Raw genomic sequence first — 71,248 nt, forward strand, 5'->3', positions numbered from 1 at the left:
ATGCCATGTCTCTGGAGAGACCCCTGACTCATTTGAATGCAGAGCTTTGCAGGCACTGCATGATTTCTTGGGACGTTCTCTGTGCAGAAGGCACGTGAGCATTGTGGGCGAATGATATTATTGACTTCCCAGCATAGCTTGCACATTTTATACCCGTGGGCTTTTCTGTGGCTGCGATAAAGAATTAACCAAATTTCCACAAGACTGTGCAAAGAGCCAAGCGCCCAGATCTTGAATCTAGGCACCTTTTTCGAGAACGATCCAGTCGTGATTCAGTGCTGGGGAAACAAGAACCCTACGCATTGCATTTTTATGATTCCTCTTTTTTCAAAATACTGCATGGTTTTCCAGTAACTATGCCTGGCATTGTGTGCTATGGGAAGCACTTCTCCTTTCAATGTGCACACATGTAAATTAGTTCATGCGATAGAATTACACGTCGTAAAGAAGTTAGCTATAAGAGGGAGTGTGTTGAGGTATTCAAAGCACTTGTTTGCATGAATAAGCTGCAGCCTGCAACAGAGCACAGATCGAGAAGGTATGTTTAATTTTATTGGTTGGGTTATGGTGAATACAGTAGTTGAGCTGTGCTGGTTTGATCTTAAAAATCATCAAATAGCCAGAAAATAGGTAAGTCAGCTAGGAGGCAAGCAGCCAGCATCCATTAGCCTAGATAATGGAGATCCTGATCTAGTTGATGGGGTCAAAAACCCTGGCAGTACAGAACTGAGATGCGTTTGAGCAGGCTACAAATTGTAATGCCCACTCCTGGGATCATCTATCTTTTTTATTTAGAAAAAAAAGACGAAGCAAAGCAGTGCAAGGTTTCTATAGGGGTTGCATGGCTTTTAAAAATAAAGCTTATGCCAAAATTATTGAGAGCGCTACGGGAAGGACAGCAAGAAAGAGAAAGAAAAAAACAAGAGTTAAAACCCAGAAAGTGCCTTTTCCAGTTCATGGCTTGGAGGAAGCTGAACCAGTTTGACTGCTTGGGTAGTAGATGGGGATCAGACAAGGGCAGAAAGGTGAGAACGGCAGCGGCAGGAGAGGAGCAGAGATGTGTCCTTCAAACGGCCAACTTATGGGTGCAAAGAAGGACGGAGTGGGGGCAAGAACTGAAAGAGCAAGTGTGTGTCCCCCCGGACGGGTTCTGCCCTGACTGTTCGGCAAAGTGGGAGCAGAAGGAGAAGTGAAACAGCCACAAAGGGAGGTCCTGTTCATGATAAGAAATGCCCAGTGCACCTCGTTCAAATGAAATCCATTTACACAATCAGAATGATGTTGGCTGTACCTGCAAGTAATATGGAATAATATCAGCGATGAGATTCAGGCCACCAGTCTCCATGCTAAATACCACGGAGACCTGCCAGATAAACATTTGAATAGCAGCTCATCTGAGCAATTCACTTGGAAGCAGCATAGAAGTTAATTAGGCTCTTTATCCCATTAATAACCTGATGTGGCCTGTAGGCAGTGATATCTGGCTATGAAAACAGAATAACTCTGCACCAGCTTTGTCCAGGGGAAACTGGAGATCAAGCCCAGTGCAATAACATGTAATAACATTTATCTTCTTACTAATCTGCCTTTTTTACTGTTTATAGATAAGCAACTACAGTCTAGCCCAGCTAGCGACGGAGCTCTTGCATGCTCCGCTGAAGTCAGCAGGCTCATAATTGTTGTTGATCGGGAACAACCAAATAATGAAGAAACTTAGCTGGAGTCCAGACAGCTGTAAAATGGACTCCTCAAGGAGCAGGAGGGAGGTAGTTAGAAAGATGCAGCATGAATAGGAGAGGCAACACAACGTGAACATACAGCCTCTGCAGTTTATAAAGCGAAAATGCCTATGAGGAAAAGTAGGCCTATGAATAAATGAGAAGGCTGTTTGATATCCATGACATTTAAAAAATATTCCTGGCAAACAAAAATGATTCAATATTGCACATTCATTTGCTAGTATTGTTGTTCTGTACCCAGAATAAAATGGTATATCATCCCTGCCTGAATGAACTACTTTGGGGGTCGGACTCGATGATCTATTGAGGTCCCTTCCGACCCTAACATCTATGAATTTATGAACTAGTTGGGCTAGATGTGACCTCCAGAGGTCCCTTCCAACACTAATTTTCTATCATTGGCAATGCATAGGGGGTGCACACGGGTGCACGTGCACCCCCTGAGATCAGCAATGTACCTCCTGGAAGCATCAGCCGCAAAACCAGACCCCCCCCCCTCCCCCCCGGCCGGCAATCTGGTGCCCTCCCAGACTCCGGAGGCACCAGTTGCCCATGTTTTCTATGAATCTGTATTATAAGCAGAGAAATTGCTATAGCAATCATAAACATGGACATCCAAAAAAAGCAGTAATATTTTTTCTTTGAGCAGCCTTTGCATATTTCTATTTGCAGCTGATTTAGTAGCAAGGGCGTTTGCAAGCGTGACTGTCCTGGGGTAGTTCTCAAAGATCTGTAGAGACCGGTAAAAAACTTTTCTTGTCCTCCAAGAGCCTCTGAGCTTTCTGACTGGGAGGATGCAGTGCTCTTGGGTAACAAGTCACCCATTGCTTCAAGCCAGGAGGTGTCAATCCCTCAAGTAGGAATATGCAGAGCTAATGTTTTTAGGAGAGAACCCTATAGTCAGGACCTCCTTATGGTTTTCGTTAACCCCGCTATCCCCGGAGTTGGAAGGAACTTATTTGATTTAAAAAGCAAAGAAAGCAGTCTTAGAAATTGCCACCAAATGGCTGAAGGCTGCAAAAGAAATGCCACCCTGAGTGCTTAACTATAATGCTGCTTAGTCTACCATTGAATCATTTTAATTCCTACCAGTTAAAAAAACCCCAAACAACTGAAGGCAGAGCTGCATAGGATCCAGGCATGCGAGTGAGCGAGAGAGGAGCTTTGTTAACAAACTGAAGGCCTGAAGAATTTGGGCCGAAACAACAAATCCTCCTGGTGGTCTGGGACTGTGAACATGGTATTACCATATTCTCCTCCAGTGGTTCACCATTGGCGTAGTGGTGTGCAGAGCAAATTATAGTCAAGTGTGACTGGTCACACCTCTGACTTTCCTTGTGTTGATCGCATCTGTTTATAATTATGGGAATTGTGGGCATTTAAATAGGGAGACATGTGCATGCAAATGTACAATTGTTTTCTTGTTGTAACTGGGATAGCCGCCACGTAACCCTGGAAGTTGGAAAGAAAATCGATAAATTAAATATTTATCTTTATGTAACGAATGCTGTGGAACAGTGTAACAGCAATTTTCCAGCTGGGTAGGCACGAACAAATCTGCAAATGATCAAAAAGATCTTCTATTAGTTATTATTCCTCCTTCCTCCAAGCCACTTCTGATTCATGACTGTTTGGGTTTTGCAACAGTGCTGCTAAAACAGTGTTGGTGACAGAACTGGGCAGTAGTTCAACAACCTTATTGGAGGCCCTTCAGACCACGGTACATGCTCTCACCCTTATTTTTGATCCCATTATTTGTATTCTTTAAAGCATTTTGTTGGCTATAAAAGTGAATACAATACACGAGGAGCAAGTCATTTTTACCAGGATCCACCCACCCTTTAGGGGAAAAGTAGTGCATATGACCATTATATCCCGCAGTAGCTATAGTTTTGTGTTCTGTAGGAAACATAGACAAGATGAAAAAAAGTACAGAGAACAGAATCCCAAAGGATGGGGGTTGAGAAAGACACATAAGAGTAAAACTGATTAAAGAACCGGGGAACGTGGGAAAGATTGTTAGATGTGGCAAAGACTGGAAAAGACCTGTGGACTAGGGCTCTGCGAAAAGGCACTGTTCTGCTTCGACTTCCATGTCGACATTTCGATGGAGCAGTGTTTCATTTTGAGTTTCATTTTGTTTTGAAATCACTGTTTCGTTCTGTTTTGTCAAAACGGTTTCGCCCTTTCACCGTTTCGCCCATAGGCTATAATGGGGAAGCACAAAACAGCCTATAACTTTGTCATTTCTTGCCTGATTTGGATGAAACTTGCAGGGATGGTAACCCCTTCTGAGGGCATGAAGCCTGCCAAGTGTCAAGGAGATAGGTACAGAGGTATCTGGAAAAATGTACCGTAAGCTGTTGACAGGCAGGGGCCGGGGAGCAGGAACAGCGTCCTGTGGTCTGGCAGGCAGATCGGGGGCCTGCACCCCCCAGAAGAGCCTAGCAGAGCCCCCAAAGCCCTCCCAGGTGTGCAGGGGAGCCCCCAATCTGCCTGCTAGATGGTAGGAGTCTGGTGCTGCTGCTGGCCCCAGCAGCAGCACCAATCTTCCTGGCACGGGCTGCGCCTAGTGCCGGTCCCAGCTGGCAGCACCAGCCTCCTGTCATCTGGCAGGCAGATTGGGGGCTCACCCACACCCCTGGGAGGGCTGTGGGAGCTGTGCCAGACTCATCCTGGAGCTGTGAGCCCTCAATCTGCCTACCAGATGACAGGAGGCTGCTGCTGCCATGGGAGACCGGTGGTGGGCACAGCCGGTACCCGATGCTGGGAAGATTGCTGCTGCTGCTGGCCCCAGGAAGCAGATCCAGCCTCCTGTCACCCAGTAGGCAGACTGGGGGCCTGCCCGCATCCCTGGGAGGGCTGTGGGTGCTCTGCCGGACTCCTCCCGGGGGTGCAGGCCCCAATCTGCCTGCCGGATCAAAGGAAGCTGCTCCTGCCATCTGGGCCCAGCGGCAGCATCAATCTTCCTGGCTCCGGGTATGGGCTGCGCCCGCCACCAGTCCTACGTGGCAGCAGCAACCTCCTGTCATCTGCTGGCAGATCAGAGCCCGCACCCCCAGAAGGAGTCCGGCAGAGCCTTGCAGCCTTCCTGGGGGTGCAGGAGGGAGACCGGCACTGGGTGCAGCCTTCATCCAGTGCCTCCATGGAGCTGAGCCCGGTAGCGGGAGGCGCTTCCCCCCAACGGGCTCAGTTCCCCAGGGCTGCACCACATGGGGCTGCGGAGCCGCTCAGAGCACAGCCCTGGATCTCCCCTGCCTCCCACTACCTGGCTGGGTGCTTTGAAATTTGAAACGATTCGAAACTTTCAAAATCTTTTAACTGGCTTCGTTTTGTTTCAAAGCTGTTTCGAAGCCCTTTGTTTCATTTCGATATCGATGTTTTGAGCTTGAAGTGAGTTGAAACGGTGTCGAAACAAAACAGCCCTACTGTGAAGCCCTGCTTCACAGTGTGAACTTGTGCTGTGGCAGACAGACTGACACTCTCACATGTCTTGGGCGACCCCTATGAAGACAGGGCAAGGAGCAATGGGCTCAAGTTGCAGCAAGGGAAGTTTAGGTTAGACATAAGGAAGAATCGTCTCACTAGGAAAGTAGTAAAGCTCTAGAACAGGTTGCTCAGAGAGGTGGTGGAAACTCCATCCTTGGGGGTTTTCAAAACCTGGCTAGACAAAGCCCTGGCTGGGACGATGTACTTGGGGCTGGTCCTTCTTTGAGCAGGGGGTTGGACTAGATGTGTCCTCCTGAGGTCCCTTCCCACCCTCATTTTCTATGATTTTATGATTCTAAGTCATAGGGTTAGCTATATTCCTGATCAGCCTCAGACCCCAGGACTGGAAGACGGTTCACCTCTTCTGGAGGGCAGGAAGGGCCCTATTGTAAAATGGAGCTCTTGGAGCCACTCATCCAGGAACTGGAAAATTTGCAGGCTTTAATGATACAAATGAGCTGCAGCTAAGGGCAAGCCCTGGGACTACCCAGTTGGCCTGGAAAGTAGCACCTCAAATTGGTAGTGAGTGCCACCAAGGTTTGTTGATTAAACCACTGAATTATTAATTCCATCGCTTGGAACTGCAGCTAAATAAATCTATGTCCCATGTAGGATCAGGCATTACAATTCAGATATTGATAACCATAAAAACCAGTGGTGATGGAGGGTACACAAACAGTGATTCCCGATACATGATTCTTAGATAGGGACTTTTCCTTCTCTTGGCTCTTTGCATGTTCTCAAGCTATTGTACTCTTTGGTTTATTGTAAAACCAAGTTATTGGAGCTTTGTGAAATGCAGGTGATAAAATGCTGGTCATCCTAGTCTGCTCCTGGCAGAGAGACTTCCCACAGAATGGCAATAAGATCTTTTCTGAACGATTGCATAAATGTCATGAAGATATACAAAATAAATAGTTTATCTCTCCAGACCAGCTGCTAGCTAACCCAGGAATTTCCCAACGATGTTACACAAAAAAAAGCAAGCAAGCAATGTTTATCTTCCCTGAGCCATCTTTCAACACAACAAGGCAGCTCCTGCGAAAGCGGTTTGAAATCCGCTACTCCGATTTCACCAGTGTCACTCATTTAGTTGCTGCAGTGTTTAGCACTGTATCCACCAGCAGGTCCTGAAGAAAGCCCTTAGGGACTGTGATGGGGGTATGGGTCCTATCTCTTCCTGCTTTCTGTAGGCGTATATGGTCATACTGTTGGCCAAATGCACCATGCCAACTTTTATTCCCTTTCATGGGCATGTTTATCACCCACAGAATAGCCCCTGTTGCCTCCATCGCTGTCCTCATTGGGAGTTATCGTGTTGTCGGTGTTGAAGACCCAAGGGCTGTGGTGCTCTAGAAAGTCACAGACAGAAATCCTGACATCAATCCTGTTTTAAAAAATGACCACAGGCTCAGTCCGGTGGCAAAGGCTCGGCCAGGTTTACTGTCTACAAGGCATGGCCCTAACACAATTGTGATCTGACGTGACAAGGCAACACCATGGCTCCTCTAGGCCAATACAAAATTCCCCTTATTTCTAATTCTCCATTTATACAGTGGTCAAAACAAATTACATATTACATTCCAGTAGTATCTTGAATATCTTGAGCCATCCTGTATGATGGGCTTGTTCCACATCTTGACGTGGGTGTTCCCATTCCAGCTTTATCCCCCCGGTAGTCGACCATGCAGCGCTTTGTACAGCTATCCCCTCCTCCCATCTCATGACAGGAGTGTACATCTGGCCCGTGTCTTAACCCATGTGGCTTACATAAGGAGTTCATACATCAGTCAGGTTTGCCGGTCAAGCCTGCTCCAGCCAATGCTTTCACAAAGCCTTTGTGTGAGCAGTATATATATTCATCAATACTCCAGAGAGGCCTATACCTATCTGCTCAGAAAGCAAAAAGGCAAAGTTGGAGATAACTGAAAATAATGAGTCTAGCTGTTCTCATGCTGTAGGGAGGCTGCATAAGACCCTGGTGAGCATTAGACCAGAACATGGTCTTGATATATGGTATCCCTGGTGGCTTCACACATTATGTAACACACATCCTTTGACATCATTGCTGCGTTCTGCAAGCTATGAAACAAAATGACTAGCTACGTCTTTTGAAGTTTTCAAAAGTTGATGTTTGGAGAAAGATGCAGTATTTAGTGCAAGGAAATAATTTTATGTGTATACTCTTATCTTCCAATAAGGATCTTTATGTCTACTTGCTATGAAGCTTGCCACACTTGTCCTAGCCCCTAAAATAGTAGCATCATCCCCTTTAAGAACCTTCCTGCAAAGACCCTGATATCAGATTTCTTCTGAGAAGTTTACAATCCTGTATGGGCAGAGATGATATTAATGTTATGTTACTTCATAGATGGTCTACAGAGTTATTATTCTATCAGATAGATACAGACCAAGGACAAAATGCTACACAAAATCCAAAATATAGCTCCAGATTTGCATTTGAGTTCAAAGCTCAAACCTACTTCTACACTGAACTATCCCAAATCAAGTTACTGGGTCCAAACACACTTAACATACAGAAAAAAATCAAATCCAGATGTGGATTTGGAGTCCCCCCAGATCCAAAACCATGTAGATTCGAGGTTTTGTTTTGCTCCATTGTGCAGATCTGGCGTTTGTCCCATGACCTTGGAAAACAGGTTATGGTTCAGGGTTGCTATCGATGATAGAAAAGCTCTCGCATAATACATATTTAAATACCAGCTGCCAAGTCACCTGGATAATTCCCACAAAACCTGCAAAAGAAATTTACTATTATCTTATAAAAACATTGAGGGAGCTTACAGGGAGCAGTGCTATCACTGACCTTGTGAATGATGTATTGAATGGTAAAATTGTGAGACTGGCCCCAGCTTTGCCCCTGGAGAACTGCACTCCAAATACCACCCGAGAAATTGGATAAAATTTAATGACGCACAATCCTTCCTTCTCCAGGAACATATATAAACAGCCTCAGGGTTACGGCCGGCCTCGCTGGGATTGCAAATTTGAACACTCTGCTATAGCTTTGGGAGCCTGAAGAGACTTGTGCAAACTAGCAGATTTGGGTGCAGCTGTTTTTTTCTAGTAAGTTGGTTTCTTTATATTTCAAAAATTGTGTTATTTATAACTTTAAAAATGCTAGATCTCAAGGCCCAAATGGGAGACAAGTCAGAAGCCAAGAAACTGGCTCAGCATGAAAAACTCTGGTACTGGGAAGAGATACCTAAAAACATTATGTACTTCCAGGACTCTTAATCCATCCCAATGCAGTGCATGCCAAGACCATTCAAGTTCATGGAATAACAATGGGTTTTGGATTATGTCTTAAATTTCCAGTTAGATTGAACCTGGGCATAGTATAGCTGCTATATCAGCTACACTCAGCAGGTGCTATCTCAGTACTGTTGGATAGGGACAGTTTTTTAATGTGGTGTACAAAGCTTTCTGTTATGGCAACTTATGAAACAGGTGTTGACTATACAGGCTGTAACGACAAGTTATTTCAACTTGCTTTCCCTTGACAACTAAGAGTTAGCTGATCTTAGGGAAACTAAAAGAAATGAAGAGCCAAAGTTTCTCTTGCATCTCGGGATACATCTGGCAGCAGATAGGCCATCTAGGAGGTGTGGGTGTTGTCTTGGGGATTTTGTGGTGGGCTTTCTCCAAACAGTGATCCTGCGAGCTGCTTAGGGCAGGCAGGTGGGTCATTAGTAGTCAGGAGGTCTGCAGTGCTCCTAATGTGAATGGCTGGGTCTAATCTTCCTCTCAGATGAAAAAACCTTGGGGAAATCATGCCCCAAACTCTGTATATTTAGGACTGCTGAGTCCACCTGCAGTCTTGAGAGGAGATGCCCAGAAACAGCCACAAAACTGCCTCTTTATCCTCTAACCCCCTCCTTGATAATGGCTACGATGCCTCCAAAATCTTGACAGCAATTAAGCTGCTGCCCGTTGCACTGACTAATACTGTCTCATGGTTTCGTTGTGCCCCTCTGTCTTCCTGCATCTATCTGCTGCCTCTTATTTTCTATTGTGAGCCCTATGGGCAGAGACCAACTTTCTTTGGCCAGTGTTTCTACAGCATCTGGTACAATTGGGTCCATAGGCATGACTAGTCCCTCCAGGTGCTACAGTAATGCCAGAAATATGAATAAGAATAATCCTTCCCTTGGAAGGAAGGGATTTTATCCACAGAAACAGTCAGGAGAGTGGCTTTCTATCCAACTAGATGGGATCAGTGGACCAACACTTATATAGAAATCAGCCGCCTCACCCCCCCCTCGTGACTCCTCATACAGCGACTCGGTCAGGAACAAGGGTTGGCGCTGGCTCCCTCCCCACCTCCTTCCCTGTGTGCACAAGGGGAAGCACCAACTCCCATATCCATGTCCCCTCTTTAAGGGAACGTGCTTAACACATCAAGTGGCTGTGCCTTGGCCCTGACCCTCTGGGTGCACCCTCTACACCCTCTGCTCCCCTGGAGAACCAGGCTGTAACCAGGTTCCATGTTGAATATGAAGTCACCGTGTATTTGTCCTCCAGGTAGGGCAGCACCTACCTACACCCCAGGATGCTGCTGGTACTGGTCCTGCTCCAGGTTTGTCTGTGCTGCCTCCAGCTGGGAAGCACCGAGGTGGTGATGTCTTTCGAAAACACGTGTCCTGAGTTTTTCTTCAGCAACACGCCCCCAAGTGATGCCCTCAAACCGGACAGCGCGGCCAGGATTTGCCAGCGGTACAAGAACCAGTACCACTATGCCACCCTATATGACAGGAACCAGCGTATCCCAATCTACTCTGCTTATCTCTACGAGCCTGGTGATGGGAAGAGACCTAACACGTGGATGGTAGAGCCCCAGGTAGGTTCCTGTCTTTGCTAGTGTACAAATGGGCACACTCCTGGACACGCCAGAACTGAAGGTTACAATAAGTTCACTTACACGCCTGCCCCCCAACCCTTTGCCCCCTCCCCACACACACATGGACACGCACAAGTGAGACTAATGTAGGATCCAACAGCAGGGATCCCAATAGCACGGGGGATCTGATGGGAGGATCTGCCCCATAGCTGTGGCAGGGATCCCAATAGCAGGGATGCACACTTACAGCAGAACAGTGGGAGCTCGAAGGGCTAGTTCCCATCCTCACTTCTCCATTGACTTGCTGTGCAGCTAGAGGTGTGTCTGCACCATGTCCCTGCACCGGCAGTCTCAAAAATAGACATTCTTGCACATGCCCAACCTACCACAGCACACATGAAACTCTGGTAGTGAGGTGACACTTGGGACACCCCCTTGCAGCTGCTCTTGAGGCTGGAGGGGGTGTCCCTAGGGTGGCTTCATCACCACTGGCCTGGGGTTAGTGTATGCAAGTGGGAGCAGGTAAGTGGGGTGTGACTGCAAGCATCCCACCCCCAGAAGGACAGGGATGACATACCCTGAGTCACAGTATGTTTGCTCCTCTGGATAGACTGCTGTGAGAGCTGCTTTATCCTGGTAAAGTGCTTTGGGACCCTCAAGGGAAAGGTGCTACAGTTGCACAGACTGCAGCAGACCCTGGATCACTCGTGCCTGGATGGTTTGCAACCCGCTTCATTCTCAATGGGTCAATAAAACAAGGATGGGCCACCAAGCTGTTGGCTGTGGCTTTTCCTTCAGAGAGCAACATTGCTCTGCTCAGCTGGAGCACATTGGTGGGCCCACAGAGCCGATCAGAGAAGCAGCGCTTTTTGAAATGAAAGCTGCTGCTTTGATAGCTTGAGCACCTCAGTGGTCCCGTGCAGCTGTTTGCTGCAGCTGCTTGTACCCCTGCTTCATTCACAACGTCACAGGGAGGCACCGAACTCCCTGCAAAGTATCTCACTTGTACGATATCTGTATCTTTTACTATTATTGGGATTCGAGCAACTGATGGATTGGACAAACAGTGGAATGAGCTATGGTACCAACCCGCTCTCCATAGGCAGCTGGAATTATATATTAACTCTAATGATTCTGGCTCATAGGCACAGGGTTGGGCCTGCTGCCAAATTCATGGTTGTTAAGGACTTGCTTTCCCACAGGGGCATTTTTGCATGCCCAGTAGGGGTTCTCCTCTCTCTTTGGAGCACCGAGGTGGGAGTAGTCGTCTCTAAATCCCCTTCATGTCGGTATTTTTTTCGATGAATGAATTGCCCACAAAAGAAGGCAGATTTTTCGGGTCATCTGCTCCATTTCTCCTCCACATGTGCCTGACTTTGATTTCTTTTCTACTTCCTAGCTGATGGGGTCGAGTTACCCGAAAGAAATGAAAACAGAATGGACCCTCATGACTATGCTCAACGTCAGCCAAGACGAGATTAAAAAAAGCCAGGCCGTTCTCCAAGATTACAAGAACCTTACTAATTACAACCGGGGCCATTTGAACCCCAATGGGCACCAACCCAACCCTGACAGCAAGGCCTCGACCTTCACCCTGACCAACATCGTGCCGCAATATGAGAAACTCAACGGTGGGCAATGGAACAACTATGAGCAATCCGTCATGGCCACCAGGACTTCAGACTGTGCCAAAACCTATGTCGTCGTGGGAGTGGTTCCCGGCAACAATTATATAGCTAAAGGCCGAGTCAACAAGCCCAGCCACATCTGGTCTGCTGCCTGCTGTGTGGTCGATAACAACCACAGGAGGTCCTGGGCGGTCATTGCGGAGAACGACAAGAACGCCGTCTCGCTGGTCAGGCTAGGGGAGCTGGAGGAGCAGTTGACTGGACTATATCACAAGGGAACAGTTTCTCTGTTTCACAGCGACTGCCCTCGAAATTAAACCCTGGATTCTGCTCCCAGACCCGTCTTTTCGTCCCAGGGAAGACCAGGGTTGAGAGCCTTGCACTGCTTTTAACCTATCCTGCTTCCTTTATGAAATGCTTTTACAGCTACGTTTTTCTGAACTAGCTCAAAAATGTTTCCACTTGCGGGGGAAAACTCAGGCACCCTCCTGTTTCCGGTTACAAGCCTTGAAAGGCAACTTTGCAGGTGGAAATCGAGGAATGCTTCCCTGTGATTCCCGCTACCGCATGGCTTGCCACCAAGCTTGACAGGGTCCTGCCACAGCTGAAAGGAGAGCAGTGGGGAAAATTTAATACAGCTGGGTTATCGATCCTGCCCTGAGCAAGGTTAAAGAAGCTGCAGAAAGGTTGGGATGTATAACACCCAGCCCACCCACTTTCCCTAAGACCAGACCAGTGTCTCTTCCCAGCTCACATACACTGGCTCTAATAGACACTGGCACATATAGGGCATGGATGACACCAGAGATGCAGCTCATGCCTCCTCCTTGTACAATGTTCCCCTCATTCCCAGTCCCGTTGGGCTTCTCTCTCGACTTCCCAGGCTGCTCAGCTCAACTCAACGTCTCAATACCCAGTACCTAACTCACTTCCTCTCTTGACAGCAGCAGCTCCCAGCCTTGGGGATGTGACCCCCGTTTGAGTTTGCAACGATAAAAAATGTGGTTGCAAAGACGCTCAATGGTGTTGACCAATTATGGTGAGCAGGCTTCCTGTTTATAAATATGCAACAGTTAAAATGACTGTAAATGATTTAAATGAACAATATAAAGACCATAAACATGACAAATGCCATATTTATGACTTGTTGATCTTATCTGCATCTTTTTGTGGGGGGGGGGGGGTCACAAAAAATGTCCAGTGTTTAAATGGGGTCATGATGAGGAAAAAGTTGGGAAGCCCTGCTCTACAGCTAGGTCTTGGGCTGCTGCCTGTGGCCTGCTGCTCACATAGTTCTTCAGCTCTTGCAAAGGATCAGAGGACAGGAGGGCTGGAAGGGACCTCAGGAGGTCACATCCAGTCCAACCTCCTGCTCCAAGCAGGACCAGCCCCAACTACATCATCCCAGCCATTTCCTCTACTCATTGACAAATGTATGAACATACTGCAGAAGAAGAATGAGGAATAAGCAGCAACCCATGTGACAGTGTGAAGGATAAAAATAAGAGGAGAGGGAATGGTGTGAGGCAATTAAACATAAGGCAGAACACTTCAATTTGATAGATATAATGGGCAGGGGGGAGGAGTGAGAGCTGGCCAGGGTGGTGATAGGGAAAAAAGAAGGGGGCTGACACAGAGAAGAAATATCACTGAAGAAAAAAATTGGATGTATTGGCCAAGATGCGATCAGTGAGGTTGCCTGGGTGTATTTCCAAAACGCAACAGGAATTACTGCTTGTATAAATGGGGTTTGAGTGAGAGGCAGGGAAGAGCCACTGATAGGAGCCCATCCAAGTAGTACTCAGCGCCACCCAAATCTGAACCTCAGTGGGCGCATCTACATGAGACAATAACTGCTCAGCAGCCTAATAATACTGCACAGTAGCACATCACAGCACGACAACTGTTGATATGCTACTGCACAGTATTATTAGGCTACTGTAGCATCACTAAAAAGGCATGCACCAGTATTACTGCACATTAATTTAGTACTTGATCATAGTACTTGATTATACAAGTACTAAATTTAAGCCATAACTATAGTACATAAATGAGCAATAACCACCGCTCATTAATGAACGTGTAGACGCGCTCAGTGAATATCAAGTTGAAGTGAATATAGTGACCATAGTAAAAAGGTAACTATGCACCAGGAAGGTAGAAGCTCAGTTCTGGGGCAAATAAACTTTTTAAATAAAATGTAGTTGTTAGTCCCCAGATGGAGACAAGATTATTGTGAGGCAGTGTTTGGACCTGCCTCATGCTTGGCTTTTGAAAGGACATTTATTGCAGCTTTATGTATGATCTTTTTCTTAATTTTTTTTTTTGCTGACTTATATTTGAAATGGGTTTTCAGGGCAGTAGTTAATGCAGTGATTCTCAACCAGGGTGCTGTGGAAACATGGTTCACGTACTAAATTCAGAGATTTCCGCCTGCTGCCCTGTTGTAGTCTTTCTGAGTTCCTTGCAACAGAAAAAGTGCTCCAGGATTAGTCTGCAGTCAAAACAAAGAGCTAGCATTTTCTGAGGGGGGTTGAAGCCTAACAGGGGGTCCTGGAGTCGGCAGTGTGACAAAGCCATCAAAAAAGCCAATTGCACTTTATTGTGCATCAGCAGATGTATGACGAATAGGTCCAAGGAGGTGATACTTCCCCTCTATCGGGCGCTGGTCAGACCGCAGTTGGAGTACTGCGTGCAATTCTGGGCGCCACACTTCAAAAAGGATGCGGATAACCTGGAGAGGGTACAGAGAAGGGCCACTCGTATGGTTAAGGGCCTGCAGACCAAGCCCTACGAGGAGAGACTAGAGAAACTGGACCTTTTCAGCCTCCGCAAGAGAAGGTTGAGAGGCGACCTTGTGGCTGCCTATAAGTTCATCACGGTGGCACAGAAGGGAATTGGTGAGTATTTATTCACCAAGGCGCCCCCGGGGGTTACAAGAAACAATGGCCACAAGCTAGCAGAGAGCAGATTTAGATTGGACATTAGGAAGAACTTCTTCACAGTTCGAGTGGCCAAGGTCTGGAATGGGCTCCCAAGGGAGGTGGTGATCTCCCCTACCCTGGGGGTTTTCAAGAGGAGGTTAGATGAGTATCTAGCTGGGGTCATCTAGACCCAGCACTCTTTCCTGCTTACGCAGGGGGTTGGACTCGATGATCTATTGAGGTCCCTTCCGACCCTAACATCTATGAATCTATGAGTCTAAGAAGGTGGGGACCCACTGATTTACTCTATTTGGGATTTCAGTTTCTTTAAAGCATTTGCGGTATAAATGGTTTGCTGTAATGTCAGACCACTGGGCATTGCCCATGCACTGTCAGTTGGGGCCCATGAGCGTTTCCATTCCAACCTTACATGCCTGATTAGAGGAGGGGTAACAGCAACCTCATTACAACAAGAGGGCAGCATGCCAGGAAGTGCCCAGGGGCACCAGCATCCCTGCAGAGCTTGCCAGCTCATGTTATCCCATCCATAGCACCCGCTCCTTTTCTGTCACTCGCCTACTGGCTCTTATCCCAGGATCCAGGTTGCAACCTCTTTAGCACCAAGCCTGCAATTGCTTGAGCAGTTCCCAGCACAGTGGCACCCTAATCTTTCCCTGGCTTCCCCAGCTAGGCAGGAGGAGAGTCGCATTGACAAGGCTGAGCTTACGTGAGCTGCTTTTTGGCAGAGGAATTACTTAGAAACCCCCACTGGATGTCTATCTCCTCCAGAAGTTACATACTGGGGGACTGACCTGTTAACTTCCCCATTTTTCATCACCACTAAAGTTCCTGGCAGACCCCGGCACTAAGTCATGGAGCAGATGAGACCCAACGGTGCAGTTTCAAGACAAGCACATGCAAGGAGGGCTGTGCCCCAGCAAGAGACGGCTGATGTCACCAGCCACCTTTTGGGTTACTTAAGCAGCCTCCTCCTCACACTTTCTGCCTTTCCACTCACCTCCTCCCCCATGAGTGGGTCGAAACCACAGCACAGCTCACAGCCCCTTCTCCATCCTTTCCTGCCAGGTGAATCCCCTTTCCATCGTCTCCGGAATCCCCCACCCAACCAAGTAATAACCACTTCCACCTAAAAACCTGAAACCCTCCTCCAGCGTCTTCTCCCCTTGTGAAGCTCATAAATGCCCCCGGTAATACCCAGAAGTGATCTTTCCTCCCTGGTAAGGGCATGAAGTCTTTGCAATCAGGAGAAATAAATGAATTGCTCAGGTGGGACCACCCCATAGCTACCGGGAGATGCCATACTCTCCTCCTGGAGCAGACAGCTGCCCTAATTCCTCTACGCTCTCTGTGACCAGGCTGTGTGAACCCTAGAGAATAAAGCAATGCAGATGATGTGCCTCTGTGACCCCAGCAAGCCATGCAGTAGTCCCCCCTGCTTCACTGAGCATGGGGTCTGAAACCTCCTACAAAGAAAAGCGCTCCTGCCCACCAGTATCCAGGACCAGCATTGAACATTGAAGCTAATCTACAGGGATGTTTCTAAGCTTCCTGTGGGTGGGTGGCTGGTGCTGGTGGGTGGGGGATTGCTCATATGATCTGTGACATTACGTTTGTGTCTAATCACATGAGCATAGCTTGATAACCAAATGAGGAGGGCATTCAACAGGAGCTGGGGACACAAATCCCATGGGGAGGTATAAACCACAGGTAACGCCTAAGAAATGGGCATAATATGGGTGACCATAATAGGCTTACTGGGGGGCTGAGAAGGGGAGCAGCACTCAACCAGTTGAACATCCTGGATGTCCTTGTATTAATGCAAAAGGATGGGGGATACACAAGAGGAACTGGTTGTCTGCACTGAGCTTGGAAATGCCATCAGGAAGCAAGTCCTGCCGCCTTGCTCCCAGCTTCCCAAATCCTGGATGTATGGCAATGTGGTCACCTTAGAGCAGTACTGGGCCACTCTAAGGCTGCCCCAAGTGTGCAACTTAGTGTGCACCTAGGGCCACTTTGTATTGCCTGATGCCCGGAACATGAACAGGTGGACAGGGAGGGACTTCATGGTGGCTCTCCTGGGCTCTCTCAGGAAAACAGCATAGACACGTCCTTTGTATATAATTAACATTGTGATGTAACTGTCAGGATGGAGGCTTGATGTGATAATCATAGAAAATTCAGGTTGGAAGGGACCTCAGGGGGTCACATCAAGTCCAACCCTGCTCCAAGCAGGACCAGCCCCAACTAGATCATTCGTGTGACTGCAGTATTGGTAGCAAAGGGCACAGCTTGTACGGGAAGGATAAGAAAGGAAGAAAAAAACTAGGTGTTGTCTTGTACATTAAGGAAGTCTATCCTTCTCCTGAAGTCCCGGATGCAGTGGGAGAGAGCCCTGATGAACGTCTCAGGATAAGAATAAACGGCGAGAAGGACAAGGGTGATGTCATGGTGGGGTCCATTACAGACCACCATACTGGGAAGGGGGAGTGGGTGAGGGTTTTTTGGCTCAACAAAAAATATCAGTCAATGTGTGAGCTTTGGTGCTAAGGGGGATTTTGCCTAGGCATCTTGGGAAAGTGCTACACCGTAGAAAAAAACAGGGTTTTAGAATGTGTCAGGGACAATTTCTTGATGCAGAAGGTGAAAAAAGAAACTAGAAGGGAAACATTTCAAGATTGGCAAAGAAGGTAGAAAACAAGTCGGGTGGAAATGATTTTGAGATGCTGGAGTTCCTGATTCGTAGGAAGGGAAGGAAGGAGAATGGCAGAATAAAGACAAGGTTTTTGGGTGGCGTCGTGTTGGCCTAAGGACATAGGCAAGCGAGGTTCTTTGGGTAGATGCGATATCTTTTATTAGACCAACTGAATAGCTGGAAAAAATAAAGTAGTTGGAAGAATTAAATCAAGGGATTTCCACTTCAATAGACTCAGAAAATTGAGAAGCAAATTGGGGAAAGGAGTTTAGGAAAGCTGCCAATGTTAACAGCACAAACACGGATTATTATAATATGAATGAGAGACAGGAAGTAAAGGAAAAGACCAACTTGGCTAAATCATGAACTGTTCAATGGCCTGAAATGCAAGACGGGATTGTACAAAAAGTAAAAACTGGGTAAAATACTGAAGGATGAATATAAAAGTATAGCTGTAGCTTGAGCAAGAAAGGACAAAATCAAAGGGCCGAGGCACAAAATGAGATTCAACTAGCACGGGTCATAAAAGCAAGAAAATGTTCTGTAAGCAGATTGCTGACAAGAGGAAATCCAAGGAATGATTTGGTCAACTTCCATCAAGGAAGGAAAGTGAATAGCAAACAATGTCAAGAAGGCAGAAGATGGTCTTAGGTAACAGCCAATATGAATTTACTAAGAAGGAGCCATGTCAAACCAGCTTCATTTTATTCCTCGACAGGTGAACAGACCTTGTGAATAGGTGAGAAAGAAAACTTGCTGTAACTAGACTTTAGTCAGGCTTTTGATACTTTCTCATGTGGCCTCCTTACGCACATTGGGGAAATATTTGTCCGCATGAAACTACTGTGATGAGCGCACCAGTGGCTGGAAAGTTGTACTGAAAGAACGATTATGAATGGCTCACTCTCAAAGTGGAAAGATGTATCGAGCAGTGCTCGACGGGGGGCTGTGCTGGGTTCTGTACTAGTCAATATTTTCACGAACATCTTGGAGGATAGAAGAGAGAGTCCATCCACATGATCCCAAAGTGAGAAGGACTGCAAGCAGTTTAGCGGATGGGCTCAGAATTCAAAATGATCTTGACAAATTGGAGAAATGGTCTCAAAGCTGTTGGAAGCCATTCAGTGAGAACAAGTACAAACCCAGAGAGAGGAACAAGCAATTGCTTAATTGCAAGATGGGAAATGACTGGCTTATAAATAGCTCTGCAGATAGGTGAGCGCGGCTGAGGAATCTTTATCACCAGAGGTTTTCAACAGCAGGTTAGACAGACATCTGTCAGGGATGGTTTAGGCATAGTTCATCCTGGCCTGGGACAGGAAGATGGACATGTGGCCTCTGGAGGTCCTTTCCAGCACTAGTTTCTCTAGGTCTGTGTTTCCTGTTGTGCTCTCCTCGTGGGTGCTACACATGCACGGTGGCTTGCCTTTAATGAGATGGTTGGCTTTCTGGGACAGGGACCATTTTTGTCTGGACAGTGCCAAGCACAGTGGAGCCCTGCTTCTGCCTAGGGACACCACCATCCACATGAGAAATAAGAACAAAGACAGCCATTCTTCCTTCTTCCAATCGACCTATTCAGGCTGGAAACCACATGACATAAGTGACCCAGCTGCCTATGCAACAGGAGGTAGGAGCCATAGCCTAGCAGATAGGGAGAGTCCACAAGCAGATGCCGGACACACATGCACACCGACACGAGTAAGAGGATGTTGCTTTGGGGAGGGAGGGGGTGGTGGGTCTGGCAGTAGCGGGGACTCGGAGAGTGCTAAACTCATGTATTTCTCATCCAAAACACTTTCAAAGTATTAAAAAATGTATGTTTCTGTTCTATTCCTGGCTCCCCCACAGACTTCCTGTGTGCTCTAGGCCAAGCTGTTTACTCACTCAGTCTCCGTTCCCCATCTGTAATACAAGGTTCAAATGCTCCCACCTGCAAGAGAAAATGCACCAGGGTCTGGGAGGCCCTCAGCTGCCACCATCGGGGCCACCAGGTGAAAATCAGTAGCTGGGAAATGTCACTTGGCACAGTTTCCCCATTGCCTTCATTGGTGGCAACTCATGGGTTAGACAAAAGGCCCTGAAAGCTGGGGCATCCCAGTCCAGAAAGCCCTCATTCCTGGGGACACGGCTGGAGGCAGCCAAGGGCTCCATGTGGGTTGGACCCAAGCTTCAGCAAACTGCATCCTGGGCAAGGAGGTCTTTGGTCCCCTCTCCTGACCTGGGGGAGCAAAAGCACCAGGCTCCAGGGATGGGCCCAACCCAAGGGCGTAGCACATGCAGTGCAGGGTCAGCATCTCTCCCAGCTCTGCAGGGATACGGCGGGTGCTGCTGAGACCCTTCAGGGCCCGGGCTGCACCACCGCTTATTGCCCCAGAAGAACCAGAGCCTCTCCCATCTGCAGAAGTGACAGGGACAAGAGAGGACATCAGCCATCTGGCTTGGACATTTTAACCCTTCTAAGAAATCCTTTTGGGTTTTACCTGCTGTGAGCTTGTCCTGTCCTGTATGTGCAGTGCCTGGAACAGGCATGGCCTTATTATCCTGACTGCATTTTATTGAGGAATAATCATGCTCCAGAAATGATTAGAGGTACTAGTGTGGGAGGAGAGGGTCTCTGCACCTCGCCCAGCCACTTGGCTCCTGGACTTTCCCCAAATCCAGGTGCAGGTAGACCACAGAGTTGGATCCTGATGGGTTTTTTGTTTGTTTGCTACTGTCACACCCAAGCTGAAATGACACCAGCCTGGAACCGAGAGCACAGTCATGTATCATATCTTGTACAGATATTACCAATCCCATCCTCCAGGACCATGAGAAGATGGAGGGAAACGCACACGCTGCTTTAGAGACAGGCTTCTAAAAGCCGTTCCGTAGAAATATTTCGCTGATGGAGTATAGCAAGGGTGCTAAAAGTGCAGCTAGCAGACAAGATTGCTGTCCTGCTCCTCTCTGCTGGAACATGGAGAGGTCGGTGTGTTTTGTCAGCTGTTAAAATTTAGGGGGAGACTCACCGTCATACTCATCAACTCAGTTCCTAGTGTTAAAGTACGGGAAAGTTTTCTTCTGGCTCACCCATAGCAATGTGCCACACTGCATTCAATGACTGCCCAAGAAGTCTTGGCTGGTAGGGCTGTGCAAAGCTTCAGGTGGTGATTTGATTCAGAGCAGATTCAGCCCAATACAGTGGTCGAATCTCCAAGTCTGAATCAAATCAGGGGACCAATTTAAATGTCCAAATTGATTCAAAGCTCTCCGAATCTTCGGCAAAGATTCAGAGAGCTTCGATGATTTGGGCAGTCCCCGGTGGCTGCAGCCACTCCGACTTGGTAAGTACTAGGGGCAGGGGAGGAGGGGCTGGGGGAGGGGACCATGGGGGGACCCCTGTCAGCCCCCCGATACCCCCCCCCGGCTGCCCCCACCCACCCCAGCTCAGTATTTTAAAAAAAAGCCCCAGTGCTCACTGGGTGCTGCTGGGCGGGGGTGATCCCCACTGCCCCATACTGCATGGAGGGTTCTCCATGAGCTCCCTTGCCACCCCCACTCCCACAGCCCCCCCACGGCTGCCCCACCTGCCAGAGCTCTGGCCCTTTAAGAAAAATAAAGCCGAGAAAAGCCCTGGGACTTACCACTCCTGGTGCAGTCTTGGGGTTCTGGGGGCTCCTGAAGAGACCCCCACATGGCAGGTAGCAGTGGGGATTGCCCCCCGCTGGCAGGAGCAGTGAGTCTGGTGGTTTTTTCTGGGGTTTTTTTTTCTTAAAGGGTTGGAGCTGGCCCATGTGGGGCTTCCGTGGGGGGGCTGGGGGGGTCGGGGGCTTGTGCAAAGCCCCCCATGCAGGGGGGCTGTGGGGAGCAGCACGGATTGCCCCCCGCCTGGCAGCACCTGCTAAGCCGCGGCTTTTTTTCCCCCAAGTGCCGGGAGCCTGGGCAAGTGGGGCAGTCATTGCTGGGGTGGGGGATGGGCCTGGCCTGGGCTGCTGCCCAATATCTAAAACAGATTTGGCCGAATCGAATCAGGACAGTGATTCGAATCATCGAATCGAATCACTGTCCCCCAAATCGGCCAAATCCGAAGCGAATCCTAGCCGCTTCGCACAGGCCTACTGGCTGGACTGTTATCGTGTCATAGAGAAGCTGGGCTCTAAAGGACCTCCAGATGTCATCTAGTCCATCCCCCTGCCTGAGGCAGGATCATCCCTATCCAAACCATCCTACACAACCATAGTCTAAACTCTGTCAAGACTGCCGCCAACCCGGACACAACACAGGTCTCGCACCCAAACCTAGCACGGGTAAAACAGGGGAACCACAGCAGCCCATGTCCTGCTTCTGTAAAATGCTGTTATTAGAGCAGCCTGTAGATCAGATATGACTTGGCTCAGTTGCTCTGTTAGAGTACTCCTCCTCAGCCCGGGAGTGTAGGAGGGCTATTAGGAAGGCCAAGGCAGAGATGGAGCTCAGGCTAGCGTCCAGGATTAAGGACAACAAAAAGTCCTTTTTCAAGTACATTGGGAGCAAGAAGAGGGCACCAGGCAATGTACCGCCCCTGCAAGACACAAACGGTAATCTGGTGGCCACGCCAGACAAGAAACCTGATATTTTTAACAGTTTCTTTCCCTCTATTTTCCTGAACAGGGACCGGGATCTCCCACCTACCAGAGGTAGGGACAATCTTGGGGATAGCTCTATCAAGCCTTCAGTCAGCGCAGTTGTAGTTAGGGATCTTCTAGAAGGGCTAGACATTTTTAAATCTGCAGGTCCAGATGCCCTCCACCCAAGGGTGTTGAGGGAGCTGACAGGGGTCATCACGGAGCCTTTGGCCCAGCTGTATGAGCATTCGTGGTCATCTGGCCAGGTGCCGGGGGATTGGAAACTGGCTAATGTGGTCCCTATTTTTAAGAAGGTGAGGAAGGAGGACCCAAGTAATTATAGGCCCATAAGCCTCACCTCAGTGCTCGGGAAGCTCTTGGAGAGGATCATCAAGGAGCACTTCTGTGGGGGGCCTGCAGGGGAGATCATGCTCAGGGGAAATCAGCATGGCTTCACCAAAGGCAGGTCTTGCCAGACCAACCTGATTGCCTTTTACGACCAAGTAACTAAATCCTTGGATGATGGTATTGCTGCGGAAGTAGTCTGTCTGGACTTTAAGAAGGCCTTTGACACTGTCTCTCACCCCATCCTCATCAATAAATTAAGTGACTGCAGCATTGATGCCTGCACAGTTGGATGGGTAAAAAATTGGCTGATGCGGCGCACCCAGAGAGTAGTGGTGGATGGGTTGTACTCAACCTGGTGAGATGTGAGCAGTGGGGTACCCCAGGGTTCGGTCCTCGGGCCCGCACTGTTTAACATCTTCATCAGCAACTTGGACGAGGGGGTGGAAAGCACGCTATCCAAGTTTGCTGATGACACTAAGATGTGGGGCGAGGTGGACACACTTGAAGGGAGAAAGAGGCTGCAACTAGATTTAGACAGACTACAAAAGTGGGCAGATGAGAATAGGATGGGGTTCAACATAGACAAATGTAGGGAGCTGCACCTTGGGAGAAGGAATCCACAGCACACACACAGGCTGGGGAGTTCCTCTCTTGAAAGCACAGAGGCAGAAAGGGATCTCGGAGTCATTATTGACTCCAAGGTGAACATGAGCCACCAATGCCAGACCGCAGCCAGCAAGGCCAGCCATACCTTGTCATGCATCCAAAGGTGCATCTCAAGCCGGTCCAGAGAGGTGATATTCCCCCCCATGCGACTTTGGTCAGGCCACAGTTGGAGTACTGCGTCCAGTACTGGGCACCGTACTTCAAAAGGGACGTGGCCAGCCTGGAGAGGGTCCAGAGGAGGGCCACCCGCTGGTGAGAGGGCAGCAGGACAGGCCCTATGAGGAAAGACTGAGGGACCTGAACCTGTTCAGCCTCGGCAAGAAGAGGCTGAGGGGGGACCTGGTGGCTACCTACAAGCTCATCAGGGAGGATCAACAGCAAATAGGTAGAGCTCTTTTCTCCCCAGCACCACCTGGGGTGACGAGGAACAGTGGTAATAAGCTGATGGTGAATAGGATTTAGGTTGGAGATCAGAAGGCAACATTTTACAGTTAGGGTGGCCAAAGTCTGGAACCAACTTCCCAGGGAAGTGGTCCTCACCCCTGCCTTGGGCAAATTCAAGAGGAGGTTGGATGATCACCTGTCTCGGGTCTTGTGAACCCAGCATTCATTCCTGCCTGTGGCAGGGGGTCAAGCTAGATGATCTGTCCAGGTCCTTCCTGACCCTAGCTACTATGAAACTATGAAACTAGGTGTGCATCCAGTCTCCTTTTGCAAATCTCCAGGGTAGGTTCCTCCCTTATGTCTTTCTTCTCTTTTCTTTCTCCTCTGTCACCGAGTGCCCCATACTATGACACCACATTCGTCAGGGTGAAGGGGGAAATCTTTCTGTCGAGGTCAGGTTGACAGCAGCTGAGGTTCAAGTGTCCCTCATCAAAATAACAGTGGTTCTTGTTGCACTGTGGGGTCAGTATCATTAAGCAAGTTCCTTTGGGCAGTAAGTGACTTGCTCTGGATGTGCGCTTTATTTAGGAGTTCCCACAAAACAGAGGAGCAGTAAAAGTACCAGGTGCATGAGTGGGAGAAATGGACCATAACGCACATGAGACTACCTGCTGGGCTGAGTTTATATGACTTTCTGACCAATCCTGGGTCCTCTAATGATAAAATAGGCCCCACCTACTCACACCTGCTCAAGCAAACTAGGGGCTAGCAGGTAGGCAGAGCATATGGTTTGGGCCCCAAGAAGCTCAGCATGGACCTGAGCACCCCTTCTCCACCTCATTGTCAGGCTCTCCAAGACAATGAACTCTGGGTCTCCGAGTGGCCAATGCTTATTTGGTTGGCAGCAGGGCTGGGGTTGGAGGGAAGTGGTGTAGACATCCTTCATACAGACAGTTCCCTGTGATTTCCATAGGAAGGAAACCAGCTCTTGAGGCCTTTTGCTGCTCAGGCCATGGAGGCTGGCATGTGAGCTGCAAGGGAGGGTATTGGGAGGCCTGTTGCGGGGAGGCCTGCATCATGCAGGTATCAAATTTATAACCAATTAGTTACTGCACAGTAATGCATGTGTAGATAACTTACTGTACAGTAACAGTGTGTGTGGACTGACTTGGGACTAAAGTTAGTCCCAAGTCAGTCCACACACAGGGTTAATGCAGTTTAACACCTGCATGTGTACATGCTGGCCTACTCCTGCTTACTCTGCAGTAACTTACTGTGTACTAAATTTAAGCCGGCATAAATGCACGTGTAGACATGACCAGTGAGTTTAAATTCATAGGTTCTTCTGCACCATGAGGATAGATATAAATAAGCTTTCAGTCTCTTCCCGTGTTTGGTCTAGCTCAGGTTCTCCAGGGAGCGGCGACTGGAAGGGGTGAGAGTATGGTATTAGTTTAGCCTGCACCTACAGAAGCTAGTCCTGCTTCTTGTAAAATGCACCGTCCCCTGTTCCTCAAAGGAGGTTTGAGCATGCACTTGGCTAGCTGTAGCTGCACATCTGACTGCAGTTAAACAAAAACTTCTCTCAAGTGTGAGGTTCAGTGTGAAGGAGGTTCAAAGATGCTGAAGCATTTAACAAGTGAGCAGTGGAGTTGGGCACAGTGGGTTAATATAACTGTTTAAATGTGCATTTGGAAAACAAAGCCTGGCAAAGCTGATCTGGGTACATTAAACTTATTTTGCATCATGTTAGAGCCTTGAATGCTGTACTGATGTGGAGCAATGAAATGGCAAACAAAAGGTAGAAAATAAAAACCACTCTCATGGCCCCAGAGCAACAGACTCCGACCTTCAGCTTCCTCTGCAAAAATGAAGTTTATTTTTCACCTATGGGGACTTTTTACCACCTTTAATTTTCCCTGAGCCTGAGGAAGGGTGTGTGCACTCAAAAGCTTGCAGAAAAAGATAATTTTTTTGTGATTTCTTAGTTGGTCTGATAAAAGGTATCATCCCTGAACCAAGAGTCCTAGAGTTTTGCATTTCTTCTGTGATGTTGCAGCGAATTCACCTTCTTCTGTGGAACGGCAAAAAAGCAATGCTTTCGGCCCTCTCAGCCGGGAATCCAACCCTGCCAATATTTTCTTCCTCTGGAAAATGCTCCTGCCCAGTTTAACAATGCATTGCTTGTACCAATGGCATCTGTCTACTTGAACCCTGGGACCGAGGGGAATAGTGACCCCATTGGTAAATCACCTTGAGATCTATGGAGAAGTGTCATAAGGGCTCTGTGGTGATCTTTTCTCGGACCAGTCTAAAGCCGAGTTGACTTTATTGAAGATAAAGGGCTTACTCTACTTAGTCTTACAAGGGGAGACTCAAGCCCTTGTCTCTGACTAGAGCAGGCTGAAAAGCACGGCTTCCGGCTTGCAGGAAGGTGCTTCTTTTTAACAATAATTTATTTTAACTGTAATTACTCAAAATTCCCATGGAGTAGAAATGGTAAGACTAATGACTGAATTTCACCTGAGTCACAAAGTCTTCTCTGCATTTATTCATTCACTACAAAGGAAAATGAGCTTGTGTACATAAAGAGAAAGCACCCTATACTTTATTAGGATAAATGACGGTACATCAAGTCTTGCCTCCATTGTCTCTGAGGATTAGCAGTGCTCAGAGCCCCGGACCTCCTTGCCACTGGTTCCTGTAAAGCTCTGTTGACTTCAGCTGGGATCCTTGTAGACATCGAGTCTGGCCATAGAGCACACCAAAGGATGAAGGCCTTGGGTACAGTCCTAGCCCTGAAGAGCTGGTCTGCCCAAGACAGCTGGCTAGGGTCTCCTGGACAGTCCTGAAAGGACATCTAATAGCTATTAGCTAAAGGAAGGAAGCATTCAACCCTATTAGCAAAGTGAAAAGGATAAACAAATACTTCAAACAATCCCTGAAGGCATGGAGAGGCTCTGTTCACCAGGCGTATTGTAGATACAGGTGACTTGTTGCAGTTCAGGAAGAAAGGTTTTGCCTGGTAGAAAGCCAAATGACTGGCAAGACCTCAAGGCTACTGAAGGCCTCCTGTTCCTACCATCTGCCACACTGCATTAGGCAGAAATGGCAGGAATTTATGAATCAAGTGAGCCATGCCAGTGGTGTCTAACGTGTGTGAAGCATAGGGAAGGGGTTGAGCTATCCCATCTGATAATTTATGTGTGTTCGGTGAGTGACCGCAAGGTTGAGAACAGCTTAGAGGAAGAAGGGTGAGCCTGCAATTCTGTGGTCAGTAGATCATAAATACCCTAGACTAGCTTGACTGTGAACCAGTTAGGTAAGGACAATGCCGTGTTTCTTTGTAGTGCCCACTTTGCTTCTGAATGCTCAAGAATAAATAATAATAAAGCTATAGCTGCATATTAGCTCTTCTCAAATAGCTCTGGGTATTTCACTGAAGCTGTTCCTCATGTAGACATGGTGAGATATGGCACTTAATGATAATTAGGGATAATAAAACTCAGGATGGTATTACCACAAAGTTGCTTCTCCTCCCACCAGTCCACACTGGCTTAATAGCGCTTTATTATCAAGCCACCAACCTAAGTAGCAAGGCTCAGAAATGAAGAACAGGCTGAGTAGAGGTTGCTCATGGGTCAGCCAGGCTGGGGAATGAGGGGACAAATGCCAAACCAGTTGGGGACACAGGACATCTTATCTGGGTAACTTTGCACCGTCCTATACGTGTTAGGGACAGGTGTACTGTTACCCTTTCCCCTTGAACTATCTGGAACAGGACAAGACACCCTGTGGAAGACCAGTTTCCAGCAATAGTGTGTGCATGCCCGGCCCATCTGCAGTGGATGTTTGAAGGAGCTGTCAGCAGTAGGTAGCAAGAAGGTCAGACTCTGTAGGAATGAGTAATCCGTATCAGTGCTTGGTGTGAAGAAACCCATCCAGGACACAAGCACAGGAGATATTTTTTCCCACCACAAAATAATAGCTTTGTAAAGGAAAATGTCTGTACATGGATCATATTATTCACTGAAACCATAAAATTACCTACCCATCTTAATAAAGATATACATAAGTAAGGCTTATCCCAACAGGATTCAATTCAAGCCATGTAAATATATATCTATAGCTATATATAGCTATAGATATATATTTATATATATATACACACACATAAGTGCCAAGGATATGGAATAAGAATAACTCATTAGAATTAACAAACCAGTCAAACCAGTGGTAGGGGATGGACGGGGAGGGAAGACCCTTCCAGCAAACAGTATCAAAGTGAGCATTTTCTTTTTCTGGTAATGATTCTGTACAGCCTGTATTCAGCAAACTGTAAGTCTTTCCCAGCCACTGCAAGCTAAGACGTCTTGGCTGTTGGTTGTGGTCAAAAGCATTTCTCTGCAATCTACCTTCAAGCAAAATATCATCTCCCCCCTCAGACATTCAACTTGAATCTTTGACCTTCTTCCTCACTTCCTACTTCTTGTCTTGCTGGTGCAGTTGGAGAAGAGGTTGTCCAATTGGCCATCTTAATATTTGCATCTTCTACAAAGCTCCTCTTTCTTGTCCTGTAGCGATGCACTAAAATCACAGGACAGGTTGTCAGAATCATACATTTCTCTTAATGTTCTCTCTTGGAGAGGATAAGGGAGTGGGGTTTGTTGCCATTTGGTCCCTGGCACTTAGATCCTAATGTTGCTTTTACATAAATGAACAATTAGGATTTAAAAAAAAATGTAAACTAGTATCCTAAGTGTAAGGCTGGAATTGGGCAATAATCAGAGACCACACAGCACCAGGGAGACATGCTTTCTGTATAAGACTTGTTGCATAGTGATCAGGCAGAAGACAGGGTAAGGTGGTACTTTAGAGACTAACCAGTTCAGTGAATCATAGAGAAGTAGGGTTGGAAGGGACCTCCAGAGGCCATCTAGTCCAGAAAGACATAAGCTTTCATATCTGATGAAGTAGGCCGTCGCCTATGAAAATGTATGCATTTCTTAACCAGTTCCTTCCTAAGGTGCCGCACTGCCCTACCTTCTGCTTGACTTCAGCCTAACAGGGCTAACCACCTCTCTACTTAGCAATCAGTCATGGCTGCGTTTGCCAAGCAATGTGGTAGCAAATCTCAGGGCATGGAAAATGGCTGAGATCTGGCATGCAAAAGAATAAGGCTGCACCTGCTTGCCACACAAAGGGCAGGAACACATCTAACAACTGCTTCCACCCTTTTGTAGGCACCCTATGAGTCTCATCAGGACTGAACCTACCTATCTGCCTCTAATCCAGACCTCGATCACCTTTCAACTTAAATGGTATCAGGCCTTCTAGGAGAATAAGGGACCCCAGAGCTGAGGACCCTGGAACTTAGGATCAGAGAGTCATAGAAAATGAGGGTTGAAGGGACCTCAGGGGGTCACATCTAGTCCAACCCCCTGCTCCAAGCAGGACCAGCCCCAACTAGATGATCCCAGCCAAGGCTTTGTCTAGCCAGGTCTTCAAAACCTCCAAGGGTGGAAAGGCCACAACATCTTTGGGTAACCTGTCCCAGTGCTTTACTACCCTCCTAGTGAGGAAGTCTTCCCTAATATCTAATTTAAACTTCCCTTGCTGCAACTTGAGACCATTGCTCCTTCTTCTGTCAGTCTCGCTCCATCCTCTTTGCAACCCTGCTTCAAGTAGTTGAAGGCTGCTATTAAATCTCCCCTCCGTCTCCTCCTCTCTAGACTAATTAAGCCCAGTTCCCTCAGTCTCTCCTCACAAGTCATGTCCCCCAGCCACCGAACCATTTTCGTTGCCCTCCACTGGACTCTCTCCAATTTGTGCACATCCTTTCTGTAGCAGGGGGCCCAAAACTGGACACGGTACTTGTGTTTCTTAACTGCCTGCTACCAACCGTTCTCAATACACAGTTAAAAGGGAGGGTGGATACAGGTGGGAGTCCTTCCAGAGAGATAATAGAGATTGGCCAATGCCATCTTTTGTGGGTTCTTAAAAGGATGGAGCAGAGTTCCTCCAAAGCAGCCCCAACCACCCTCCAAGTTACTGATCATCATCAAGCCCCTTTGACCTGAAGGACTCAGGAGAGGGTACATGCTCTTCCTCCCTTTGTTTGAGCGATCATAACTAAGGTGACAAATGAAGTTTCAGTCCTATACTCAGGCTTAATATCCATCAGCTGCAGTTGTCTTGCTGCCACCACCCTTGTAAACCTCCCACAACCTGGGAAACTCCAGGTGACAGCTGAAGGCCGGAGTGATTGGCTTTTTGAGCAAGGGCCCAACCACTGCTTTTGAAATGTGCACTTGACCCAACACCAACAGGGCAGTAGAAGTCATCTCCAGCAAAAGCCCTTGTGCCTCTCCCCATAACATCCCATATCCATTCAGTGGTGTAGGGAAACTTGAGTTCAGCTTCTGTGGAGTTGATCTGGATTTGGCCTGCAGAGTGAACTGAGATTGAAGTGTGGTCTTTTAAGCATACAGGGCAAACTTCCCAGGTGTGTAAGACTATGGCAAAAGTCTCTTACGCTCTCTTGGCTTGCTTTCTATCCAGGCAGCGGAGGCTTTCTCAGCATGTGATTTCTCCTATAGCTTGTGGCAATTTTGCTTTCAGAACTTCCTGATGGTGTCAGGAAGTGGGGAGAACAGTTCAAACAATGAGGGCAAATAACAAAAATGAGCAAAAACTTTGGTTGCATTTTGTTTTCGCCGCCATTTGCCTGGCACTAAATTGCATTTGGCAAATCCATGCAAGGTCGTAAGTGTTTGTTGTGGGATCCCGGTGATTGCATGTGTCATTAAACCAAATTAGACATCTGCATTGCTTTACCAGACCCTTCTTCACCCTGTATTAAACAGTGTTCAGTGGAAGTGGGTAAATGAGGGTGGTTTGCAAATGCGGCTTTGGTCTTAGCACATCTGCTTGCAGAAGTATTAAAACCATCCATGCTGGTTTTCCTTAGTTAATCAAAGATAATGTTGTGTTCAGAGCTGTCCAGCTCTCAGGACCTAGTGTGAAGGGGGCTGAAAGGAAAGAGCTGTGTAGAGCTATTACTGTAGAGGTTTTCTAAGAGTGGGGAGTAAGGAAGTGTTTGGCTTGCATTATAGTCCAACTTCAGCAATAATGTAGTAGAAGCAGCAAAACTGGTATAATAAATGAATGTGGCATCAATAAATGTGGGAAGGAATTTAGTCAGAACTTGATTGCTAAACCTGAGGCATGGAGAGCAGTTAAGGTAAATGAAAGCAGCCATGCTTCTCAGAGATTAGCTAGAGATAAAATTATGTGAGATGTTAATTATTTGAAATCCTTCACATTTGCATAGATTAAACTTCATTTCCTCTTCAGAGCGCTCTCCCACTCAGCTGTGCGGTTCCCCTCATTGACACCTCACTCTGACAGATTCATCTTCAAGATAACAAGGATTGCAAGATGACATGGATGGCAAGTCTATGTCTCCACCTTAACATGCTTTCATTTGTGCTTTTCTTTTTTACTGTATTTGATATATTGAAGGGAAAAGAAAAGCACGGTCAGCCCTCTGATGCCAAAGGAGATAGCCACAAATCCAGCCTGGGCTGCTTATGGTCAAGGAGAATGATTTGGCTCATAACCCCTTGCATCACAGGGATTTTCAGAGTTAACTAACTCTTGCTACTCACCATACTTCGCGAAGATCCACCCCGCAGAGATGAAGACACTCAGCAACACGACAGAGATCGTAACAGCTAAAAAAGACAAAGATTGGAGTGAGCAGAAAGCATGAACTGAAACACCGCAGTGTGATTGCTATGGTTTTCCCAAAGCTGACTGATCAAAGTGGCCGTAGGATCTGGGCTAGGAGCTCACCTCTCACCAACATACAACTGCACAGCTTTTAACCTCTGGTCTGATAGAGGTTATATAGGAGAGACCTCCAGACTAACAGCATTCAGCATTGCAAAGTATCTATGGGGGTACCTGTGCCTCAGGGATGCTATTCACTCCCCAACTTTGCTCGTTGTTATGTATGACAGTAGCACCGAGAAGCCCCCAGCTGGGATCAGGAATCCACAGTGAGAGGCAGCTTGGGTCCCTAATTAGGTTATAACTAATTAGACACTTGGCAGAGATGGCCTCTGGTTTGGATGATCTTAGTTGTACTAGTTCCCTTGGGTGGCAGCTGCTTCTGCCTCTGACCCTGACCTCAGCCCAGTAAGGATCACAGTCACCATGACCCAGTGGACTTGAAGTGGGAGCGGTCCTTCAAACTAAAGTTCAGTAAATAACCTTGTTTTTCTTTTTTGTCTTGGCACCTGAACCACAATACTGGGGAGGAAATGTTTCAGATGGACCGAAATGTTCCATTCGCTGTGAAAGGAAACATTTCGTTTTTAGGTCATTTCATCCTTTTTTACCCAGATGTTGGGGTTTTGGGTTTTTTTTCAATAGGATGTGGCCAATTTTTGAAACCAGAACTAATGCCGACAAATGACGTTAATATGCTTTCTCCTAGAAGATGTTTTCTGGGATTTGCCCCTCACCCATCTTTTTTTTTTTTTCTGTATGAAATTAATTTGTAATCTGACTTAAATTTTCAGAGATTTTTTCTCATGAGTCCCCAAACCTGCATGTTTCAGTCAATTTACTATTTCACTCCCTCAAAAAAAAAATCTAGCTAAACCTACTCCTGTAGGCGCTTTCCAAAATTGCACCCTAAAAAGCTTCAATGCTTACAACTGCAGCTACCCTGTAAATCATTTCTCTCCCCCCTCCAAGGTTTGTAGCCTAGTACATAAAATGAGATCATTAGAGACTTGGGAAGCATGATTTATGAGAAAAGCTGGATAAATTAGGGTCATTTTGTCTGGAGAAGAGAAGGCTGCGGAGGGCTTTGATAACAGTCTTCAAATGCCTGAACGGTCATTACCAAGATGGATTGGAAACGGCCTTTTCTGTGTGGCTGTGGAGGACAGGACTGGGAGCAATGGGAATTTAGACTGGAGATCAGCAGGGACTTTCTGCCTCTGATAATGGTCAAGCACTGGAACAGGCTAGGACTGAAAAGTGGAAGGAGGGAGAATGACCAGCTCTACCCTGAAGACCTCGGTTGTACCTGTTATTACGGCCATCCTACATGTCAAATGGAACGGCTTAGTCGTCACTGTAAAGAGATGAGAGATTTATGTTGATTTACTCTTTCCAGTGATAGCTACTGCCCATTCCTACGATCCAAGCAGCAATGTAAAGCGGCGAGGCCAAGCTATATCTGAGACCTGACTACACACGTGGCGATCGAAAGTGCCACCTTTGCTTCTTCAACAACCCATTACCTCTTGGTGTGAGACCGGCTGCTAGCTGATGGTGTTGGCTGTGATATAAACAGTTTCTCCCAGTTCTCAAAATGGGGGGACCCCCTGCCTCGACCCAGTTAACAAGCTCTGTCTGATGTGCCTGTTACTGGAAGCGTTGGGGGTGCAAAATAAGATGGATCCGCTGGGCCTGCAATGAGATTCCTGTTTGCTCTTGGTGTGCGGCTTCCACTGAGCGGGTCTGCTCATGTCTAGGTCACGGGCTGGTTGGATCGGACAGCTCGTTCCCTGCACACCTTGGCAATAGCTGCTTTGCTTGCTGTTTAAACAGCCAATCAACACTTCCATCCTGAGGGTTTGCGCTGCCTGCCGCCTGCTATGGATGAGTAGGATAGGAGCCGCGTCTTCCTGGGTCTGTCCCAGGGTTGGGAGAAGCGCCTCCCCCTCTCCGCACCCCCAGATAACACATTGGTTCCCGTACCTGTTACTGGAAACTTCGTAGGTGGAAAATGGGACAGATTGGCTACGCCTATAAAGAAAAGAGAGATACTTCTTTACTGATTTTTCTGACTCCCTTGGGCATGGGCATGCTATCGGTGACTACGATGCGAGTTGCCTATTCAGGGAACTGAGTACAAGTGCAGGCCTTCAGATTGAGGGGGGTAGATGTAGCACAGGTAAGGAGATTAGCCTAGGGCTCAGGAGACAGGGGTTCAGAGTTATGTTGGGGTGTCTTTTTTTCTCCAAAGCCGCCAGTAATGAGAGAAGCCAAGAAATCATGTGGTTTTGGCCAGTGCTGAGCCTTTCGGGTAGAGCCACCATGTAAAGAGAGAAAGTATCTGGCCCAAAGGTATGGGAACCCCCCTCCCCCAGCCAGGTTACGCTCTCTGATGTACCTGCCGCGGGATGCGTTGTAGGTATAATGTGAGTTGGATCGGCCGTACCTGTAACGAAAGCAAATTCCTGTTTATTCTTGACGGGCGGCTTCCAGGGCTGTTCATTTCAAGCACCCGAGCGGTAATGCAGGGCAGATGCGGTCAGGCTGAACTGGCAGCTCCTGCCCTGCATGCTGTGTTTGCGGCTTAAACAGCCCCTCACCTCTCCTCTCCGGTGGGCAGCGCTATTAGAGCCATGGACAAGGAGGGCTGGAAGGGACCTCAGGAGGTCACACCGAATCCAGCTCCCTGCTCCAGGGCGGATCATCCCCATCTAAACCACCCCGGATAAGTGTTTGTCTAATTTAGCTGGGGCCAGCCTTTTTGGGAGGCATGCCAATAATTAGCCCTGAGCCTTCCTCAAGTGCCACTTTGATTTCCCATCCTCTGCCCCATCTGTTGCTCTGCTTTCTGCTCCTAGCTGTGTGGTCCTTGCCTGATCTGCTGCTCTGCTTTCTGCTTCCTTCCCTGTGCTCCTTGCCTAATTGGCTGCTTTGCCTGTCCTATCTGCCCCTGTGCTACCTGCCCCTTCTCTAATCTGCCATGCACTTCAGACAGGGGCGGCCTGGGCTGCTTGCGGCACTCATGCCACGGGTTAGCTGCCTGTGGTCCAGCCTGTTTCTTAAACCTCTGGGAGCAGCATGCTGGGTGTAATGGAAGCTGCATGCTCTAGTGAACAGAGAGCCAGCTAAGAGCCTCAATACTTTTATGCATCAGATTGGAGGAGGCCGATTCTCCAGCGCAGGAGACTTTCATGACCCAGGTTCAGATCCCTGCGCTGCTGCAGACTTTGTGAGATCTTCAGCAATGGTGTCGGCTGGCTGTGCTTCAACCCCCCACTTATGACATGGGGAAAACCGTCCCCCCGCAGTATATTGTGAGAAGAATACCCCAACCACTGAGAGATGCTTGTATAATAGGGTCATTGGGGCCTGTCTAGGCACCTTGGCTAGGTTTGCCTGTGACATCTCTGCAAAAGCATTGCCATAGCAAAGGCCTGCAACGTTTCCTGTCTACACGAGTGATGTAGTTCTGGTGCACGGTGGAGATGGGGGAGAACTGGCAGTCCATGTTGCTGGACTGGGAAGCAGTGAAGTGTGCATCTATAGTAATGCGATTTCCAGTCGCACCGCTCAAGTCATCATCATCAGCTATTCCTCGATACAAGGATGATGTCTGCTGGGATGGAAGGGGGTGGAGGGTGGGATTACTGGTGGGTTTTAAGCAGCTGAAGTCCTGGAGAAGCAGGTTTTGCAGTGGTAGCTGGGTTCCAGCCAGCCCAGCTCAATCAGCTCCAAAAAGACCAGGGCTAAACGATGCCACAGTTTTCTCCGATCAAAACACCGTCTGGAAAGCTTTGTTAAATGATGGTCCAGAGAGCGTCATGCATTGTGATCCCCACCATGCTGCACAGCTCCACCAGCTTCAGCAAGAGAGACCTCCCTTCTGGTAGGGACTCTGATCAGGCAGCCCAGCCTGGGCCAAGTGCTTCAGGAGCCGCACCTGCCGTGAGCTCTGCCGCAGTTTAGGAACTGCGAGCATCTCGACTGGCTGCTGGGAGAGCTGCCTATCCACCTAGCCCTGGGTCTGCAGGCCAGCCAACAGCTCTGCTGTGAAGCTTCCTGGTTCCTGGCCCTGGCTTTGGCTTAGTTTTGGACAGCGGCTTTGGATTTCCCCCTGGATCTGTTGTTTGGTTCTGATGCTGGTTTGACTCTGCTTTTGGACGTCACTCTGTGAATTATCCCGTGGACTCTGCCCCTGGACTTCCATGTGGATTTGGTAATATGGCTCCCATCCTCTGCCCCAGCCCCAGACCCCTACTTTCTCTCAGTGGTATAACCATTAGGCTAGACCGCCTGTATCCCAGTCCCTTACACCTTCCTCTTCCCCTACACGTGCACAACAGTCAGGCAGAGCCAGGCTTTGTGCTTGCTGATCAGCATGCTCCTCACCCTACTGCTCCATCCAGCTCAGGCCCTGGCTCGCAGCTAGCTCTTGGACAGAGAAGGGACGGCACTTGGTCTAGGGGAAGTGAAAATGAACGGGAGCCAACAACTTGCTCATCAGCAGGGATCCTGGTTTTCTCTAATTAAAAAAAAAAATCCCCAATTTATGGTTAAAAAAAAGTAACCCCAAATCCACATCTTCCCATGATCAAAATGCAGCACAAGTCTGTACATATCTCTATATTAGTGATGTTTCATTTCAATCATGGAAAAAAAAAATTGTGGATTTGGGGTTCCTTTTTTTTTAACCCAAAATTGGGGCTCTTTTGGAAGCAGAGAAAACCGGGATCCCTGCTCATCGGGGTCTGTGAATGTGACGGCGTGCCATCGCATCAGCGTATGAATAACCTGCATGCTTACTGTCATTGGTGCACCGCAGATGTAGTGTGGTCCACTTTGTCGTGATTTCACATGTGGTGATGGCAGAGGTTGGGGGTCGAGCGTCATAGCCTCGCAGACAGTTGTACTGCAGTTTCTGCCCCACGGGGTATAAATATGCGATGATGTTAGCATGTTGAACAGGCCTGGGCAGCCCGCAGAATCCTACAAGATCAAAGGAAGGCCTGTGGTTAGCTCGGGGCTATATTTAACCCACTATGACCCTTATCAGATCAGTGCAGTTTGAACAGGCACAAACCGTGCACACATGACGAAACCAAGACTCTCTTGATTCTTTGAGATGATACAGAGATCACTCGGTACCGATTCATCCAGATCAAGTTATTTCATAAAACAAAGAGCTGACAGACCCGGCAACCACCAGGGTGAATCGATTATTAAAGCAGACGAATGAGTGTCTCGCTCAAATACTTTTTGTCATTGGTTCTTGTTTTCCATATAAAAAATATTCAGCCAGACACATTACTTCAGAGACAGTTAAACTGGATTAAACTTATTTTCCAATAGTTCTTAAATACACTAACTTGAAAGCAGTGGGGCACAGAGCTGCTCTCATATGGACCACCGCTCAGCTCCACGCTAAGAGCTCCTCTACCCTTGCAGGGAGGCTGCTCCGACATGCCGTAATTACACCGCGTCGGAGCAGACTCGATTAATCGAGTCTCATGGAGAATGGTAATTAGTAATATAGTTTCATTAATTCAATCGTTCTTAGGTAACTGTTGGGTCCCTGCTGTGACAAGACTCCAGTGTCACATGTATCAGCGTCCTTGCACTGAAAAATGGCGGTGGGGCCCTTCAAACTAAAGCTCGTTCAATGAGCTTTAGTTCAAAGCACCCCGCCGCCATTTTTCAGCACAGGGGTGTTGTTACATGTGCCGCTCCGGGTGCTTTTAATTAATGTGGCTCTTAGACCTGGACTAATTAAAGCACCCCTAGCCCCCGCCTCCTGGAGCACATCTATAAACACCCGAAGAGGTCGTAACTTGAAAGAGTCTCATTTGATCAAGAAGCTGAAAAGAGGCTTGATTTAATTCGATGGGTTTGTCTACTCTGGTTGCATATCTTGGCCCACGGATGGAAGGAACTACCCATTTACACTAGTATAAGCAAGGTATATAGTCTCCCAAAGTAACACACCAGAATCCAGTGAAATTAATCCAGAAAAAAACAGGTAAATTTACATTGCTGTAGGTGTCATGCATCCATTTGTTACCCCGGGACATCTATTTGCTCAAAGCAAAGAGGCTATTCTTGGTCAGGGAAAGGGCACATTACATTAATAGGGAGATGCAGGGATCCATCATTTGTCGCAGGCCCTACGGCACCTGGAACATGAGACCGCACGTCTGAGCAATAGACAGGGGATCTGCACCTTGGGAATGAACAGCAGACAACAGAGTCAAAAGGTGGTTAGATACTCCGTGTATGCAGGATGCAGTGCTCAGCTCCAAACACAGCAGCCTTGTAAGCTGTCCAGGAAAGGGGTGATAGACACCCCAATTTTTAATTTCTGCAAGTCCAACTGCAGTTTGAATCAGATTGTCTGCCGAGGAGAAACAAAGGTGCCAGGTAAGACAGAACCTGGTCCATGCCCGCACCCGCAATGGCCGGATGTCACAATGTCAGGTGCTTTCCCTTCATCCTTATGCCAGACAAGAAAAAACACTAGTTTGTTATTACTCCTAACAAGCCAGGGTTATGAGAACAAGTTCTGAATCGGCAGCTGTATACTATAATACTGAAGCAGTGGAAGGGTGGGGATTTATATAGGGCCGGACACTGGCTTTCCTCAACTCCCATGCACGTCATTGGGAGCACGATTAGGATAAGCAGGGATTGCTGCATGTTTTACCTTTTGGCGCAAGTTGTTTTACAGCTTGTGAGGTCTCAGGCCTGCTGCTCCTTGTTCTTTCTGGGAGACTTGAAAATGAGGACAAGTTGGAGATATCTGTGGGCAAGATTAAAATTAGTCTTCTCTATACGGACACCTGATGTGTTACACAATCAGAATAGCAAGAAATGTACAGGCAATGCTAGGTTACCTCGTGTGCTCCGGCCGATGCAGGATTGTTCCTTATAGCACACGCAGTGAAGGATATAGAGAGGCATATTATTCCACATTTACTATCTACGCTGTCAGAAGGGACACTAAGGTTAGTTATTAGGAAGAATATCCTAAGCGTGAAAATGATTAAACGCTGGAACCAGCTGCTTAGGGAGGTTGTGGTATCTCTGATGGTTTGTGTTCAGGTTGTCTAAAATGTGTTAGATTGGGGATGATCCTGACTTGAGCAGGGAGTTGGACTAAATGCCCTCCTGAGAAGGCCTGCTTTTCTTTAGTTCTGCACTATGGGGGTCTTATACTATCGGCTTTTGACCATTGCTGAGACAAGATACAGGATGAGGGGGATAACTGGCTGCATCCAGTACAGCAACTCCTGTGTCCCTCTAGGTCCTAGTTTTAAATTATGCTAACAACAGGGTTTCCAGAACTTCTCTGGAGAGGCTATTTTCCAGCTCAGTACATTGCATCTCTGTGCAAGGAAGTTTTTCTCCTATTTAACATCAATTTTCCCTTGCTTTGAAGGGAAAAATAATGGTTTCCTTATCCTTATTGTTGGGAGTAATGGCCTATTTAAGGTCAAAAGTGCCTGCTATGAACTAATGGCTTTCTAACCAATCTTAGCATGAAGAGGACCATGTATGCATAAGGAATGGCAAGTGAGCATATAATTGTAATGGAACAAAAAAGTTACGACTGATCCTAAAGCCAGAAAAATCTGGGTCAGTTTAATACAGAATGTGTACTGAACAGGAAGGAGAGTTAACAGAGAATTTTAGGGGTAATATATACTGGTAGATAAAAAGAAAGATAATGGAAAGATTATATAAATATTCAACCTACCAGAGGAGCTTGTGGAAGCATCCCCTTGTGCCTGCTGTTTTTAAATACCTGGACACTACAGGCAAGTTTTGCCTAATAACTACTGGGTTGATCAAATCTGTTGAGTGGTTGAGATGCTTCTGCCCAATACATTTAGGTGGGTTCATGTGTTGTTTAACAGTGAATGACAGGATTCGAGATAGAGGAACTAAATGAGGCACATAGGCTGCATCGTTATCACAGAGCTGGAACATGCCTTACTAGAGATGTTCTCCCTAAATCCATGTCCGATCCAAAATACATGCACACAGGACACATTCAGCCATGGTGCAATTCAGTTTAAGTCAGGAGAGGTGTTTCTCTGCTTTTGGCAGCTGAATGCATGTGACTGGCCCCAGCATTTGGCTTTAAACATGTTCATGACTATATAACGGGAATCACATGTCACAATCAAGCCTCAGGACTCCTGGCAAATAAGGCTGAAATCACAGATCTGTCTCTAGGGATGTGGACACAGATACATATTCCCTGCATCAGATCAGGTTAAAAAATTTCAAAATAACTCATGGCCGCAACAGGAAAGGGGGACTTCTAGTCCCTGTTGAACCAGAATGAGCGTGTGATGGAAGAAGATGTGGTAGTGCAATTCCCTCTTTGCCATGTGGCCAGCTTCCCCAAGGGACCAGCAAGACTAACCTCCAAACACCTGAGCAATGTTGTTAGGCACAAGGACTGATTGTGGTAAGAGGGTGAACTGCAGAAGCAGCAGCGATGCAATGAAGTAGGTCTGAGCTAAGAGAAAGTCCTCTTCCCTTTGCTCAGACTACGTCCTTGGAGGGTTGTTACTCAGCTTGTGTATCTTGTGGGTGACTTGCATGGTTTTCAGTGTCCTAAACTTCCAAATTACCCCAAAGCTCAAAGCAAAAGTCTGGTATCATCTCTGTTTGTTCCCAATTGAAGCACTCTCCTCAGAAAGGCACCGTGCATATGTCAGATTGTAAGCCCTTTGCTGTGACTCTAGGTGTAGCAGGGTGGCATCCTTAGGGGTGGCTATAACTCCCCCCCAAAACCCCTTTTTGCCCTGCTCACTCTGGGAACAGTCTCCCCTTCACTCACCTGCCACCTCTTGATGTCTTTTATGGTTATAAAAGGGAGGCTTCCCCTGGGCTTCCCAGACCTGGTCTTGCTTTAGTGACCACCTGGTAGCTGTGGTCCTTGGCCTTATAGGCTGACTGCATGGCTCCATACCTCCCCTACACCATGTCCCATGCCTCACAGATGGCATCATCATGGATGTTCTTTTTGTCACATGCCTACACCCACGTAGCCCTCTTCTGGGCCCTCAAGACCCTCGGTCTGTCACACAGTCCTCAGGCTCCTCAGTCCCTCATATGACTCCACTTTAAGCTGCCAGGTCCCTTGGTCCCTCATTTGGCTCCTTCCTGGGTCTTAAGACAGCTCATCCTCTTATTCAGCCCTACAGATGCACGGTGCCTTTCTGAGGATGCCAGGCCTCCTGGTCTCTCTCTTGACCTCACTATTTCCAGCCTTTCACTGGGTCGCTGGACCCTTCTGGTCCTACTACATTATTCCTGGCCCCTCGCTGAGCCACTGGACCCTCCTGGTCCCACTCGCTTTCGGCTCCTTCCTGGGCCTCTGGACCCTTCTTGTTTTGGTCTGCCTCGGTCCATCCCTGGCCCTCACTCTGTCTCTAGACCTCACTCTGAGCCTCTGGATCTTCTGGTCTTGCTCTTCCTTGGACCTTTGCCTGAGCTTCTAGACTATCTGGTCCTGCTCCTGCTTTTATTTCAGGGTGTGCTCCCCTAGCCTTTCCCTATCAAGAGATAAGCAGGAAGGTAGTGGGGGCTGAGGTTTTAGGGTACCCAAGACTCACCCTTCCCTGGGGTTTGGCCCCGGTGGCACTTCCTTAGGGCTACTCTACCATGAGCAAGCAGTCCCACTACTATGACTCTCAAGCCCCAGTAGGTTGCAGTTTTTGGTCATACCCAGAACCAGCTTAGGTCCTGGCCTCTGTCACCCAGAGCCATGCTGTCCCTGCCCAAAACTCTGGCTACAAGCAATTTTGGCCCTTTACAGATGTCGCCCTTTACTCAGGGCTCCCTTGTCTATGGCCCTTTCTTCTCTCAGCCCCTGGTCTTCACTGGCTTCTATGCAGCCCCCACCTGGGCTCAGCCCTCTCCCTCTTTCAGGCTACCCCTGGCTCTCTCTTTCTCAGACCCTCGTCCATTTCTGATGGCCCTATCACTGCCATCCTCATTATGGGCCTCTGTTTCTCTGACCCCTTCCTTTCTGGCTGTAGCCACACCTGTGCCTTTTGCTTCTCATACGCCCTAATCCCACCTTGGGCCAGTTGAGAGCTCCGGGCCCCTCTCACAGGTCCACTCTCTCAGGCTCCTCAGGTCCGTTCTCTGAGGCTACTCAGCAGATCTCTTAATCTCTCGGCCTCTGTCTCTGAGCTGATCTGAGCCTCAGAGTAGGTCTTACATACTGAGCCCCTTGCTCTGGGCTCACCTGGGTCCCAACCTGGTCCCTAGGAACCTCCTCCATCCCCTTAGTTCCTAACCAAACCTCCAGACTGCTTCATGTGTCCTCTCTGTGGTGGTGCTCCAGATTTGCAGTCCTACCCCAAGTGCCCTGCCACATTAGGTTGGTAAATTTTGTTTCTTCTGCAAGCAACTAATATGTGAAACCCTTTGTTTTAATGTCATATAAACACTTCAGATTCCATTAGGGTTGTAATGTCAATGGGAGCCAGTATCAGGAAGGTTTATTTGGGGGAGACCATAATGTAGAGTGCAGTTCACTACAGCAGTGAATCACAGCCACTTATCATACCAAAATCAATTGGAAATTACTTGTGCAGCCATCACATTCAGTTATAGAAGAAATGTGCTTCTATTTAGCAGGAGGAAGGGTGATTACTTACGGATGCATTCAAACTTGTTGTCGTATTCCCACTGAACGAGCCCAGATATGTTCTTGCATGCAATCACTCCTGATGACCCACTTCTCTTTCTGTAGTCAAATTTACATGTATATTGTGCTGTACTGCTCACCATGTATTTTTCTGTGGTAAACTCAGCAAACTCAATGCTTGGTGGGTCACTACATTTGTCTGCCAATAGAAAGGGCATGTGTTAGGGTTAAAGTGTAGAGTTGGATCTTAGACAACCAAGGAAGAAGAGCACCTTGTTCCATTTCTGCCCATGGGGTTGCATTATAAATTCCTTTTCTGACATTGGGAACTTGCATCTTCCAGCTCATTGATGGCTTGGAAGTTGAAGGAGTTGCTGATACAAGATCATGCCCAGAGTGAAACTCATTACCTGGGCTCTGACTGCTCTTGACAACATGGGTGTGAATCAGAAGTGGCACCACAGAAGGGGATAAAGTTACCAAGGTGGAACATGGCTCAAAGTGTGGGAAGGGAGAGACTTCAAAGAATTCCCCCATCTTGGCTAAGGAAGATAAAATCCTAGGTTAGACTGTTTGTAATGGGAGCCTCTGATTAGGGGAACTAGATCTCTTGGGATGGAAAGTGCAGATAAGATCCCAGGGTAGATAGAAAATGATCCCAAGTATATATGTTCCAAATCAGGAGAGTCTCCTTCAAAGGGCTCCAGCACTGCTGCAGAAGAGCGATGCCCAACTGGAGTCTCTGCAAAAGCAAAGTGGGGCACTAGATGACAGCACTGGATGGTCTGAGGTCCTTGATGGTTATCTCTGGAACGCCAAGGGAAAGGAGGCCAGTGGGTTGAAAGCTGTCACAACCCAAGGGTGTGATTTTGTGTGTGTGTGCTTCGGCACTGCTAAATTATTTCCCGCCACTCAGAGCTTTCTTTGCAGGGTGCATTTCTCAGTTGCAAAGAGAAAACCCCATTGCAAAGGAGTTCCTGCCATTCGCATGCAAATTTGTTCCCCACTATTGGCCAGTTCTAAATTATTCCCACGTGGCAGCTAGCAATTGGCTTGCTAGCTGTATAAGAGGCTTGAGCGGTTTCTGCCCAAGTTGGAGGACTCCACAACCATCTCGTGGAGGAGGAGGATTTCACGTCTAGTGAAAATCTCTAAGCGCTGCGGAGCCTAACGGACCCAGCGTGTGCCTTAAGAAGGCTATAGGGGTCTGATCAACCTCTGGCCTCTCCCCGTCGCCGAGCGCGATCCCTCAACGAACCCCTTCCCTGCGCGCTTGTTCCACAGAGCCTAGCAAGCTTCGTGTGTGTGTGTATTCAGAGCTCTGCCCGAGTTATTTCAAGAGGCTCGAGTTTTCTGCGGGTCTTGTTCGAGTTCGAGTTCTAGCAAACTCCACGTGTCTGTCTGTAACTGCAACGCAAGCAAATTTTTCCTGCCTGCACCGCAACTATCTATGGTGTAAGTAAAATAATCTTTAATCAACCGCTACGCGTCTGTGCCTAATTCTAGTCCGCCGGCCTGCATTCCCTGACCCGCATGCCAGGGCTGCTGGCCACAGCCCTCAGCGCGCCCCCGAAGGCCTCAGACCGCTCCCGGCCCGCACAAAAGCATGGGGGAGCACGGTTTTGGCATGTCCCTGGTAACCCATGCATTGGCACAGACTGAACCCCACTTCCTCTGGAATCGAGGTGTCCTTCCCCTCCTGTTATTTGTAATAGTAGCTACTTGCATTCCCTAGGTTTCTCTGGGCATGTGTACATATTGCCCTACAGCACATTGCTACATTGCTGTACAACATGCTACAGCGACGTAGCCATCACATGGATCTACACATGATTGCTAGGTATGTTGCTATAGTGGGGAAATCTAAGCGTGGAAATCTGCTAGGGACTTAACGGTGAAGGTCTACTACAGACTTTCCAACCAAGGGGAAGAGCTGGACCACGAATTCTCAGGTCAGCTTGCGGAGGCACTTAAAGCAAGGGATGTAGTTGTCATAGGTGATCTAAATTACCCAGACATCTGCTGGGAGGAGCAGTCAGCCAGGTTGGACCGCTCATGGAGGTTCCTGGCTGAGATACCAGACCTCCACTTAACCCAGGAGGTGCACAGTCCTACCAGGGAGAATGCCCTGCTGGACCTGGTCCTGGCCACAGGCGATGACCTGGTAAGAGGGCTCCAGGTCCTCGACCACCTGGGTGATAGCGATCATCGCTTGCTGGAATTCATTATCCAGTGTAGGGTGTCAAGGGCTGGCAGCAAGGCAGTAGCCCTAGACTTTAAGAGGGCCAACTTCAATGAGTTGAGGAGATTAGTGGGAGAAGCACTGGGGTTCCTCAAGAATAGAGGAACTCAGTGCCCAAGATGAGTGGTCATTCCTTAAGGAGATGATACTCAGAGCCCAAGGGGTGGCAATCCCAACAAGAAGCAAAGGGGGCAAGAGTGCTCAAAAGCCCCCCTGGCTCACCAAGGGCATTCATGAATGCCTGATTGCCAAAAAGGAGGTGTACACCTGGTGGAAGGGAGGGGCTGTCACCAAAGAGGAGTATACCTCCACCGCTTGGGTCTGTAGGGGGGCTGTTAGAAAAGCTAAGGCAGATACGGAGCTAGGGTTAGCATCAAGGATCAAAGATAATAAAAAGTCCTTTTTTAAAAATATAGGGAGAATGAAGAAGGCACCAGATAATGTGGGGTCCCTGCAGGATATGCTTGGCAATCAGGTGGTTTCAGCAGGGGAGAAGGCAGACCTCTTTAACAAATTGTTCGCCTCCAATTTCTTGTGCAGGGACCGGGACTCCCCGACCAAGATTCCAGACGGACTCGGGAGATATGCCGCCAGGCCTAAGGTCAGGGAGGACCGAGTTAGGGAACTTCTGGAGTGGCTGGACATGTTCAAATCAGCAGGTCCAGCTGCTCTCCACCCCAGGGTGTTGAGGGAATCGGCAGGGGTTATTGCGGGGCCCCTGGCATGGCTTTATGAGCACTCGTGGTGCTCTGGCCAGGTGCCGGATGACTGGAAGAAAGCCAATGTGGTCCCCATCTTTAACAAAGGGAAGAGGGAGGACCTGGGCAACTATAGGCCCGTTAGTCTTACTTCAGTCCTGGGGAAACCCTTTGAGAAGATTATCAAGGAGCACATCTGTGATGGGCTGGCATCAGGGATGATGCTCAAGGGCAACCAGCACGGTTTCATTAGGGGTAGGTCCTGTCAGACCAACCTGATTGCCTTCTACAATCAGGTCACAAAAGCATTGGACGCAGGTGTCGCCGTGGATGTAGTCTTTTTGGACTTCAGGAAGGCCTTTGACACTGTCTCCCACACCATTCTCATTAAAAAACTAGGTGACTGTGGCATCGATGCCTACACAGTCAGATGGACAGGAAATTGGCTGAAGGGTCGTACTCGGAGGGTAGTGGTGGACAGGTCTTTTTCGACTTGGAGGGAGGTGGGCAGTGGAGTCCCCCAGGGCTCAGTCCTTGGGCCTGTGCTGTTTAATTTCTTTATTAGTGACTTGGACAAGGGGGTGAAAAGCAGCCTGTTTAAATTTGCTGATGATACCAAGATTTGGGGTGAGGTGGGCACGCTAGTAGGGAAGGACAAATTACAGCAGGACCTGGACATGTTACAGGGGTGGGCAAATGAAAATAGGATGGGATTAAATACTGACAAGTGCAGGGTGCTGCACTTGGGCAGTAAGAACCAGCAGCAGACTTATAGGCTGGGGAACTCCCTTCTCGAAAGCACGGTGGCAGAAAGAGATCTTGGAGTCATTATTGATGCCAGAATGAACATGGGTCGACAGTGTGGGGACACGGTCAGGAAGGCTAACCACACCTTGTCATGCATCCACAGATGCATCACAAGGTCCAGGGAGGTGATTCTCCCCCTCTATGCGACACTGGTCAGGCCGCAGTTGGAGTACTGCGTCCAGTTCTGGGTGCCGCACTTCAGGAGGGATGTAGACAGCATCGAGAGGGTGCAGAGGAGGGCCACTCACATGATCCGGGGACAGCAGGGCAGGCCCTACGAGGAAATGCTACGGGACCTGAACCTGTTCAGCCTCCACAACAGAAGACTGAGGGGGGACCTGGTGGCCATCTACAAACTCACGAGGGAGGACCAGCAGGGTTTGGGAGAGACCTTGTTCCCACGAGCACCCCCCGGGATAACAAGGAATAATGGCCACAAGTTATTAGAGAGTAGGTTTAGACTAGACATCCACAGGCACTACTTCACAGTCAGGGCGGCTAGGATCTGGAACCAACTTCCAAGGGAAGTGGTGCTGGCTCCTACCCTGGGGGTCTGTAAGAGGAGGCTAGACGTCTGCCTGTCTGGGGTCATTTGAGCCTGGTTTTCTCTCCTGACCAGGGCAGGGGGTTGGACTTGAAGATCTATAAGGTCCCTTCCAAATCTATAAATAGGTTGCATCTCATTCATGACACTCAGGTTTACCCCTTTCTCTCTTCAGGGGGAATAGGATTTCATTTAGAGACTGAAAGGCTGTATCTGTTGTCTAATCTAATTGCCTCTAATTGGTCTCTCAGTGTAGAAGCTAGACTTAATCTTCACAGTAATTAAATGACAGCTGCTAATTATGCATAATTAACCCAGGGTATTTCTTTGCAGTATATTATACTTGAAATGCTACTTCTCAAAGACTTCTCATGTGTCTAGGGCCAGGGCTAGACAATGTGGTTCTTGATGCCTGTCTATGCATTGGAATATTTTGGCCTCCTTTTTTTAAATATATATATTTAAAGCTATTGTTTCTCCTCCAAGGCAGTGATGGCTACTGTCATTCTTTATATCAATAGGATTAGTAGCCCTGGAAGGGAGAAACTGGGATTTTTACCATTGACTTACGTAGAGGCAGGATTTCCGCCATTAGCTTTTAATCCATCAGAGCAAGATTTTGCTTTGCCACCACTAATTCCCTGTGGTGTTCATTCCCTCTCACCACTGGCAAAGGCAACACTGCTCCAGGCATGTCAGAGAGACCAGGTAGGAGGGGCTGGTCAGGTAGGAGGGGCTATTCTGGGAGAGAAGGAACATGGGGCCAGGATGTTGGCTAATGGTTGGCAATGGCCATTGGCTGCTATCGGTCTGTGAGCTCACACCAGCACCAGCCCCCTGTTGATTGGACTCAATTAACTTCTCCCGAACCCACCAACCAGTGTAAAATGCCAGCAATGTTAACTCAAGTTAGAAGAATATTCATCACTAACCTTTTGTGTGGTTGCCTCCAACTACAATAACTAGCAATACCCTAAGAACAAATGAATTAATGAAACTATATTCTGGGACATTTTCTCATTTCCTGCAATGTCACACATTTAAGCACATCTTTGATGTCACATATTTAAGACATGGAAACTCAAAGAGGTCATTCTGGATGTGGAGGGCCAGCTGAGCATGAGGTATTTGTGTTAGGAAAGACATTTGATTTATTGACCGGTCCATTAGAGGAGTTGTCTAATGCACCGGTTCCCAATAGTGTACCCCCAGTGGTATGCAGGCAACCTGTCAGTGGTATGCAGTAACAGATTTATTGTAATTACCTTATATGACAAAAATTTGCTGGTGGTACTTAAGGTTGAACTGAAAAATTTGCCAGCAGTACTTAAGGTTGTATCATTTTTAAATTGGTGGTGCACAATCTGTCAGAGTTTGAGAACCGCTGGTCTAGCGGAGAGAGGGCTCTGGGGGAAGTGAAGAGGCTACAGAAAAGGAAAATATACAGTCTGGACAGTGGCCATTTATTTTCAAGACATTTTGTGGGCTGTTATAGCTGGAATTTGCTACCTGCCACCTCTTTGCATTTCCTGTGTTCATAAACAATAATGCAAGCACTATCGCAACAGAGGAAGGGTTTGCGATGCCAGCCAGCCCTCCATCTCGAATTCTCCATGTCTTTCCAAATGCCCTCTCTCTGAGCAGTGCCTTGCTGACATTACCCCAGTGATTTCCACGCCCAGCATCACCCGCCCTTTTCTTGCCTCCTGCCCCTTCTGCTTCCTCCGTCCTCTTACCGAAAGCTGAGAGCAAGATTGCAGGGAAGGAGAGGACCCAGAGAACCACTGCAGGCACGTGATCTGAACCGCTCAACATCTTTCAACCCCTCACATCTCATCATTGTTAAGGGAGTCGTGCAACCTAGCAGCAGACTGTGGCTTTGAGAGAAGCTCCTGTACCCGAAATAGTTAACCACATGCCTCACCACAGACTGTCAGGGTGATTAAAATTAAAGAGTTATCAGATTAGAAACATTTTGTGAGCACATACTCTCACTTTCCCTGAGAGGTAAAAGCGCCTTTCCCTCAAGACTTCAAACGCCTCTTTGAAGCAGCTGGTAGATTTGAATCTCAGCAAGCAGCTTGCAGGCCCCTATCTCTTTATGTTCTTCTTGAGAAAACCCACAGCATTTAGCCTACTCATCGTAAAGGGCAACTGCTATTTTAACTGATAGGCAAGGCAAAAGGTCCCCCTGAGCTGCTGTGTGGCAGATGTAAAAATGGCCCAAGTAGATAAATGTGGTTTTACGGCTGCTCTCCCTGACACTCAGGACTGTGACTTGACATCCTGTTTGACTGAATCTCTCGCTAGATCTGCCTATATAGGCTGTGTCCAGAAATGGCCTATTCTTCCTGCACCATTTTTAAGATCAGACCTTTTCCTCTTCTTCCATCCTGTTAAACTCACATGTCGACTGCTACAACCTCCCCTTCCTTGGCCTTTGTCAGTGCAGTCTAACCAGTCGGGATAATACTCCACAGATACATTTTCCTATCTTTGACCATATTGCCTCCCTCTGCTGGCTCTCCTGTTTCCATCACATCAAACATAATCTACTTGTCTTTGCTTTTAAGGACTACCAGAGTCTATTCCCATGCAAGCTCCCATCTTATATATACCTTGATATACATAATATACCTTGACTTTAGCAAGGTTTTTGATATGGCCTCCCACATCATTCTCGTAGGCAGGCTATGGATGTATGTTTTGGATGAATGGACTGTAAGGTCCATAGGAAACTGGCTGGGCCATTGGGCTCAGAGGGTAGTAGTCAATGGCTCTATGTCTAGGTGGCAACCAGTCTCAAGTGGAGTGCCCCGGGGTTGGTTCTGGCACCGCTTTTGTTCAATATCTTCATCAGCGACCTGGAAGATGGCATGGAGTGCACCCTCAGCAAGTTTGCTGTGGGGAGTAGTAGATACACTAAAGGATAGAGCTAGGATTCAGAGAGACCTTAACAAATTGAAGGATTGGAACAAAAGATATCTCATGAAGTGCAATAAGGACAAGTGCAAAGCTCTGTACTTTGGACGGAGCAATCCACTGCACCGGTGCAAGCTGGGGACTGACTGGTTAAGCAGCAGCTCTGCAAAAAATGACCTGGGGGTGACAGTGGACAAGAAACTGAATATGAACCAGCGATGTGCCCTTGTTGAAAAGAAGGCTAATAGCATACTGGGCTTCTATAGTAAGAGCACTGCAAGCAGATCAAGAGAGTGATCGTTCCCCTCTATTCAGCACTGGTGATGCCACATCTGGAGTCGAGTTTTGGGCCCCCCACTACAGTAAGGATATGGATAAATTGGAGAGAGTCCAGCAGAGGGCAATGAAAATTGTTAGGGGGTTGGGGGACATCACTGGTGAGGAGAGGCTGAAGGAACTGGGCTTTAGTCTGGAGAAGAGAAGACTGAGAGGGGTTTGAATAGCACCTGAAGGGCGGTTCTGAAGAGGATGGAGCTAGGCTGTTCTCAGTGGGGGCAGATGACACAGCAAGGAGCAATGGGCTCATGTTGCAGCAAGGGAAGTTTAGGTTAGATATTAGGAAACACTTGCTCACAAGGAGGGTAGTAAAGTACTGGAGCAAGCCACCCAGGTTGTGGACTCTTGATGCTTGAAGGATTTTTAAGAAATGGCTAGACAAAGCCTTGGCTGGGATGATCTAGTTGGGGATGGTCCTGGGGTTGAACTAGATGTGACCTTCTGAGGTCCCTTCCAACCCTCATTTTCTATGATGCTATGATCTTTCATACCCTCTTGGGATGCTGATGACTTTGCCAGACATGCCACACTTCATCACCTCCTCACTACATTTTCAAACATGTCTTCGAGCTTTCTCTTGTAGCATTCCTGTGTGAGAGTAGCACTCCATAAATACGATGTGGCAGCTTACCGGGTGCTTACCGGCAGCCCAGATTGTTAGCTTGAGCCCAAAGGGCTCAGGCTCCCATTTGTAGAGGCAGTTTTCCCTTCTCCGCCAATCAGGGCAAGGTAGAAAGAAGGCAGCCCTGCCCTGACCCAGGAGCAGGGGGAATAGAGGACTGGAAAGGGAACTACCCCTCAAGCTTCCTGATTGGTCCATTCCCAATCTGGGGCGGAGCCTCCAGAGGGAATAAAAGTCCATGTGCCAAGCACATGGGTGGCTTTAATGGGGGATGATGCAGAGGGCTGCAGAAGAGGCTGGTTGAGCTGACCAGCAAGGCGGAGCAGTTACCCCAGAAGAGCCCAGAAGATGCCTCTGTCGACCAGGGAAGCAGCAAGCAGCTGCATCCCAGCCCCATTGTGGGAGGAGCCACAGAGTTGGTGCATGAGTCATGTACAGAGGGTCCAGGAGCAGACAGGACCTTGGTGGCTGAATGAGGCAGTGCAGGTCTCCAAGCCTGTTCGAGGCAGCGCGCATCTCCAACCCTACACAAGGCAGGAGCCCAGCCCCTTCAGTTCCCAGAGCAGTGCATGGGGCTGGTGGAGAGCTGACGGGACCTTGGCTGCTGCACAAGGTAGTGCAGGTCCCCAACCCTACACGAGGCAGGAGCTAAGCCATCGGTGCAAGGATTGGTGCACAGGGCCACAGACAGGTCGCTGCAGCTTCACGAGGCAATGCGGGTCCTGGTGCACAGGGCAGTGCACGGTGAGCTGAGGGAGGGCTCATAGGCCCCGGTGGCTGCACAAAGCAGCTCGGCCTTCCTGCCGTAAGCAGTGACCGGATGGGTCAACCACCCCTGCGAGGAAGGATGCTGGGAGTCGTGAGTTACACAGGGAAAGGAGGTTCCCGCAGGAAATTAGGGGCCTTCCCCACTGCAGGTGATCAAGGAGAAGCCCCTTGAGGTGTGGGGACGATTCACCCCTGGGCCCAGGGGAGTCTAGGACCCCGGTTTGTTAGGGGTGGTGTCATGGTTATGGGCCCCTCCTACCTGAGCCATCTGGGAGAGGGTAATGATGTCCTATTAGGTACTGGGATCTGTCCCTGGGCTGCCATTTCTCCTTTGGGCAGAGCTGCTGTGCCACTGGTTGTGGTCTGGCTCCTTATGCCACTAGGATTCTGCTTGTTATATTGCATCCGTATTGTTGCTATTCGAGACGACTGCAAGCTGTTTGTGTCTGAATCTATTGTATTGGTTATTTTTGCACATGTGATGTAACCTTACTGTGTTCAGTTCAATTATTGTCCTGTCACTGCCAGGTATTCCTGTTGTTGAATTGATGATTAACCTGAGTTTTGTTATTGTATGCTCCTTCGCCTGTTGAGGGGCAGGGGCTGTACACTGAACAGGAAGCCACAGAGGATTAGGCCTGTGCCTAAGATAAGGGTGAGTAAGAGTTATGGTTGGTGTGAATCTAGATCTGTAAATGATGTGTGTGTGTTTCTGTATGTATGTATGTATCTATCTATAGATAGATATCTATAGATATCTTTATCTATCTATAGATATCTATATATATCTATCTATATATATATATGTATTTAGAGAAATATTTTTATGTAAGTTTATGGTTATAACTTTTATGTTGTGTTGTATCATTAAACCCGAAAATAGTTAAGTATCACTGGGTGTTCTGGTCTCGGCTTTGGTTTTGCAGGGATAGGAGGTGAGCTGGCCTGCAGCTAAACTGCCACGCTCCCGCAGCATTCCCGCACCCACTGACATCCCTTCAACTGAAGAGGGGGTATACTCTGCGTACCACCCGGGTTATATCTACAAGGCTAGCTCATTAATCTCCTTCAAATCCCTCCTTGAAACTGCTCTTTGCTATGATGCCCACAAAAACCCCCCTAACAATGGTTGGGCTGCTTGGGGGCTCAGATCACTGTCCCTACTGCTGACTGATATTGTTTCCTTATATTTCTCATTGATGTCCTCCTCTTGGCTCTTATCTTATATTTTGATGGCAAGCTCTTTGGGGCAAACGGTGTCCAGGTCTGTGCTTGTCTGGTCTGTGCATGAAAGAAACCCCAGGCAATATTGCCATGTAAATACGACTACTATTTCTACTACTACTACTACTAATGCGATTCACCTAAATGGTTTAAACGTCAAGTCTACAGGGCACTCATTGCTTTGGCTTTTGCAATACTAGACTAGTGCTCAATGCAATTTTTCCCTCTACTCAGACGCAGGAGGGTGACAATTCAATTGTGTGCTCCTCTTAACCCTCCCAAGTCATGTTCAAGTAAGGTAGGGAGGAAGATTGCCCTCTGTGTTGCTGTGTTTTCACTTGGGTTGCTTGGCCCTCTCATGCACTAGGGGCTCCTGGCAGACATCATCTCCTCCTAACAGGCTGCCTGGGTGCCACCCCTCTATCCCCATCTATTTCAGGAGCTTTCTGCAACTTCCCCCTGCTTGGGGCTCTGTGTACACCCCCACCATTCCCTCCCTGATACCAGGATCTCTCTTCTTCTGAATTTCTCCCAATGCAACAAAGTCCTCCCATTGATGCTTACGACATTTCCTGAAAAGTGGGGATTGATCAACGGCTATCATGTTACAGACAGACAGACGGGGAAGTGCCCTCACGTTGAGTGTAAGCATTCCCAAACTGAGTTAACATTTGTTAACTGCACTAAATACAAAATAGTTTTTTAGTACAACTTGTTCTTTTCCAGTTTCCCCCACCATTCAGCCCATCTGCAGGTTTATTAGGACAGGCCTCAGAATGGTCCAAATCTGCTTTAGAAAGTGACTTTCTGGATGCGTCTCTGCATTTTCTGTCATAACGAGGACATGGAGCACTGTTAAAATGATCTGTGCTTTCTCACACAGCTAATGGTTTAATTCTAGTTGTGGAACACTTCATACAATGTCTTGTTCCACTTGGTCATAGATTTGGGGCCAAAAGAGACCTTTAAATCCTCTGATGTTACCCCTTGTGCATCACAGACCATAGCATTTCATTCAGTTGCTCCATGAATTGATTATATCTATATATCTACATCTCTATCTATATCTGTGTAGCGATAGATAGATAGATAGATAGATAGATAGATAGATAGATAGATAGATAGATAGATAGATATAGAATAGATTATTCTATAGAATAATCTTAGAAAAATAGGTCTGAAAGGGACCTCCAGAGATCTAGCCTGAGGCATGATCATCCCTATCCAAACCATCCCCCACACACACACATATCTAGAGTATATTATATACGTGTGTGTATATTATATACCCATGCACCATATAACTCATATATGAGATGGTGTATTTGTATTGAAAATGATAATATCCCACTATACAAAGGGTATGTCTCTGTGTCTTGAAATAGCCACTTTCTTTCACCGTATCATGACTTCCTTGTTAAGCTGTTATACTGTAGCTGGCTCCCATGTTTGCTTTTGGCTTTGTTGTTCTGCTGTCGTGGAGCCTATCTCTATATACAAGGAATGCTGTAGGAAGCAATAGTGTTTGCAATAGTTTAAAACTATCTGTCAATTGGTAGGGGGCTGAACAGGATTTAGACCCAGAGTTGGTCACAATTGGCCAGGCAAGCCTTCAAGTCAGTAAAGAGCTCTCCGAAAAATATCCCTGTCTCCTATACCAGTTCATGGTTCAAATTTGCAGATAGGACTGGGAAGGACCATGTCGGTAATCTGGGTTAGTCCTGTGCAATTACAAGCAGAGGGAATAAAGGGAAGTCCAAAGGGATGCACAAGAACATCCACTCTGCCCCACCAAAACTCAGCACACCACAAGCCACAATCCCCACCCCTCAATGCTCTGTAACAAACTTATCATCTTTAGCACAAACAAATTTTAAGCCTCAAAAACCACAGTGTGCCACCAGAAAAGAGCAAGGGAGATCAAGGGTGCTACCATCAGAGGAAGATCAGAAGTGAACACCTCTGAATGCAATCTTTATTATCATAGGGCATTTAACTTAAACGGATCCCCAAATGCTTTACTAACTTTACTGAGTTGTACAAACCACACGTGTTTTCCTCCTACTGCATAATTATCTTTTCTTCATGTACCCAGGATGAAATATGGCAATAGCTGAGGAGTTTATGGTAACTCTAACAACTGGGACAGATTTAATGAGACATTTTGGGTATGCAGAATGTATGAACCTACGTTCCAAATTTGTGAGGGTATTGAAACCAATGCTTTTATTTTGGCATAAGTGCCAGGGGATTTTTAATGGTGAATTTACACTTCACTGGGGACATGTTTACTTCAGGGTCTAATACAATGACATATTCTCAGAGGAAAGAGTGACATCTAAGTATCACTTCCTTCATTGCGTGGGACTGTCCTTCAGCGTTTCCCGTCCAATTAAGTTGTTCCAAAATATATAAGTGGTAGAAATCTGACAAGAGCGTGGTTTTTGAGTATTTGATAGTAACAGGGCTGGTTTTATACAAGGATACAGACCAAATATTTTTGTCCAGAATAGGTGAGCGGGGAAATTTGACATTGGGTATTTTTAGTGTTAGGTGAAGACAAAACTGTGAGTCATGCCATAGTACACTAAACTAAGAATTTCCTTTCTCTTGTAGGTGTGTGTGATTAGATTTTACATGGCTCTGACACTAAGTTTACAGCTCAGATACAGAATAGAATATGTTTTCCAAGTACAAGTTGGACATCAAGGGATGGGGCGGGAAGCTGGCAGTCCTGAAACCCGAGGCAGAAACCATGGGAGAAGATAATGCAGCAGAGATGAAGTGAGGAAAGTCTTTCTCAAGAGGCAGTGAGAACTCAAGGCTGGGTCAAAACCCAGAGATCCCTTCAAAGCTACCTAAAAAGCTCATTCCACGCAGAGGTCTGATGCCATCTCTGCAATATGATCATCTTCCGAGCATGGTCTCCTACAACTAAAACTGACAATGGATGAAGAGAACGAACTGGTACCATCTACTGGACTGACATGGTAATAAGCTTGCTTCAGACGCCAACCCCTTTTGCTTAAATAGTTTGCATAGAAGAAAAAAAGGGAGCCTTATAGAAAGTCTGTTATGTCTTTACTCCCCACCTCATTCCCCACAACAAATTGTTTTGGCTTGGGCTTTATGAATAGAATAGTCTTTGTATCTTATCCAGCATTGTAAGTGGCAGTGGGATGTGAGAAGTGAAGTTTTGGGGAAAGATACTCGGTTTGGAGGTGGTTACATTTGCGGTTTGGGTTTAGCATCATATATGTTAAAGACATAGATAGATAGATAGATAGATAGATAGATAGATAGATAGATAGATAGATAGATAGATAGATAGATAGATAGATAGATAGATAGATAGATAGATAGATAGATACAAGACTCTGATAAGAACTAAGATCCTTCCTCGAGGAGGTTATGGTCTAACTGAGACAAATCCCATGTAAATGAAAGAACCCGGCACAGGAATGAATGCAAACACAGAGCAGCACTGGATGGGAACTACTATGCCTGTACTCTGCTTCTTTGAGCATCACCACCCATGCTGTCTCTGACTCCAGTCCTCACCCAGGCAGCCAGGCTAGTGACCAGTGACTGTAAAAGGGATCTTAGGAAGGGATGTTGAAGAAAAGATGGAAAGTTTTGGATACAGAGGAGTTTGTTCAAGCAGAGAACGATATGGGAAAGATACAATGAAAGAATGTGAGAATTTGTTTTATTTGGTTCTTCTTGGTTTATTCTACCCTTCTTGCTATTGTGCGAAAGCCAAGGGGATCATACTTCTCCAAGGTGGCTGCTGACATGACAAAGGGTGTAGGTTGTAGCCGTGTTGCTCTGAGGACATAGTCAGACAAGGATCTTTGGGTTAGTCTGATTCTTTTATTAGACCAACTCAGATATTCAAATTTTGCTGTCGAGGGCATTGACAGACTTACGCTGACATTATAACACCAGTCACCGCTATAAAGTCCTTTGTCAGTGGTCTCTACAGAGAAGCTAGGGACTGAATAGGCATTATTCTCTAGTATTAACCATTTTTGTAATCTGATATAGGTTATAGCATTTTATAAAGGATAGAAGGGAGCAGATTGCCAGCTGTGGTGGATTCACACTAGAAACAGATGATAAAAGACAGGACCATAGTGACAAAATTGTATAGACCAAGGAGAATTCACTGGCACAGAGAATAAGGCAGGAAGGGTGCTGGGAAGGAGAAATTGTTGGAAGGGTGTGTAGGAGGAGAGGAAAGATGTGGACAGCAAGAATGAAAAGATATTCCCTCAAAGTTTAGAGCTAGAAGAGGGAGAGGAGAGAGGTGAGGGAGAAAGTTCAACAAACCTTGCACAGCGGCAACGGACCATTGCATCTGGGATGAGAAGGAGATCCTGTCATGATGGTAGATCCGGGGCAGAGGAAGTTTATTGGAGTTATCAGTGGTGGTAAGGAAAAGGTATTAGGAGAGAAAATAAGAGACCAGGGCAAAGCAAACCTCTTATCTTAAAATGGGGGTAGGTCCTGGAGAGTCCTGGTCTGTAGCATCTTCTGCCTGTCCAGTCTTGTGGGGCAGACAAAGCTGTAAGCATTTGCCTCCTACAACTAGGCATCCAGCGGATTGAAATAAGGTGCCTTGTTTTCCAGTGAGCTCACTGAGAATAACATGGATCTGGTGGGTATCATCTTGTATGGCATCCTGATGCCCCTAGTGATGTGCGCCGACACACAAATATAAGGAGAGCGTATTTTTAAATCCATCACAGACTTCAATGAAAATGCAAGAAATTAATACTTGCCATGCTAACTACGGAGAGCTGGTGCCCTGCATCTGAAAATAAGTTCTTTCACTCTGATTTTAATCCTGTCTCATTTTAAGTCACATATCCATAAAATATATTTCCGTAAGATCAACCCTGAGATTGTAAACTTTCTGGGGCACGGACCATCTTTTTGTTCTTTGTTTGTATAGCGCCTTACACAAAGTGTCATGACTAGGGCTTCATGGTCTACTATAATTCAAATAATAAATAATATGGTGGGGAACAAATACGGTCCACTGAACCAAGAGTCTAGGATCAGGGGGTCTCTTACCATCTCTGATACACAGGGGAGCTTTAAATAACTGAATGATATCTCCATACCATACTTGCCTTATATATAAAGTAGGGAAATGGTGCTTGCCCATGTTTTATAAAGCAGCTAGTTAATTAATAGACTTTGTTGCCATTGGAGGTCGCAGAGGCAGAGAAAATGGACAGGTTTAAAAAGGGATTAGACTAATGTATGGGGGACAGATCCATTAGTAACTCTTAAATTGAACAGTCAGGGATGCATCTTTTGACATCCCTAAACCAATGACAGTGGATGCCAGGAAAGGTATGACAAGGATCACTGTAGACATGATCTGCTCGTATTTCCCTCCTCCACAGCATCTACTGCTGCTGCTGCCAGAGACAGGACTCTGGCCTAAATGGACCATTGCTCTGACCTAGTACGGCACTTCTTATGATCACTGTGGTGTCTACAGATAAAAAGTGCTGTGTAAGAGCTAAGCATCCTTATTGTCATTCATGGTCCAGCGATACTCATTATTGACAATATGTTTTCTTAGAAAACCTGCTGCTATATATGAACTGCATAACACAATCCAAGTTATGCAGCTGAACTGCAAACCTAGGAGAGCTGGGAGAATGAAAATAGGGTGTCAGGTATAGTGGAGGAGCAGTAGTTACAGATGCAGTGCCGTAGCAATGAAATTTGGTACCCGGGGCAAAGCCCGCGGTGGCAGCCCACCCTCGCCGCATGCACACGCACCCTCCATGCTTGTCCAAGAGTGCCCTTCCCTCGCCCCCCCAAATGAGCCCATCCCTCGCCCCCCCAAATGAGCCTCTTGCAGCTCCGTCCCACACCCTGCCCCAGCTGGGCAGCACCTTTGCTTTGGCACCCAGGGCAGTTGCCCCACTCACCCCCTTCCGACCCCCCCAAACTTGCTACGGCACTGTAGAGATGTTTTCAATTTTGGCCCAGAATTTGACCGTCCCCTTTTACATTGCTATATCTTATTGCAGGACTCCTTGCTATCCATTACATGTTCCCCATTGGAAAAAAAAATCAACAAAACCAGCAGTGATAGCACTTACAGACAACCCTACAATAACAAACCCAGAGGGACACATATTTTGGTAAAAAAAACAAGATTTCAGATTCCAAAGCAGTTGAAAATAAAGAGAACCACAAAAGGAAGTTACAACTGTTGTAAGCCTGTGAATTAGGAATTCATCAGAAGTACAAGAAACAGAAAAGAGGGGTAGCCCCGCAGCAGAGATGTGTGTGGAAAAATCAATGAAGGTTAATTAGGCATATATTTAGCTTCATTGCAGAATCCAATTGCAGAATTCAGTACAAAGTGCAACTATTAGACACCCCTCAGTTTTTCCACCCATCTAAGAAATGTTTCTGATAAATGCTGTGCTGTCAGCAAGAGCTTGTGCAATTGTGTCCCAGGGCACAGTAAAACAGAAAATGCTATATGCAGGACTTGACTCATTCCATAACTCATCCCATTTACATATCCCCTGCTGAACATTGCACATCGATGGTGTCTCAAACAGCATTTAAAAAGAGGCCAGGAACAGTGGCATTGCATTTTGCCATTAAGATGTCTCTTTTAATAAAACACAAGTCTCTTTATGGGGGTACAGTCACCTCAAGAGGGAGTGGTTTTGTCTCAGCTGACTAGGGAAGCAGTTGGTTTCATTGCAAGTGATCCCATGCACTCACAGTGGTCCCAGTACAATTTCATGGTCATTTAGCCATGTCTCCATTTCATCCGAGGTTGCTTCCCTAGGTCCTAGTCTATATGATCGTCTTTGCTCCTGCCTCTGGCTTTTGGAGTCCGTCAGACCCCTGGAAGGAAATGACCTAACAAGCACTTTTGCATTCAACCCAGTTCAAACTCAAACATAGGATTATATTTCCAACCTATTCCTCACATTCAGCCAATTTCTTAATGCATCTGCCCTAGTTAGCAATCCCATTGTAAATTTACATCAGCTGCTGAAAGATTCATCCCACAATGAATGGGTAGAAATGCTGGAGTGAAGGAGCGCATGTTGTATTAATGGCATCTGTAGCAAACCTGGATTATACTGGTTCACTAATAACAGGTCCATCAAATTCTCTTGCAGAGATATTGGCATTTCGATGTCTATGTGTAGCTTTCCTAAAGTCTCGTGTGAAATGGAAAAAAATTTCCTAAGAGCTTTTAAAGCTAGATGTGTGCCAAGTATTCCTTTGATCTGCCTACTGTTCCAGGGATGGGTTAGAGGAGCTGTACATTACTCAAAAGATTTCACCTGCTCTGGACCGTCTCCAGCTGTTGGTTTGTGAGCGCCCCTGCTCTTTCTATTCACCTCCTTAGAATAGCAGGTTCTCAAACTATTTGCTTTTTCCCTATCATCAGGTGGCAAGAAAGTCAGTCACCCGTGACCAACCAAGCAATAGCAAAAGTAGCAATGGTCTCTTACCTGCTCCACTTCCAGTCCCCGCTATGGAACCGATTATGACCCACATCAAAAGGAAAGCATGCTCCATGTAACTTGCTCAAGTCTTTTCTCCGTAGCACCAAGGATGAGGAGGAGGGTTTTCAAAGAGTAACAGGCTTTTTGCCTGGTGAATCAGTGATGTCTCCCTTTATTAGAGCATAATAAGAACGTGTTTTGAAGGTTCAGCTAGGACATTTCTCTCTGGTCAGCAAATCATTGTTTTGCTGGCTAGATCTGCCTGAGAGAATAAAGCTGCTCTCTGTTCAGGTATTACTAACTTTCATCCAGGAAATCATGCTTAAGGCTCTGCGAGACAGAGTTTTGCTGCAGTAGGTAGGAAGTGGTTTGACACTTCAGAGTATGTGACAGTTATTGATACCATCACTGCTTCTCTTCAACTCTGGGGTCAGTAGAGGGGGGCAATATTTCAGCAGCAGGGGTTGGACCCCTGAACCCCAGACTGGAAATTTCTCTGTCATTGAATAGCTACATAGGAAAAGAGAACTCTCTCCAAAGAAATGTCATTGTCTCACTAAGACGCTGTTTGGGTGGTGTCTGGTTTTCTGGCGTGGGATAACAGAGAACCCCTCTCTCGTGCCATCTATTGCAACCATAAGGAAAACAGTGCTCCAGGAGTTGTTGTTGGTTTTTCCCTGATTTTTTTTCTGATAAAAGGGGCACTTTGAAAATAAGTGTCTATTATATGATTATTTTTTAAGGTTAACAACTGAAGGATGAACTTCTTAAGTTCCCTTGATTCAGTCTGAACCAACATTAGTTGAAATGGGCTTGACTGTTTGGGAAAGGGGTTGTGTTTTCCCATTCCTAGAGTATTTTCCACCCTCTTGGCAATCCCAACATGAAAATAATTTATTGCAAAGCAAGCGGGGATGAGGGAGAGATGCTGAAGTCAACCGAAAAATGGGTTATAGGTAGGGTAACCATATGTCCTGGTTTAGCAGGGACAGTCCCAGGTTTCAGAAGCTGGTACCAGCTGGCTGTTGAGCATTATAATGGGTGTCCTGGAAAAGCAAGGGCATGGGGTGCAGTCTGATCGGGAGTTGGAGCAGTGCAGAGCACCTTGCAGGCACGCAGCTCTGCCCCTGCCAACTTGTGAGAGCGCCTGGGTGGGGAGGGTTGTAGCGTCCCGCGTTTCCCAGGTGATGTCCCAGATTTCCAGGATTTCCACCATGGCTAAGTACAGACAGTCAAAAAGCCTGAGGCTGAATCAATTCAATCTAGGTAGCATCCTCTAAACTGCATAGGTTGAACTGATAACCAGTTTTCAATTGGGAAAGGCAGGGGGAGGTCTGCACTGACCCAAGCCAGTAGGCGCTGGACATTAGAGGACGTCTCCCAGCCCAGCCAAGCATCCTGGATTGTCTCCCCAGTACATGCCCCCCAATCCCACCCCTTTTTCCCCCCCAACAGGGGGTTTAGAAACTCCCTGCCTGGTCCCACAGCCCAGGCAGCCCTGGGGAGCAACCTGGAGGGAGGAGGGAGGAGTCCTCCCAGCTGGGTGCCCGCCCATGCAGCCCAGCATGGAGGCACTGGGGAGCCCCTGCCTTTGAGGGCTTCCCCCCAGCCCAGTCCAGGTTCTCCCAGCCCCGGGCAGCCCCAGGGAGCTGAGGGCAATCTTCCCCTCCCATATCCCAGACCTGCTTACCTTATTTGCTGCAAGGCACAGGGGTAGCCCCAGGGAGAAGAGGGAAATTCTTCTGCTCCTCTGCAAAAAGTTTTGCCTCAGACTCACAGCAGCTCAGACAAAACTGGCTGCAGAGGAACAGGATGATTTCCCTTTTCCCTCCACTCCCTGGGGCTTCCCAGGTCTGCCCCTGAGACTCGCAGGAGATAAGGCAAGCAGCTGTGGGGTTTGGGAGAGGCAGAACTCCCCTCCACTCCCTGGGGCTGCCTGGGGCTGGGGAGACCCTGGGCTGGGGTGATGGGAAGCCCCACAAGGCAGGGGCTCCATGGTGCACCCATGCTGGGCTGCATGGGCAGGCACCCAACCAGGAGGACTGCTGCCTCCCTCCTGGAGGAGAAGCTGGAGCAATCAGGAGCTGGGAAGGGGGAAGAGGGGAGGGCTGCTGAGGGTCAAAAAGCCCGCACCACGGGGGTTTTCCCTCTCCCATTGGACTATGTAGACCCTGGATAAGGGGGTCTGGGGGTCTGTGCCCACCCCCCTCCATCCCACTGGGCTGATGGACTCAGGCAGGAAGCAGGCTAGGGAGGAGAAAGGCGAAGCAGTCCCTACTCCACTAGAGCAGACAGCATAGCCCAGGGCTGCAAAGCATGCTGGGATGCTGGGGGACTGTGAGTTAACTTGAACCAGGAAGGGGTCTGGGACAGAGTTCTATAAACTGGCTTGACCTAAATCAGTTAAGTCTGATACTACATGCAACCAGGTTTATCCTAAGCCAGTTTGGGCCATTTTGAAAGCTGAACTTCTGTTACAGGTTTAACTCAGTTTCCGATCACTTAAACCAGTTTATGTGTAACTTCTGTCCCTGGCCTACATGGTCGACCTAGTTATTGTTCACAGTAAGATTCAATTTTTGTATGGTTAGAAAGAATGAATCAATGATCAGTTGATCCTTTGATGACTGGCTAAGCAATTGCTATAGGCTACTGCAGAGTCCAAGCTGTCACAGGCTGCTAAGGACCACCTGTGCCACTGATGAACTGAGACCCATCTATAACACATCCAACCCCTTTCTGTCACACTGTTATAACAGCAACTTGTCTTTTACTAACGGTTTGTAAATGAATTCCCCAATACAAAGTATGACTGAGAAATATCTGTGACACATTTTAAATGTTCCCCTAATAGTCAACTTTGGCATTTACTGACACAAGTTTCTGTAATGAAACAAATACAGTCAACCTTCTCACCCTCATTCCCAAGGAGAGCCTGTGGCAGTCTGGTGCAATGTAATTGTGGATAACATAGAGCAACCATCATGAGATGGACTAGCTAACAATTAATTAATGTATTAATAATATCTCAAAAGACCACTCCAGCACATATCAGCTAATTTATTATTTAGGACTATGAAAGACTACAAGCAGTCAATGACATCAGGCCTATATTATCCACGCTGAAGCTCTTCAAAATGCAGCAAGGTCAGCAAAATCCTTTTCATGGCAAACTTGTTTACAACTTCTACTCCTATCGCATCATCTCATTCACTTGTGCTTATCGTGAAAGGAAAAATATCCCAGAAATACCACAAAGCCAGGCATATAAATAATTCTTACTGATAACTCGCTGGCTTTCTTAAGCGAGAAAACAGGAAAATACAAGCTATGCACAATTCATATAATTTAGTTTAGAGGGGGAAAAAAACCCTTAGTAGACAGTTTGCAAAACAGCCAATTAGTTATAACAAGCTTCGCTAAGCACTTATCCTGCCTAAAAAAGCAGGCTAGTTTGGTCAGTTATTTATTTAACATAGTGCTAGAAAAGCCTTCTCTTATTAAGCATGCAAGGTAGACCAGATATCCAAATAATAGCATTCATCAGCAAATAGATCCCTTTTTGTGACAGCTCCTACATAGCGTGAGAACTCTTTGCGTGTCATACTTTAGAGAAGCACGGTTTTGCTTCGTCAGGGACTTACAGTCCAAGGCCCTACAACAGTCATGGGTAAAACCACATCTAATGGCAAGGAGAACAAACAGAGCTTGTAAGCCAGGTATGGCAGGTAGAAGACACCTGCCTGGCCCTTGCTCTACATGCCTCTTCCAAGACTGAATTGTAATGACTGCCACTGGCCATTTTCCACCGAAGCTCTCCCAGATGGAAGAGTATAAATCAGCCAATTTGGAGGTTCCCTGGGATTGATTAGTGATGTCGTGCTGCTTTTTGGCAGGACTTTTGAATAAGAGCTCCTGGCCCTTTCAACTATCCCCGTTAGGACCAGGCTTCTCTACTTCCTTACACTTTGCTGCTTTCTTAGTTTGTCTCTTTTTTTACTCCTCGGCTTTCCCTGCGTGTGGCTTGCGGGGCCATGAGAACTCCTCCTTGTTGCTTGCATTCATCCTTTTTCAAAGGCCTGCACTGCTGCGTCCTCCTTCTGGAGAAACGCTGTTTGGATGTCTCTCCGGTGCTCTCGGTGACGAGGTAGCTGTCTGTGTGTTTTGATAACACCCTAAAGCACTACCTACGCAAGATGCTCCATGCCACATGCTTCTCCTGCGAGGAGAGGCTGAGCGAACAAACACGGGGCAACAGGGTGATCACGTTGATCAACTCACAACTGGAAGATGCTCAAGCCTTGATGCATGAGAGAACTTGGGCACCTCAAGTAGGACTTAGGTCCTGCTGGCTCTAGTTTCATGGCTTTCCTCATCTGCCTGCTTCTCTATTTACCAGTCCATGGGCAATGGATAAAATATATAAAACAGTCCTGTGGGATTGGACTCCAAGACGCCCTTTTCATCCTTGGGCTAGAGCCATGCTCAGCATTGCATTCTCTTTCTTTCTCTCTCTGTGTGCCCATGAATCTTGTGTTTTTTCCTGCTCAGCGGTACAGCTTCAGAAAGAGTGACCTGGGCCTCTACCCCAGACTTGACCCCCCTAGTCTGGTGGTTGGGGCACCTTCCTGGGAGGTCAGAGAAGTGAGTCTGAACCCCCATCCCCGGGTGAGTGCTCCACTCACTAGCTTGTTATATGAAAGATGGGGAGCACCAGCCTTGCCCTTGCTTGTAAGTGCCTAAGTATTGGAGGGGAATTTGGTCAATGGACCTTGGTCTTATGTGGGCATCCAACCCAGTACTGCAGGAAGGTACCTAAAAATCCCAGAGAGGGGTGGGCTTTCAGACATACTCCTTTTATTAGTATCTCCTATTGACTGGCTTAGGAATTTCCCTGCTCTTCTTCCTCCAGTAAATTGCTGTCTGTGATGAATCTCATTCTGCGGTGCCCAGCTGCCCCCATGCACTGTGCAGGGATCCTGGGTACTTAAAGCAGGGCTGTGGTTTCCAGGGCAGGGCCTAAAAGATGCAGCAATGCCAAGTGTTGCTATGCCTAAGTTTGTTTGTGGATCTGGCTCCCACACAGGACAGTGATGAGTGTGGCTTGAGGACATATCTAGAAGCATTTGGGTATTATTCACTTCTTAGCCGAAGAGCAACGAGAGCAGCCTTAGGAATGTATGTTAGCATCCAGAAATGACCTTGGTGATTTTGAACATTTACCCAATGGCTGGGGAATCTGTTCTCATGTAGGCTGGTCACATTTGTGCTGAAGGAAAAATGCATTTGATTGCAATGAGGAAAAGCTGAGACACCATTGAGAAAAAAGAAGTATTATTATTTTTATGTCTAACCCCTGCTCTCACATCTCTCTGGCCTGGCTCTGTTTTAACTCCAGGGGCTTAATGATCTAAGTCATGGCCAGAGAGTAAAGAACCTCTCCTGAAGTCCTTTGGTATTTTCCTCATTGCTAGCAGCATTGCAGATTCCCCGCTTTACCCACCAGCTCATCCAGAAAGACTCTGAAAACAGGACATCTCGAGGTTGCTGCAGAGGCAGACTCTGGTAGGGGCTGCATGTCTCTTCTTCTACACTGCTCCAGTCCTCTTCTCCAGCTGTACCAGACACAGCAGCTCCTAGCGCAGCTTTCCTGTGATCATGGAGATCTTTGCCCCATTAGAAATGGATGGACGTGGATTCTGCAAGTGGGCTGGGAACGCCCATCACCTGCTCGCTTGCTTCAAGGATCTTCCAAGAAGCCACAGGGAAAACACGGGACAGAACGACCAGAGCCCGGGATTGCACAGGATATATTGTATATTGATATATATTGTCCTATATCGCTGTGATAGTGGAAGCAACAGAGCCCTCAAGTGGTGGGACACTGCAAAAGTTGCATGAGAGGCTGCCTTGCTACTCTCACCCCTAGCAAAAAACAGCCAGGAGCTCGGCCTGCTCTGAAGAAAGGCTGGGTTTTCTTTTGGTACAGTTCTGAGAGCAGAGGAAAGTGTGACACAGCCAAAGCCAGGTGTGAGGATGGTTTCTGTCCCCTGTGAGAAAAGAGTTTCTATAAACGTGTTTTTTTAACCCAAGGTCTTTACTACAGTTACCACAGAACAAAACAGAACAAACCCCAGAACACACAGTCTCAAAACATGGAGTATCCTCAGCAATAACATGGGCTCAAAATAGACAGTTTTTCCCCGCATCCTGCTGCTGTGCTGCATGCCATCCTGGGAGTCTCTTACAGTCATTCCTGTAAGAAAAGTGGATCCCTTCATATCTCTGATGCTCTTATCTAAGGTAGCCACCCACTAGCTCTGTTGCTCCTTATGCCTGTCCCTGTTCCCTTCTGCAAGGGAGGTGAATTTTGTTTTAAAAACCCTAGACTCCTCCCCTTTTTTCCCAACATGCTCAGTAGCTTGCTACGAAATGTGGGAAATCACTCGAATAGCTGACTTCTCAGGTTTGTTTCCAAGTGGCTTGTTCCTCCACTCTGGGCACAACTAAACATGCACAATTACTGCGCAGTAACTGAAATTACTGTGCAGCACAGGCACGCGTCTACATGTGCACACCCATAATGTGCAATAAATATGGTGATTTATCCTGACTTGAGCATAAATTTGATACCCACATCATGCGGGTGTCAAATTTACACCCAATTAGATACTACACAGTAACACATGTAGAGATGCCTTACTGTGCAGTTACACTGGGTGCATGGACTGACTTGGGACTATATTTACTACACAGTAGAGGCATGCATGTGTAGACGCGCATCTGTACTGCACAGTAATGTCACTTACTGCACAGTAAATGCGCATGTTTAGTAATTTTGGTAACTGTGCAATAATACTGTGTGTGTGGACCTGCATCATGTGGGTATCAAATTTACATCTGATTAGATACTACACAGTAACACACATAGAGACGCCTTACTGTGCAGTTACACTGTGTGCATGGACTAACTTGGGACTATATTTACTGCACAGTACAGGTGTGCATGTGTAGATGTGCATCTGTACTGCACAGTAATTTCACTTACTGCACAGTAAATACACGTTTAGTAATTTTGGTTACTGCGCAGTAATTCTGTCTGTGTGGACTGACTTGGGACTAAAGTTAGTTCCAGGTTAGTCCACACACAGCATTAATGCGCATTACTACCTACATGTGTAGATGCTGGCCTATTCCCATTTACTGTGCAGTAATTTACTGTGCAGTAAATTTAAGCCGGTGTAAATACACATTTAGACGTGCCCTCTGTGTACAGGAGATAGAGAAACAGAAACTCCCAAGATGTTTTCATCCACTTCAGCCTGTGCTGAGGAGCTGTGAGGCTTGTTGTATTTGGTCTTTATGGCCTGCCTCCTGAAATGGAGGCAATACAATTGTGTCCATGTGGTGTTGGCACATGTCCATAAGCTGTCTTAGATGAGCTGACTGGCATGTGCCCAGTGCCACACAAAAGCAGATCCATTAAGTCCAGGTCAGGAGGTAGTGTGCATGGGGCAGGTGTGACGTGCCCCATGGTGGCACTCCCTGCCACAGCCCTGGGCCAGGCTAGGCCTATCCTGTCTCTCTAGCTGGATACAGTAAAGAAATCCTTTCTTTACCCTCTAGTTCAATCCTGATTTGCTCACCTCAAGGGTGATGCTGTCTTCTCTATGAAAATCTTAAAGACTGTCAACGAGGGCGTGAAAGGAATGAAATTTTACTTTATTGACTAAAGACTTCTTAACTGAAAGTAAGTACAATTTTTTTGTAATGATGAGGGTATCTACTTAGTTGAACAACTTACCTAGGTAGATTCTCAGTCACTAGAAATTTTAAGTTCAGATTGGATGTGTTTTGTCTAAAAGAAATGCTTTTGTACAAACAAGAATTAAAAATCCTTTGTAGGAGGTAACTGCAACCACAGAATCAAAAAATCGAAGGAAAATAGGGCTATCTGGATCTTGCTTAAGTAGGATCATCCCTGTCTAAACCATACCAGCTAAGTGTTTGTCCAACCTGAACTTCAAATCTGCAGTGATAGAGTATCCACAACCGCTCTAGGTAATCTGGTCCAGTGGCAAACCACCCACTAATAGAGGCATTATGTTAGGATTAATTTACTACTAAAAGATTAATCTTCCTCTCCTGAACCAGTCCTGGGGCAGATGATTTACTCCGAGCGGGCACGTCTACACGTGGCCATATGGCACCTTTGTTACTGTGCTGTCGTTTAGTACTTCCTTTTGGAAGTACTAAAAGATGGCACAGCAACAGCCTGCCCTGCGCCGTGCCAGCCATGCATGGTTATTTTTGGCCGTTATGTTGCCGTTGCAACGTGCCATCATAAGGGAGCGCATTGCTACAGCGATGTTGCAGCGATATCACAGTTGTTGCCAATGGATGCTATGGTGCTATAGCGCATCGCTATGATGCCATAGTGTCTTGTGTAGGCATGCCCATTGTGTATTACCCATTGGGTTTCATGATGCTCATGTCGCATTTTCTGGGCCCCTTTATAAGCATCTGGTGCAATGCTTGAAAGTGTGCTAATACAAGAGGAATGCATTTTCTTCTGGATGTGTATGATGCCTTGCTATTTATTGTCCTAACTTTAAACACTACATGACTTTGATACCTGTTTAGGAGTTCTCCCACCTTTAGTCATGGCCGGCAAAACTCCACTGATCTCCCGGTCATATGAAACTGCCTCCCATGCTGTCTTTGTTCCTTCAGTATAGAGACTTAAGCATTTTGGTCTCTAAGAGCAGGAAGTTGGACAGTGGGATTTCTTTACTAACTGCTCATATTCACTCATCCACCTCTCCTGAGAATTAGGAGTAATGTTTCAATAACTTCATTTTTCCTTTGGTCCCAGCCTACCAACAAAATTTGGGGCACCCCTTCTTTGCTTCCCTCCCATAAAGGAAGTTGAATTCAACTGCAGGTAAATATTCTGCAAGGTGCTGGGAGCCTGGAAGTTTGTCTCCAGATGAGGCTGACTGACTTATGCCTCAAAGGCCCCACAGACGTGACAAATTAATGGCACCTCAACCTTATCTTATGCTAGGAATCGTAAGAAGGAAATATCCAACTTAGCCGTGCTCAGAGCTTCAACAGCTGGGGCCTGGAAGAAGACAACCACACACAAAGATAAAAAGACAGGGTGGCTAACAAGCATTTAGTTATCGTATCTGAGATCTTTCCTTATCTTAACTAACAGTTACTCTTCCTACAGAGAGAGAGAGAAAGAGAGGCTTTCCTTAGAGGTTTATAAATGTCATCTGGTGCCATTTCACTGTCTGGAACCATAAAAATTAGGGAGTTTGGGGAGGTAGGGAGTTAGTGTATTTGCTGTGGGCTGTAGAAAAAGACTGCTTTTTAAACCTGTTTTCTTTAGGTCTGTCATATCGAAGTCAGGGTGCTGCCTGTCCTAAAGATGAGAGGAATGGTTCCCTGCAGAGATTTCCTCGTAGGTGGATTAACACATGGGACAGCGGGGCCCAGGGGCCCACATCCATCAGAGGCCCTGGTTGTGGCTGGCTCCTTGGCAGGGAAGCAAAAACCACGGTTTTAAACCCAATGCCATTTTTATCTCCCTGCCAGTGGGCAGCAAGCTGCAGGGCCACCAGGGCCACTGAGCTAATCAGCAGTGGGGTGGCAAAACCGGTGACAAGTTTAAAGTTGTGGCTTTTACTCCCCTGCCGAGGAGCAAGCTGCCAAAAAAACCCGATAGCCGATAATGTTAATTTTTCTTTTATCAGTGCAGATCCAATATGTGACCGATGTATCGGTGCACTGCTAGAGGGGGGCCCCCAATTTTATGTTTGTCCAGGGGCCCGATAAATCTTAATCCACCTCTGGGTTTCCTGCAAGAGCCACTTAGGACCAGATGCGTTAACTAAAGGCTCATTTTACACAATACTCATTGTTTGGGACTCAGGCACTGAATGAAATACGCGTTTGTCACGCTCCTTGGCTGTGATGTTTGCAGGATGCAATGTATTTTCATTGGAATACTGCACTTTTCCCAGCCCCCTTTAGCATGAAAAACACCCTGGCTGCTTAAGTACTAGAGCTGCTTAAATGTCATGGTATATACAACCTATTGTTGTCTGATAGAAAAGAGAGGAGGAAGAGATAGCAATATACATCAAGATCTTCCAATTAAATTGTTCCAAACTGACGTTCCCATTTGAAATAAAACTAGGCAGTACTGAATTTTACATAGGACGCTCTTCTGTTTAGCTTATGGTGCTGTAAGCTAAAAGCAAGCAGGCTGATCACTCAAGATGACGGAGATAAACATCAGATAGTTCGCGCCCTGTGCCAAATAGTTTGTAAACCAGCTTTCTAAATGTGGTCCTCCATATCTCATTTGGATATGAGTCATTCTTCAGCTGAATGGAGTGTAACCCTGAAGGCATCTCCCAGAATGATTGAACATTGCTAGCATGAGCTGGTTTGAAAGTGTGTCTTGTGTTAATACTAATGGGGTTATGGCTCTGTTGGGCTGGGGGAGCAAGATGTGGGCCACTGTACCTTTTAGATCCTCTGGCATAAGACATTTGGACCTCTGCTGTGTTCAGAGGTTCATTTTTCACGTGCTGAGGAATTAGACGTCAGACCCCAAAACAAACAGACGTGTCTGACTCCTTGGTCCTGAGTAATTTCTGAACAAGACAATGGCTCCACGATGAAGGCAGAGTTGAATTTTGCAGCTAAGTATTAAATTCTCTTGACATGTTTTGCTTTTCTTCACCAATGCACTGAAGGGACCATGAGCAAACCTATAACTAAATGCATTTACAGATCTAAGTGACAGGCTAAGAAGTGGCCCCTGGATGAGCAGCAACACTACAGCCAAGACCAGTCTCTTCTGGGGGAGTCACTTGGCCCAGTACCTCCTAGCACAGGAGAGTTGGAGCATCTCAATGCAAAGGTCACCAGAGTTTTCTTTTCATTGTTTTTTAACATTGGCAAAACAGCCTACATACATTTCCCTCCTCTCATTCTTGGAAATGGCTGAACTGCTAAAACTGAAATTTCCATCTCCCCCACCACTTCCACCAAAAGAAAAAAGTACCAGCCTGAAGTAGATATCTGGCAGGAAAGCATTTGGCTTAAATGGATAAAGTGTGGTGAAGCCGCACACTTTATAGTATCTGGCAACCAAGCTCACTGCAAGCACCGAGGGATTCTTGCAGCTCTCTATTTCCCTCTTAAAACCATGCTCCTACCCCATCTTTAGGGGTCCAACCCTCCCCGTGCCAGGGACTCTGCCAGCCCCTTCTACCCTTCCCTCTATCTAGGGTTGTCCGTTCTCCTTCTGCAGGGATACTCTGTACTGCCTCATTTTCTTTCTTCCCAACCCTCAATACCAGGGTCCCTCACTCTCCAGCATCATAAAATCATAGAAAATGAGGGTTGGAAGAGACCTTAGGAGGTCGTCTAGTCCAACCCCCTGCTCAAAGCAGGACCAGATCCAGTGCTCCATTTTTTCCCCTTGGCCCCAACATCATTATTTCATCTCTTTCTATCTGAGGGATGAGATATCCTTGGTGTCAATGTGTTAAACTCTTGGGACATTAGGCAGAGAGGAGATGGGGGTTAGTTATGCTGGAAAATATTAAGGGCCGCCATTGGTTAGGTTCTTTGATTTAGAAACAATTACGGACCTGGTTGAAGGGGTGGAGTTTGCTAAGCAGATCCCAGGAGCTTTCCGTGTTCCCGTTTGCACTTTCTGGTGTTCTCATTTTCAGAAAACTCAAAGAGT

General features: G+C 47.2%; 2 protein-coding genes across 4 annotated transcripts; one reads left to right on the forward strand and one right to left on the reverse strand.

Moving 5' to 3' along the window:
* Positions 1–8,190: 8,190 nt before the first annotated feature.
* LOC102567311 (endonuclease domain-containing 1 protein) lies at positions 8,191–12,853 on the forward strand. Its single transcript, XM_019487674.2, has 3 exons — positions 8,191–8,315; positions 9,774–10,089; positions 11,489–12,853. The coding sequence occupies exons 2-3, from the start codon at positions 9,802–9,804 to the stop codon at positions 12,032–12,034; spliced, it is 834 nt and encodes a 277-aa protein (XP_019343219.1). The 5' UTR covers positions 8,191–8,315; positions 9,774–9,801; the 3' UTR covers positions 12,035–12,853.
* Positions 12,854–25,865: 13,012 nt separating this feature from the next.
* On the reverse strand, positions 25,866–59,775 carry LOC106737583 (interleukin-2 receptor subunit alpha). 3 transcript variants are annotated; one of them, XM_014607488.3, is made up of 9 exons: positions 59,482–59,775; positions 41,815–42,003; positions 37,836–37,931; positions 35,942–36,124; positions 33,537–33,584; positions 33,122–33,169; positions 32,445–32,492; positions 31,012–31,077; positions 25,866–27,928 (listed from the first exon to the last, which is right to left on the reverse strand). In XM_014607488.3, exons 1-9 carry the CDS (start codon positions 59,546–59,548, stop codon positions 27,783–27,785), a joined length of 891 nt encoding a protein of 296 aa, XP_014462974.1. In that variant the 5' UTR covers positions 59,549–59,775; the 3' UTR covers positions 25,866–27,782. The 3 variants fall into 3 exon arrangements, with proteins under 3 accessions (XP_014462974.1, XP_019343145.1, XP_019343144.1); XM_019487600.2 differs by lacking the exon at positions 59,482–59,775 and adding an exon at positions 51,003–51,167; XM_019487599.2 differs by lacking the exon at positions 32,445–32,492.
* Between the last annotated feature and the right edge of the window lie 11,473 nt (positions 59,776–71,248).

This window comes from Alligator mississippiensis, chromosome 4 (genome assembly GCF_030867095.1).
Source record: "Alligator mississippiensis isolate rAllMis1 chromosome 4, rAllMis1, whole genome shotgun sequence".
Taxonomy (NCBI): Eukaryota; Metazoa; Chordata; order Crocodylia; family Alligatoridae; genus Alligator; species Alligator mississippiensis.

Bases quoted from the DNA above. Each gene is read 5' to 3' on its own strand.
- LOC102567311 (XM_019487674.2), top strand. From the start codon at position 9,802: ATGCTGCTGGTACTGGTCCTGCTCCAGGTTTGTCTGTGCTGCCTCCAG. The intron at 10,090-11,488 runs GTAGGTTCCTGT...TCTACTTCCTAG, and splicing joins CGTGGATGGTAGAGCCCCAG to CTGATGGGGTCGAGTTACCC.
- LOC106737583 (XM_014607488.3), bottom strand. From the start codon at position 59,548: ATGGAGCATGCTTTCCTTTTGATGTGGGTCATAATCGGTTCCATAGCG. The intron at 42,004-59,481 runs GTAAGAGACCAT...TTCTATTGGCAG, and splicing joins GGGGACTGGAAGTGGAGCAG to ACAAATGTAGTGACCCACCA. The intron at 32,493-33,121 runs GTACGGGAACCA...ATCTCTTTACAG, and splicing joins TACGAAGTTTCCAGTAACAG to TGACGACTAAGCCGTTCCAT.